This window comes from Myxocyprinus asiaticus, chromosome 38 (genome assembly GCF_019703515.2).
Source record: "Myxocyprinus asiaticus isolate MX2 ecotype Aquarium Trade chromosome 38, UBuf_Myxa_2, whole genome shotgun sequence".
Lineage (NCBI taxonomy): Eukaryota > Metazoa > Chordata > Actinopteri > Cypriniformes > Catostomidae > Myxocyprinus > Myxocyprinus asiaticus.
This window is the reverse complement of record NC_059381.1, coordinates 710,413-771,360: the sequence shown is the minus strand read 5'-3', so window position 1 is coordinate 771,360 and position 60,948 is coordinate 710,413. Positions and strand designations below refer to the sequence as shown.

Sequence of the window (60,948 nt, the reverse complement as noted above, 5' to 3'; positions counted from 1 at the left end):
TTCAGAGAAGAAAAATGGTATCATCATAATAAAAAATAAATTAAAAAAAGGGGTTACACGTCTGACCCTTCCGGACAAAAATGACCAAAGGAAGGTGCAATGTTTGAATACCATAGGAGGGTGCATGCAAATTAGGGTTGCCAACTTTTTGGCCAAAGGATGCCTCAGCTAATACGGGACAGTTGGAAAATGTAATTTAAATGTATGTGTTCCATTTTGATGTTCTGACGCCAGTTGAGATCCTTATAGTGTTTGAACTTTTTCCTAGTTAAATACCATTTTATTACATGTTCAAAGAACATATTTTGTCAAACATTGCATTGCTTATGGTTCCAACATATAACTTGCCTGACAGTTCTAATTCTTACAAATTTCTCACTCACAGTGCAATGCTTTACAAAGGCTTTGCAAGTCGGTTTGACCGAATCATTAAAAGAATCGTTTAAAAACATTTGTTGGTCAAATCAGTTTACTCGTGAAATTTGGCACTGCGTCCACGCTGATTGTTGGCTCTTTTTTATGATGCATGTAAGCGATATTTTCATGGAAAGGTATGCAAATATTTTCCTACTCCCCTGAAAGATATTAATGAAATAAGTGTTGTGAGTTATCTCACGGTCCCTGTGACATCATTAGAGTCTGTAAACATCAAACAAAAATGGGCAGCGTTTTGGTAAGTTACTCTAAAAAAGTAATTAATGACTAACTACTAATTACATCTTCTACAGTGTAATTAGATTACTGTACTAATTACTCTGTCTGAAAAGTATTGCATTACTTATTACTAATTACTTTCTAAAACTCTTATCAACCACGACCAGATGAAAAATATAAGGATAGACATGAAATTGTTCTTTTAATTCTTTCAATAAATCATATAAAATCAAATAAATTATTAATGAACTGGTCAAATAATTTAAGGGGGCTGTATTAAATTAGAAAACATACATTTTAACATTAGATGTTAAATTTAGATTTAAAATTCACTATTGTTTTATACAGAATTGTTCTATAATCTATACAGTATTTAATGCAATTACATCAGAAGTAGCTGTAATTAAATTACTGAAAAATTAAGAGTAATCCCTTACTTTACTTTTTCAATGAAAAAGTAATTTAATTACAGTAATTAATTACTTAGTAATGCATTACACCCAACACTGTCCGTGGGCCATGGTCTCTGACGCTTTCAATCTGTCAATCATTTTACGCGTTTTCATAGTAGTGTAGTTGCAGTGAATTTTTGAGGCTTAATGCCATTTTTATGCCATATTGTTCATAACAGTTGTCTGCTGAGGGCGCTATTTTGCTGCCGGTACAGTAAAATATCTGCTCAGTGTTGATATCAACAAAGCTCATTTGGTATGTTTGGGGGATTTTGGAAAGAGTGGGCGTGGAGAATTCAAAGGCTCAGCTTGTGAAAATTCCAGAATGGCTAAAATCGCTTACATCACCTTTACAAATGCGAAAGAACGATTTGTCCGCGACTTAAACACGGAGCAGTAAAAACTCACTTTCCCATCAACACTCATCTGCGCAGTGACACAAACACGTTAGTGTGCGCAGCGCAGGCGCAGTGAGGTGTAATGGGGGCGGGTCGCCGTGTGTTTAATGGCGGCGGACAGGCTGTGATGAGCCACGGCGGAAAAGACACATTCAGCGATCCAGCCATCAGTAAACCTCCTCACCGGCCGCACGGAAGAGCGCGAAAATGCAGATCACGTTGAAAACCCTCCAGCAGCAGACGTTTAAAATCGACATCGACGCGGAGGAGACGGTGAGAGACGAGCACGCTGCTAGTGGCTAACGGCTAACACATTTCTCACATCAGAGTCCGTAAAACACACAAAACACACTTTACTCTCATCTAAACACATACGAATACATCACACGGGGCTTTATATGATCATATCGATGCGTTTCTGTGCGTGTGAAACGTGTTAGCATTAGCATGTTAGCTGCTCTCAAAGTGAGTTTTTATTTTCACCAAAATCGTCATTAAGTGTCTAAATTAAACATAAAACTACTGTAGATACTCCACAGTAATCAAAGTCAACTTTTAACATCAGTATGTAATTTATCGATGGCAAATGGACAATTAATGTGTAATTTGGCTTATTTAGCAAGTCATGGTGTGTTATTATCAAAGTTTAGTGTGTTTCTAAACAGATGAATTGGTGACATATGATTGATTTGCATTGATTACAGGGTCTTCGGTGTGTTTAATAAAACAGATTTCCTTTCAGAGGCTTGATAGGGACTTTCCCAACACATTCCCCTTTACAAGACGTGTCAAAAACCTCTAACCCTTGCTGATATAATCATTTATAATAGTTATCCCTGTTTACTTTGCATAACAGTGTCATAAGTTGTCCATTCTTATACTGACTGTGATGAGAAACTGTATTATCTCAATCCAGTGCTTAGTTTTGTTTGTTTGTTGGTCTTTATTATCCAGTTAAGATGTTTGTTAATGTTTACAACACACGGGTGTATCTCAGGTTAGTTACTGGATTTGGGAGGATTTTTATATGTGAGGGTGTAAATTAATAGGTACCTAATCTAGTTATGTTTATATGCTTATAGCGGCCTAATATCCGTAGCCCAATATTTGTAATTCATAAATACACAAACATTAAGCACACTGAATATATATATATATATAATTACACAAACTGGCTGCCAAAAGTTTGCAATAAAGTACAGATTTTGCTGTTTCGGAAGGAAATTGGTACTTTAATTCACCAAAGTGGCATTCAGTTGATCACAAAGTATACTCAGGACATTACTGATGTAAAAAAAAACAGCACCATCACTATTTGAAAAATGTCATTTTTGATAAGTCTAGACAGCAGCCATCACTCCAACACCTTATCCTTTTTCTCCCCAATTTGGAATGTCCAATTCCCAGTGCGCTTTTAAGTCCTCATGGTGGCGTAGTGATTTGCCTCAATCCGGGTGGCGGAGGACGAATCTCAGTCGCCTCTGAGACCGTCAATCCGCGCATCTTATCACGTGACTTGTTGAGCACATTACCATGGAGACGTAGCGTGTGTGGAGGCTTCACACTATTCTCTGCGGCATCCACGCACAACTCACCACACGCCCCACCGAGAGCGAGAACCACTAATCACAACCACGAGGCGGTTACCCCATGTGACTCTACCCTCCCTAGCAACCGGGCCAATTTGGTTGCTTAGGAGACCTGGCTGGAGTCACTCAGCATGCCCTGGATTCAAACTCACGACTCAGGTGTGATAGTCAGCGTCAATACTCACTGAGCTACCCAGACCCCCTAACATCATTGGACAACAGATAATTGGAAAAGAGTGTTATGGATCTTAACCCCATTGAGCTTTTGTGGGATCAGCTAGACTGTAAGGTGCGTGAGAAGTGCCCGACAAGACAGTCACATCTATGACAAGTGCTACAGGAAGTGTGGGGTGAAATGTCATCTGAGTATCTGGACAAACTGACAGCTAGAATAACAAGGATCTGCAAAGCTGTCATTGCTGCACGTGGAGGATTTTTTGATGAGAACTCTTTGAAGCAGTTTAAGAAGTTCTGGACATGTTTTTCAAATTGTAATAGTGATTTTTCATGTTATTAATGTCCTGACTATATAATGTGATCAGTTGAATGCCACTTTGGTGAATAAAAATACTAATTTCTTTCCATAAGAGCAAAATCTGTACATTATTGCAAACTTTTGGTCGCCGGTGTATATTTATAATTTTTATAGTGAAAATGTTTTATATTAAGAATTCTTAATTTTATATTATAATATATCATACAAGCCTATATAAAAGCCTAAATTAGGAATTTAACAGTTCAGTTTTCTAACGAATTGGTTTTAACTTTTCGAAGAGCCACTTTCTCCCACATTCATTGCAATAAAGAAAACAGATATGATCAGTTCTGTTGTCACTTATAAACTCCACGAGTGTTCAACATCACACTCACCTGAGATGCGTTCCGAAACAAGAGATATATCCACTATTAAAACAGATTTGTTCACCCTCTTTAGTGTTTTGCAGTGAAGTAACGCATATCACTAATTAGCATTTGCGTGAAGGTGTGTCAACGCCGTTATTGCAGGATAAACTTGTATTTCTTTCTGTTATGACTGTTTTCATGACAAGCAAATATCTCCGTTAAGCTATTCGAGTTTGGCAGATTCGTGCTGATGAGTGACTCTCAGGTGAGATTGAGAGTACGCATTCTTGATTGACAGACTGCGCACATACTGTTTCTATGAATGCACCCGCTGACGGACCGTCGCTCTCATTAAACATCAGCTGTACTCAGATATTCTTTGTTGTTTATTTCATTCATTACATCCTTTTACCGTTTATTTCCCTCTCTAACTGTGCTTCAGCCATTCAGAGAGCTACCGCAAACCCTCTGATAAAGGAACACCTCAACTGAATTCATGCACATTTGGTAGGCTATTTTTTTAATGACGAAACCATAACGCGAGCCACGTGTTGAGTAGCGCTGCTAGCTCATGCAACACTTCATAAAGAGACCTTGTCCAAAAAGAAAGATTTGTAGCATTTATGGATTATTGTGATTGGACAGCTAATATTTAACATCAGAGAAATGTAGCCTCTGACTTGCAGTCGTTTATGTAAACTTGGAGATATCAACACGATTCGACAATAGAGGTCACTGTTGCCCCAAAAGTTGCAAATGTACAGTTCTATCCTTCTAATTGGTAATTTGTAATCATGACAAAAGATCTTGTGACCCAGCAGACAATGACCCGCGATCCACTTTTGGGTCATGACCCAGAGATTGAGAAACCCTGCCTTAGAGGACAGGGCAGGAATTTATTTTCTGAAACAGTGTAGCGTTCCCTCGCGCAAGTGTAGCGTTCCCTCGCGCAAGTGTAGCGTCCCCTCGCAATGAGTTTAGCGTCCCCTCGCGCAAGTGTAGCGTCCCCTCGCAATGAGTTTAGCGTCCCCTCGTGCAAGTGTAGCGTCCCCTCGCAATGAGTTTAGCGTCCCCTCGTGCAAGTGTAGCGTCCCCTCGCAATGAGTTTAGCGTCCCCTCGCAATAAATTTACCATGGTTTTTCTACAGTAACCATATTTTAACCATGATATTCACTGTGAAACCATAGGGATAATACAGGAAAACAAAAACTTTATTTATTTAATAAAAAATATTTTTGTGGGTATCATGGTTTTACGATGCAAATACAATAGTTTAACTATGGTTTTACTATTGTAATATTATGGTCACACTTTAAAATAAGGTTCCATTTGTTAACATTATTAATCAACATTAGTTCACATGAACTAACTATACATAATACTTTTACAGCATTTATTAAACTTGGTTAATGTTAATTTCAACATAGTAACACATTTTTAAAATCAAATGTTGTTAGCATTAGTTATTGTACTATGAACTTACATTAACAATGAAAAATGTTATTTTTATTATAAAGATAAATACTGCAAAAAAATGTGTTCATTGTGAGTTAATGATACATAATGCATTTACTAATGTTAACAAATGTAACCTTATAATAAAGTGCTACCAATAGTGTAGACAGTAGTAACTATAGTTTTTAGTTTTCCTGTATTAGTGCTATGGTTTTACAGCGAATATCAAGGTTAAAATATGGTTATTTTAGTAAAACCACGGTACATATTTTGCAAGGGAATGCAAAACTATTTCAGAAAAAAAATTCCTGCCTTGTCCTCTAGGGGGCTCTGTACAGGTAAGGTTGTCTAAGGTGATAAAAAAAAAAAAAAAAAAATCTTACGTTTTAAAAGATTTGTCAATTTGTAGAAATGTAATATTTGTCCATGTTGGTTGGTATCAAAGTTTTTTTTAAATCTTTTTGCGTTTTCTACAAAAAAATTATTTAAACTTTAAAAATGTCATGTGGTGTAACCGTCATGTAAAAAATATTAAAATACTTTCTTTGCACCTTGAATATATGTGTACGCAACTTACTCATCTTTCAAAAAAAGTTTTCAAACATAGTTTTGAATATAAAAATTTTTGTTCTAATATGAATTTTTGAGTCGAAAATATATAAGGAAGGTTTTATAAATTATGACAAAACAATGATGAGTCATGGCGGTCTAAAGAGATCCTTGTTTTTTTTTTGCATGACATTATTAATATTATTGCTGCATTGAATATTAAATTTTACTATACAATAGTAATATATATTTTGCCACAGATTCTTTAATTTAACACATTTACTTTATTTGGCGAAAAACCGTTTTCTTTTTTTCGGTATGTTTTTGAAAACAGCTTCTCACTACCAGATAAGCAGTTCGCTAAATGGCTTAATGTCCTTATTAACTGGAAAAGGCCGCAATTGAATAATATAAATCTAAAGTCTATATGCTGCCTCTTCAAGGTGAATGAGCGCCAGAATGTCATGCTCATGATGCGGTGTCGTCAGTGTATGAGCGTAGGTCTTCACACATCCCAAACCGCACACCTCAGCACTATTCTACCTCATTTTGTAGTGCGAGTAGTTTGTTTACTCCTAAAATGTAACATAAAGAAGTGTACTACGAGTTCCTGGATGATGCACTACAGTGTGGAATGTTGGACACTTCACGAACTCAACAGTCGGGCTTGCCCTACATAGCGGAAAGGGCGGAGTTACGTAGCTGCAATGCTGACCTGACAAAACAATCGTAATTAATGATGCATGTGGCAACTAACGAAACTTCTGTGAAGACAGCACCTTATAAATGTGAGTTGAATGCTTTACCATCACCCCACGCTGTGTGAATATGTACTTTATTTGAGATGCAAGTGTTGAACTGAGTTTGGGTAATGCGCTAAAGCTAACGGCAACACATCGCATGCATTTAAAACGTCACTTCTGTCAGCTGAAAACAGCTAATGCTTCCATGTAGTAAAAAAACGTTACTGTTCCATCTGAGACGATACTAAATTTGTAATTCATACACTAGATGGCTGAGTGCATAGTGTAACGGCCGTTACACACGCGATGCGGAAAGCGTTAAAACTGCCGCTTTCTCTTGTAGTGGAAGCGTTTTGTGCAGTCAAGGCGGTGAGAGAGAACCTTTGCACCCATTTTACCTCACCTCATGGAGATATGCCCTGGCAACTCTGTATAATAAAGATGCAGTTGGACCAAACAGATTTTAAACTCTGCTCACTTTGTTTCTTTAACTGTTTATAAAGCTCATATAGTAGTTAAATCAAAAAAAGTAGTTGGTCAGTTAAATCATAATCAGTTGAGAACATAAAACATGAGATAAAGGAATGATAAAGTAAAAATGCCATTTGTGTTTATTGTTGATTTGTGTCTGTCTTTGCTCTGCTTACAAGAGAACCTGATGCATTAATTTGCGCATCATTTAACAGTACACAATAATGTATTATTTGTTATTTATCATTAGAATTTAGTGAAATACTTTTGTGTATGGTTATCTTCATGTTTTCATTTTGCACTTTATTTTACCTGACAATCCAACTCACGCACTCACAATCTCACAAGCGCTGGCTTTTATTATTACTATTAATATCTACGAGATTTTTAAAGCATCATATAACTCGTGAAATTACTCATCGGTGTTTTCAGCTGTCTGCTATGAGCTCGGTACATTTTTGTATGATTGGCTGTTAAAAAAGCATTTAGATTATTGGTTAATTTTGACACGGCTGCCACAGCCGCTCAGAAAAAGATAAAATATTTGTTTATATTGCAGTGCCTGCCGCGAAGAGCTGTGTACGTGAAAGTGGAAGGATTTTGGGTGTACGAGCGCTGCCTGCGCGCCACTAGCAAAAACCGCCTGCGATTTGCCACTTCGCTTGCCGCGTCCCGTCTGTAACAGCCTTAAGTGAACAGTGCGTCATTTAGGCACTTTGATGTGTGCAGCACATGCATACTGTATATTAAATCTCAGCCTTTTGTGGTTTAATCATCACACGGGGACAGATAGAGTTTCATTTGATAAACTGTGCATTTGTAGATTCATTTTATCCTAAATATGTCAAATTCTGTGACATTCCGCATTTTATAGTTAATTCCATTATTATGACGGGATTCTGTGCCCTGCCAACAGTTCTTTTTTACTTGCTTGTTTTGATTATTGTAGGGGTGGGGGTTACCTCCCCCCATCCCCCCTGGAGTCTACGCCCCTGCACACACACACACACACATGTCGTTCACTACACTTTTCAGGAAAGCAGAGCTGGTTTTAGAGCTGAGATGGATCAAACAAGAGTCTCTGATCTGAGCGATTCTGTGTTTGTTTTCTCACTCTTCACGGTTGTCTGTTTCTCACAGGTAAAAGCCTTAAAGGAAAAAATAGAGAATGAAAAAGGAAAGGAGGGCTTTCCAGTGGCAGGACAGAAGCTGATATATGCAGGTACGTCCTCGCTGGTTTTGTGGTGTGATTGGAAGTATTTGTGTGGCTGTTTCTAGACGATAAAGAGACCACCCAGGGAAATGCTCATGATAATGTCTGTTAATCGTCATTTTACTGTGTGTGATGTTGATGAATGACAGACAGCTGTCCGATTCAGCCGTGAGAGCAGCCGGCTGATCAGTTACATGTCTTTTGTCTCCTGCAGGAAAAATCCTGAATGATGACACGGCACTCAAGGAGTATAAGATCGATGAGAAGAACTTTGTGGTGGTTATGGTAGCAAAGGTGAGACAGCTTTTTCACTGTTCTAACAATAAATCATTTGCATTTAACATTGAATCTGTTGAACACATGACCGGCCAAAATTTTAAAGAGTGTCACAGTGAAAGATACATGCAAGATAAGATATATTTTGTACTTCTAAAACATTTTTGCACTCTGTTTTTGCAGTTCAAAACAACAAAACTCACATTTTACATGTATGTTCTGTATATGCTAGAACATTACAAATTCATACTATGCATATACTATGTTGGGCAAATCCACGGAAGTGTCAACATTATGGAAACATAAAAAGTTTAAACCAAAGCCCCCTTTTAAATTCTCTATTATAGTGGACAATAGATAATGCCATCCATACCGCTAGAGGGCGCCACTTGCTCACACAGCGCTGAATGCAGACTATATTTTAGAACGCAGCCTTTTAAGGTTTAGTAATTGCGTAAGGCCATATTGCAATTTCAGTCTTAATTCAAACAATCATGCAGTATTAATGGATATCATACCGATATCTCAGAAGTCAAACTCTGCAGGTTTCAAAGTGTTTTGGATGGTTTATCTCATCATGTAGCATATAGGTAAGTGCTGCCTTTACAACTGTCACGTCCATTTATGACGTCGATTCCGCATTAACGTGAGAACGAGACTGAATAAAAATGTAATATAACATGTTCTTAGGAGTTCCAATCCTTCTACATATTGTGGCTATTATAATTTCTGGATTATGCATTTAAATTGAGTTTTTACAGTGTGTTACTAATTAATTATAAATAAACCGTAGTTTTCATGTTTATAACCGATATATTGATGGTTTTAATTTGGTTGATAAATATCGGCCAGTATTATATCCCTATGTATAACTATCCAACCTGAAATTTGAAACTGTGGATACATAAGTACGAGAACTTCATGGATCATCTTCAGCGTGTCTGATATCAACATACAGAGACACTGATGACAACAACACTCAATACTGGTACTGGCAGCTTCAAGTTCCTCGGTGTCCACATCACTGAGGAACTCACATGGTCCGCCCACACTGAAGTCGTTGTGAAGAAGGCTCTTCAGCGCCTCTTCTTCCTGAGACGGCTGAGGAAATTTGGAATGAACCGCCACATCCTCACACGGTTCTACACCTGCACTGTAGAGAGCATCCTGACTGGCTGTATCTCCACCTGGTACGGCAATAGCACCGCCCACAACCGCAAAGGGTGCTACTGTGTATTTTTATCGTATATAGTCTTATTTTGTGTATACTGTATGTTGTGTTGTGTAACAGATGTGTAAACTGTTATGTGTAAATCAGATGTTTATTGTTATTGTCATACTGCTATGTTGCTTGGAACCGCACCCAAGACTTACACCCACTGTTGCACTTGTGTATATAGTTGAGTGACAAAGGGATTTGATACTGTAGATTGTGTAGGACATTTGTTAAGTTTTTCTTAGCCCATATATGCTACAGTGGTAAATCTTGGGGTATTATCAGAGGACTCACTGGTAGTGTTGTCAAAACTGCTGGTACTTCGGTACCAAGTCGACACTAAAATAAAACAGATGTAACGATACCAGTTTTTCTGAAGTACCGGAAGAACTGAGCACCGACTCAATCCAGTACCAGCGTGCAGGATGACTGACACACGACTGCTTTAAAATGCAGTGTAAAATGTTACTCCTTTTACACTGAAATTGACAATTTATCAAATTAAAATCATGACATGTCCTAGTGTGATTTATTAAACTGCTAAAGGCTGCAATCTTAGTGTGGAAGAGATGCGTACTTTAAATATATAAATCTGACCGCTCATCCATTGAAAACTCCACAGACATTGAGAATTATTCACAACACGTTGTATCAGATGACAGAGGAGAGCACTAATCCACTGTGAACCATGCAGCACATGTAAAATATATATATTTATATAATTAAATCACAGCATTTGTGCTTTAATCTCAACTCAACTTTATATCGCATTTAAAACAACAGAGTTGACCAAACTGCTTCACAGTGATAAAGTTTAAAACATAACATTTAAAAATTACCACATACTAGGGCCGAAACGATTAGTCGATGTTATCAAAAACATTGTAGACAAACATTTCCGTTGTCGAATAGTTATTTGATGTAATTTAACGTAACATGAGATCACAAACTCTTATGATGACACGTGAGAGCAGCACTGCAGTTCACGACTGACTGAGGAGAGGAATTACACAGATCACAGATGCACTCTAAACTTTACAAACAGCTTCAGCTGATGTACATCAAAAAGAGGGAATTATAATGCAAAAATATAAAATAAGTAAATACAGAAGCACTCTCGTTGTGGAATAAGTGGAGCCGGAGCTCTTTAAAGGAAACACCTCAGCGTTACATCTTTAATGCGGCTATATTTCATGTGTTACGTCTTTAATGCGGTTATATTTCATGCGTTACATCTTTAATGCGGTTATATTTCATGCGTTACATCTTTAATGCTGTTATTTTAATGCGTTACATCGTTAATGTGGTTATATTTCATGCCTTACATCTTTAATGCGGTTATATTTCATGTGTTACATCTTTAATAGTTATATTTCATGTTACATCTTTAATGCGGTTATATTTCATGTGTTACGTCTTTAATGCGGTTATATTTCATGTTACATCTTTAATGCGGTTATATTTCATGCGTTACATCTTTAATGCTGTTATTTTAACGCGTTACATCGTTAATGTGGTTATATTTCATGCCTTACATCTTTAATGCGGTTATATTTCATGTTACGTCTTTAATGCGGCTATATTTCATGCCTTACATCTTTAATGTGGTTATATTTCATGCCTTACATCTTTAATGCGGTTATATTTCATGTGTTACATCTTTAATGCGGTTATATTTCATGTTACGTCTTTAATGCGGTTATATTTCATGTGTTACGTCTTTAATGCGGCTATATTTCATGTGTTACGTCTTTAATGCGGTTATATTTCATGCGTTACATCTTTAATGCGGTTATATTTCATGTTACATCTTTAATGCGGTTATATTTCATGCGTTACATCTTTAATGCGGTTATATTTCATGCGTTACATCTTTAATGCGGTTATATTTCATGCGTTACATCTTTAATGCTGTTATTTTAACGCGTTACATCGTTAATGCGGTTATATTTCATGCCTTACATCTTTAATGCGGTTATATTTCATGCCTTACATCTTTAATGCGGTTATATTTCATGCCTTACATCTTTAATGCGGTTATATTTTTTATGCGGTTATATTTAATGCATTACATCTTTAATGCGGTTATATTTCATGTGTTACGTCTTTATTGCGGTTATATTTCATGTTACGTCTTTAATGCGGTTATATTTCATGTTACGTCTTTAATGCGGCTATATTTCATGCCTTACATCTTTAATGCGGTTATATTTCATGCCTTACATCTTTAATGCGGTTATATTTCATGCCTTACATCTTTAATGCGGTTATATTTCATGTTACATCTTTAATGCGGTTATATTTCATGCGTTACATCTTTAATGCTGTTATTTTAACGCGTTACATCGTTAATGTGGTTATATTTCATGCCTTACATCTTTAATGCGGTTATATTTCATGCCTTACATCTTTAATGCGGTTATATTTAATGCATTACATCTTTAATGCGGTTATATTTCATGTTACATCTTTAATGCGGTTATATTTCATGCGTTACATCTTTAATGCGGTTATATTTCATGCGTTACATCTTTAATGCGGTTATATTTCATGCGTTACATCTTTAATGCTGTTATATTTCATGCGTTACATCTTTAATGCTGTTATTTTAACGCGTTACATCGTTAATGTGGTTATATTTCATGCCTTACATCTTTAATGCGGTTATATTTCATGCCTTACATCTTTAATGTGGTTATATTTAATGCGTTACATCTTTAATGCGGTTATATTTCATGTTACATCTTTAATGCTGTTATTTTAATGTGTTACATCATTAATGTGGTTATATTTCATGTGTTACATCTTTAATGCGGTTATATTTCATGCCTTACATCTTTAATGCCGTTTTATTTCATGCGTTACATCTTTAATGCGGTTATATTTCATGCGTTACATCTTTAATGCGGTTATATTTCATGCGTTACATCTTTAATGCGGTTATATTTCATGCGTTACATCTTTAATGCTGTTATTTTAACGCGTTACATCGTTAATGTGGTTATATTTCATGCCTTACATCTTTAATGCGGTTATATTTCATGCCTTACATCTTTAATGTGGTTATATTTAATGCCTTACATCTTTAATGCGGTTATATTTCATGTTACATCTTTAATGCGGTTATATTTCATGTTACATCTTTAATGCGGTTATATTTCATGTTACATCTTTAATGCTGTTATTTTAATGCCTTACATCTTTAATGCGGTTATATTTCATGCGTTACATCTTTAATGCGGTTATATTTCATGTGTTACATCTTTAATGCGGTTATATTTCATGTGTTACATCTTTAATGCGGCTATATTTCATGTGTTACATCTTTAATGCGGTTATATTTCATGCGTTATATCTTTAATGCTGTTATTTTAATGCGTTACATCGTTAATGTGGTTATATTTCATGTGTTACATCTTTAATGCGGTTATATTTCATGTTACATTTTTAATGCGGTTATATTTCATGTTACATCTTTAATGCGGTTATATTTCATGCGTTATATCTTTAATGCTGTTATTTTAATGCGTTACATCGTTAATGTGGTTATATTTCATGCGTTACATCTTTAATGCGGTTATATTTCATGCCTTACATCTTTAATGCGGTTATATTTAATGCGTTACATCTTTAATGCAGCTATATTTAATGCGTTACATCTTTAATGCAGCTATATTTAATGCGTTACATCTTTAATGCGGTTATATTTCATGCCTTACATCTTTAATGCGGTTATATTTTTAATGCGGCTATATTTAATGTGTTACATCTTTAATGCGGCTGTATTTAATGCGTTACATCTTTAATGTGGTTATATTTCATGTGTTACATCTTTAATGCGGTTATATTTCATGCCTTACATCTTTAATGCCGTTTTATTTCATGCGTTACATCTTTAATGCGGTTATATTTCATGCGTTACATCTTTAATGCGGTTATATTTCATGCGTTACATCTTTAATGCGGTTATATTTCATGCGTTACATCTTTAATGCTGTTATTTTAACGCGTTACATCGTTAATGTGGTTATATTTCATGTTACATCTTTAATGCGGTTATATTTCATGTTACATCTTTAATGCGGTTATATTTCATGTTACATCTTTAATGCGGTTATATTTCATGTTACATCTTTAATGCTGTTATTTTAATGTGTTACATCATTAATGTGGTTATATTTCATGTGTTACATCTTTAATGCGGTTATTTCATGCCTTACATCTTTAATGCGGTTATATTTCATGCGTTACATCTTTAATGCGGTTATATTTCATGCGTTATCTTTAATGCTGTTATTTTAATGCGTTACATCGTTAATGTGGTTATATTTCATGCCTTACATCTTTAATGCGGTTATATTTCATGTGTTACATCTTTAATGCGGTTATATTTCATGTTACATTTTTAATGCGGTTATATTTCATGTTACATCTTTAATGCGGTTATATTTCATGCGTTATATCTTTAATGCTGTTATTTTAATGCGTTACATCGTTAATGTGGTTATATTTCATGCGTTACATCTTTAATGCTGTTATTTTAATGCGTTACATCTTTAATGCGGTTATATTTCATGCCTTACATCTTTAATGCGGTTATATTTAATGCGTTACATCTTTAATGCAGCTATATTTAATGCGTTACATCTTTAATGCAGCTATATTTAATGCGTTACATCTTTAATGCGGTTATATTTCATGCCTTACATCTTTAATGCGGTTATATTTTTAATGCGGCTATATTTAATGTGTTACATCTTTAATGCGGCTGTATTTAATGTGTTACATCTTTAATGCAGTTATATTTCATGCCTTACATCTTTAATGCGGTTATATTTTTTATGCGGTTATATTTAATGCGTTACATCTTTAATGCAGTTATATTTCATGCCTTACATCTTTAATGCGGTTATATTTTTTATGCGGTTATATTTAATGCGTTACATCTTTAATGCGGTTATATTTCATGCCTTACATCTTTAATGCGGCCATATTTCATCTTGCATCTTTCAAACTCTGAAACGGTCATTTCTCTGTGCAGTCAGCGTCTCTTCTATGAGTTGTGTGAATGTCCCGATCAAAGGGGGAGAGATTGAAACTGCACCGGCTGATGCACACTCTTTCACGGGATGCTCATCCCTCGAGCGCACACGCTTAATGCAGCTATATTATAACGTGATGACTCGAGACTTATTGAATCATAATATATGTGTCACTGTGTTTCTTATTGTGAAGAAAATTGTCAATACACAGCTTTATTAATAAGAGAGGTTTTTTTTGTGAGTTAAAGATGGATTGAAGTGAACAGAAAGGTGAGAGAGGGTAGTCTTCGCCCCATTATACACTGCATTAAAATAAAAATTGATCTTGTTTTAAGGATTTTTAGACTACTTTAAATGGAAAAGACAAACTTGATTAAAAAAAAAAAAATCTTTTTTTGCAGTGAATTTCTTTACTGAATTAAACCTAATAAAATTATTTTATTTAAATCAGTGAATGTCATTTAGATGTATTTTTAAAGATGTTTTTGTCACCTTTATTGTTAGTAAGCAGGTTTAATACAACATATTAAGTCGGGGCACAAGTTGAATAATCGATTAAGAGCGAATGATTAATCGCTGAATAGTTGAATAATCTTGTGGTACCGAAATTGGTATTGAGAACCGTGAAATTTCACTGGTATCGGTACCGACTTCTGAAATTTTGGTACCGTCACTACTTCCTGGGCTTTTCAGAGATACCAAATGTTTGAGAGTTTGGCCATGACAACTTCCTCTCCTTGATCTATAAATATGGGTTGAAATGTATCACAGTTCAATTCAGCACATCAAATACAAAACAATATTTATCATATGTATTTTATGCACCAAACACTATATTTACATTTAAAAAAGGGAAATTGTCAAACTTTTTTCGCTGGGTCTCAGGATCTTATGGTAAGATGACATCATGCTTGTAATGTAAAATGAGATTTAAAATGGCTGCATGTATGAAAATACACTGAAATATTAGTTCACACATTAAATGTATCTTATCAAATGTATATGTCAGTATTTTCAAAGCTCTGTGTTTTGTTTTGTGGTGTGCATGAATGTAATGTAATGGTGATTGAGAGATATTCCTCAAAAGCCTGTTGTATCTTATTTAATACATGGTTATCAAAGGGGGGTTTTCACTAAAATAATATTCAAAATTTTAACCAAGCACAAGTTGCTTATATTCAGCAAATACTCATTTTAAAATATCAGTAACAATATAATAATTACTGTCACATTTACTTTATTAAAATAAGCTGTCATTTATATCAACATAAGTCACTTTTCGCGCAAGTCTGCCACCATTTTAAATAGATCGATATAAACATTGAAACCACTTTTTTCCTCACAAATAACCACTAGATGGTGCCATAAACATGTGAAACTTACAATCATAGGTTGTTTGGCTCGTCAGCTTGAACAGAGAGTGAAACAGGAGCCGTCAACCATTGTGTGTCTGGCGTTATAGGGTTTGCTGCTGTTCCTCTAAGACATCCTTCTATGAGATGTTAACCTCAGCATGTTGTAGTTCACACTTATTCATCAGTACTGGTCATGTTGCTTAATACTGAATAGGATGAGATATGTACATGTGGGCACTCATATGTTAATGAGCTCATTGATGTGACATCATAACCTCATTTCTGAGCAGTTTAGAGAACTAATAAATGTCTAAATGTTTGTTTGTGTTTACATGAAGTTATTATGTTTCTTTTGCAGCCTAAAGCAGCTCCTGCATCTGCCCCTTCATCTGCTGCCACAGCAACCACCGCCACCTCTTCCAGCACTACAGTCACCACGAGCCCCTCCTCTGCCCCGCCTGCTGAGACCCCCTCTGAGAGCGCCCCCAAAGAAGACAAACCTGACGAGGAGAAACCAGCCAGCAGCGCTGCACCCTCCTCCACATCCACCAGGTGAAGACACACATTTATATAACTGATCAGGTTTTATTATCATAATTTTTTTTTAAATGAGTGTTTTATTCCATCTGAAACTATTTGTATCATTGCCGGCTCGGTTTTTTAATCTCAGAGGAACATACAAAAAGTTAAAGATGAAAATATTTAAAATGTCAGTGGGCAGGAAGGAGATTTCAGATGGGGCACCAGCAGATCTTTTACTGTGGTGCATCTGTGATCAGTGATATCATTATAATAGGGCTCGTTTCAAATATAGCTTCATGTGTTTTCATTTTCCTCTTTTTCAGTTTTGCTTCTTTGTCAAATGCAAACATATTTGATGAGGCAACGTCTGCACTGGGTAAATCTACACACATCTACTGTTTCCTTAACCTTTTAAGCTCTGAAGGTGTTTTTAAATATTTACTGTTTCAGTGGCATACCCAAAATTAAAGGCTTATAACTTGACAAAAAAACAAAACAAGGAGTGTCAAGTGTTTTGTATCATTTTAAAGAAAACTTTTATAATTGTTTTAATGACATAGATTTATACATTCTGAGACTCTCAGCCTAAGAAACACTGAGCCAAAATGTTTATATTATAAATATTATTTTTTTTTTTTTAATTTGACATTTATATATCTCAGGGTGTAAAAAAAAAAAAAAAAAAAATGCTTTTATGTTCCCAGTCATGTCAACTGTATCTCAGAACAATTTTGTGTTGACACGACAAAGCAATCAAAAGTTATAGCATAACAAAAATAATTTATACTAGTGTACAAAAACGTTTCCATGTGTCCAAATACCTCTCCAAACAAATAAAACATAATAATTGTTAAGAACAAATTACACATGCAAACACAACGACTAAATGTTTGCATAGCATGCAGAAATGATTTTAGTAATGAGATTTCACAGAATGAGTTTCATTCTGTGTCATTTGAGTCATCATTGTGTCATGTATTTGGCGCCATCTGCTGGTGGCCATATGTAACATTGTGCTTCATGTGGATTATCTAATGATCAATGCATCTGATTACCTTGTGAGCAGGCTTGTTTGAAAGATAATCACATCTAAATAATGGTATATTACATTTTAGGTTTCGTTGGTACTTCGTGATGTTATAAGTGAAAACGCGGCATATAAGCAACACCAACATAATTGTCAAAGACATATACTTAGCTATTACTCGCTATATTTTTGTCTGTGAGTAAAACAAATAGGCTGGTTGTATTGTACTCTGAGAGCTTTCCAACTACATATGACACATGACTATTTGATGACTTTGTTTTTAGTGATTACAATACAGTGCATTTTTCTTTGTAAATTATCAAAGTGTAACACTTCTGATTTGTCTATACATTTCAAAGCTCTTGTTCAGTTCTGTTCATAATACCTACATGCATTGAAAAGTACAGCTTTTAAGGTTTCAAACAATACCCATTTTGTGTTGGTCAAGACTGTAGTTATTAATATTTTGACTTTATTTTTCTTGCGGGCCTGTCCGAGCTTAAAGGGTTAAGATGAATCGCTTTGGATAAAAGCATCTGCCAAATGAATAAATGTAAAAGTAACCTGGTCATAATTTCTGTGTCTGTTGATTTTTTTTTGTTCAGTGACGGGGCAGTCGTATGAGAACATGGTGACAGAGATGATGCTGATGGGTTACGAGAGAGAGAAAGTGGTGGCGGCACTGAGAGCCAGTTTCAACAATCCTGACCGTGCCGTCGAGTACTTGCTCACGGTGAAACAATCTTGTATTTTCATCCTCACTTTATCCTCCCAAATTACTCTGTTTACTTCCATAATGTATTCCTTTTTTACATTCGCTGATTTCTACTTTTAATTTAAGTTTATTTGGCCCTTCTGAAATTTGATTTGTTAATGGTTCTTGTTTACTGCATTTGCAACCTTATGATGTTGTCATTATTCCTGATGGTAATGTGTGTGTGTGTGTGTGTGTTTCAGGGTATTCCTGCAGAGGGAGAAGGCAGTGTTGGAGGTGCTGATCCAGTGGCTCCTGTAGGTGGTGCTCCAGCTGCATCCACAGGCCTCTCTTCCCTGTCCAGTACCTCCCTGTCACAGCCCAGCACAGGATCAGGATCAGGATCAGGAGGTGAGATCAATCAAAACTTTGAGTATCCTTCACAGATTTGATGTTTAGAACGTCACAAATGTGATCAAATCCCAAGTCCATGACATTTGTAATGCAATGAAACACTTAATAAATAACAAAACAGAAATGAATGAACACATCTCTGTCTGCATGCAGTTGTATTAGCCCCTGAAGTCGTAGACGTAGCCAGAGTTATTTCACTGTGTTTAAGCAAACTCACACACACATATGCACGTGCACAGCCACACTCATCAGTCAACCAATACACTTGAATGTTACTATAGAGACTACCGAGGTGGCTGGCATGATGAAAACATAAGGACGGGTATGTATCCAATGTAATAGAAGCTAAACAAGGCAGTTTCACACGACACGGGACCTGACAACTGGTAAAATTGTGTGTGGCATCTGTGCAGCCAAGACAGTGCTCGCATTGCAGTTTCATTGTGATAAAAAACTTAAAATCAAGAACTTCATTGAGTCAGGTCACCCACATCATGTCTCTCACAGTTTACTAAAACAGCATATCGAAATAAAAATAGTATTAATATTGGATATTAAGTCTTTAGGCATAATGTTTGTACACACGTAGGCTTCTGTAGTCTCTTGTGGTCCACGCGGTGTTGTCAGCGTGAACTGGAACATAATAGCTTGATGAATTAACTGTGTAACTTTTTAAATTGCCAAGGGAAAAAAAGCGTTATTGCTAAATCAGACAGCAACTCTAAACAGATAAACAGCACCTATTTATTATTGATTGACTTATTTTCAAAGCATTGACGAGTTGCTTAAAATACATTCTTTTACAGCATTTGTCCAACATTCACAACATTCAGCCATGCACAATAAAATATTAGGATATTAGGAAATGTTTATAATTTAATTATAGACTATAAATGTATTATTCATGACAGAGTTTGTGTATGAAGCTAAACTTCATGTTACAAGTTGAATTTAGTTGGTTATGACATTTTTATTTTAAATGTTTATTTTATTGTAAACCACCAGATAACTTATGCACGTCTTTTTTTAGCCTACATCTCTGACACTTTTGAAGGACAATTCTGTTAAATGTATTACTCAATTATTCTTCATGTTTTTGTGATTAAAGAAGAGCTCAATGAAATTTTCTTTGGTTGGTATTTAAAGATTTTAGACTGATTGCAGACCAACACGGCTGCCGCTCAAGCAAATATCAATTATTATTATTATTATTATTATTTTATCTTCTGCGGCAGCTGCTGCGAGACACACACGGACACATCAGGGATTTAGGTACATGAGCAGCACGCAGAACTGCCCTGTAAAATAACTAGAAAATCTTGTCCGTGACGACGTGGCCCTAATATTATCAGTGGGATTTTCCAGTGTTTTTTGATGTAGCATTTACAGTCAAATCATGAGATGTAACTTCGCAGTGAGTGCTAATTACTACTGTGTTGACTCATTTGTATGTACTGTATTTTCCCAAATCAGTCGGCAGATAGAGAAAAAAGATTCAGAAAAAGTCTCATAATATTTTATTTCTTTAGGGATAATTTTAAATTAAATTGAACTGACAAATTGAAAATGAAGTAGAAATAAAAACTAAATTAAAATTCGAAACATAATAACCTTGGTTGTAATGACTAACGCAGCTTTTACTTTCTTTAGTCTATGTTTGAGTGGAGGGGAAAGCAACATATAATTGAAATATCAACAGAACGCGTTAAGTGTGTTGAAGGACAGTTTTGTCTTCATACATCTAAAGCATATGCTTTCATTCTGAAACCACTTTGAAGTTTGTTCAGCAGGAAACGAATCAAAATATACATAAAGACAACAAAGGTGTTTTTGTTACATTAATATTGACAAACTGATTTTCTTAGTTGTGAAGTTTAAAGTAAGCTTAAATTGTTGATGTTGAGTTTACGGTTACAATTTAAATTCAGATTCATGAACATTCATTTGGACTCGGCCTGTTATGGACTTGGTCTTGAGTCCGACTCGGCCCCTTTTGGACTTGGACTCGATTGTTTAAAGACTCGGACTTGACTCAGACTCTGCCTGTTATGGACTCGGTCTTGAGTCCGACTCGGACCCTTTTGGACTCGGACTCAACTCGGGCTCGATTGGTTAAAGACTCAGACTTGACTCGGCCTGTTATGGACTCGGTCTTAAGTCCAACTCGGACCCTTTTGGACTCGGACTCGATTGTTTAAAGACTCGGACTTGACTCGGCCTGTTATGGACTCGGTCTTAAGTCCAACTCGGACCATTTTGGACTTGGACTCGATTGTTTAAAGACTTGGACTTGACTTGGCCTGGTAAGGACTCGGTCTTGAGTCCAACTCAGCCCCTTTTGGACTCGGACTCAACTTGGGCTCGATTGGTTAAAGACTCAGACTTGACTCGGCCTGTTATGGACTCGGTCTTGAGTCCGACTCAGCTCTTTTTGGACTCAGACTTGATTGTTTAAAGTCTTGAACTTGACTCGGCCTGTTATAGACTCGGTCTTGAGTCCGACTCAGCTCTTTTTGGACTCAGACTTGATTGTTTAAAGACTTGGACTTGACTTGGCCTGTTATGGACTCGGTCTTGAGTCCAACTCGGACCCTTTTGGACTCGGACTCAACTCGGGCTCGATTGGTTAAAGACTCAGACTTGACTCGGCCTGTTATGGACTCGGTCTTAAGTCCAACTCGGACCCTTTTGGACTTGGACTCGATTGTTTAAAGACTTGGACTTGACTTGGCCTGGTAAGGACTCGGTCTTGAGTCCAACTCGGCCCCTTTTGGACTCGGACTCAACTTGGGCTCGATTGGTTAAAGACTCAGACTTGACTCGGCCTGTTATGGACTCAGTCTTGAGTCCGACTCAGCTCTTTTTGGACTCAGACTTGATTGTTTAAAGTCTTGAACTTGACTTGGCCTGTTATGGACTCGGTCTTGAGTCCGACTCAGCTCTTTTTGGACTCAGACTTGATTGAGTAAAGTCCGAGTGATTAAACAGACTCGACTTAGGTGGACTCGATCCCAACACTATGCCAAACTAAGTTCCGTTGTATTGTACACAATGACAATAAAGCATCTTTACTTTTTATTTGCAGCAGTCTAGAAACACTTTTTTGTTTCCTTCTGATTTAAACCTGTACACGCTGACTCTTTGAAGTAAAGCCAGCCAATTATATTAGAGCTTTTTCCTGTATGCATCAGACGGTCAATGAAGGGGCTGTAGCTTTACCATTAGAGGCTGAGAGTAAGTTTCTCTGTCTCTTTATTCTGTGTGTGCAGCGAATCCTCTGGAGTTCTTGAGGAACCAGCCGCAGTTCCTACAGATGAGACAGATCATCCAACAGAACCCATCACTCCTCCCAGCTCTACTACAACAGATCGGCAGAGAGAATCCTCAGCTCTTGCAGGTACACGCACCATATCCTCCCCCTGAGTCTGATTGGACTGGCATACTACCATAATACTTTTGTAGTATGCATACTGTGCATACACTAAGCTGATTTTCTGTATGCATGGAATACCCAAATTACCCAATGTTGTAAGGGTGAGCAATATAAGAAAAAATGTCATGATACTAGTGTAATTTTTGGTTTATAAATATATCGCGATATATCCATGAAATACTGGAAACCTTTTTAGTGACTATATAATTGATACATATGCACGGTTGACAAAGGTGTTATTAAATAATACTGGAGGTAATTTACTCAGTGCAATCTCTTCTCTCCGTGTTTGCAGATGTACAGATGCCAGTAGGAAAGCTTGAGAAAAATGTGTGCTGTTTGACACATTTCTAGATCATTTTGAAGGCTTTATCGCATTTTCGATAAGCATATTTAGGAACATGAGATGAATATCATTTAATATACTTTGGTGAAAAAAAACTAGATATAACTTTCCGAGATGATAACTTGACCACATTCACTGAATCAAATGTGCAACCTAAAGAGTTTATATAACAAAGCATATACTTTAGTATGCAGTGTACAGTATTTACAGTGTGGTCTGTAGGACGCTAGTATTCCACTCTGACTCTAGAGGGATTTACATCTGGTTCTGCTGCTCATTCTGTCTTGCAGCAAATCAGCAGCCATCAGGAGCAGTTTATCCAGATGCTCAATGAGCCCATCCAGGAGGGGGGTCAAGGTGGTGGTGGTGGTGGGGGCGTGGCTGAGGCAGGAGGCGGGCACATGAACTACATCCAGGTCACACCTCAGGAGAAAGAAGCTATTGAGAGGGTAAAACTCTTGAATTATAAAGATTTATGTTTTTCATATTTTGTCAGTGACTTAAAACTCGACTTTGAGATGTATTTAAGATAATGCCGATTATTTTTGAGTGTCTCTCAGATTTTTGTTTTAGCTGCTTTTTGACACAATAAGTTACGGAAGCCCTGATCCGCACTTTTGTCTCTCTCTCTCTCTCTGAAATAGTTTTTTCTTTTTTCTTTTTTTTTTCTCAATATCACTAGCAGCATTGATATTTCCAGTGGTGAGGTCATCAAACAATCAGAATTAACTCCTGTTGTCACACTTGACAACGAATGCCATAAGAAACATACTGATGTACCCTGACGTATATTAATTTAATTGTGGGATTTCCTGTGTTAGACGACTGTCTAACATTTATATTATATATTATACGTCTTTATTAAGATTATATTATAACTTTTAAATCTATAAATGAACAGATAAAGTACCACAGACATTCTGTCACCTGATTTCATGCTTACTGATAGTGGCACCTGGTGGCCGAGGTTGGGACCACATGCTAATTGTTAGTTGCAAGAAAAAAAACATTCTCATGTTGCCTGAGAAAAAAAAAAAATATAGAAAGAAGAAAAAATGCAGAGAAAAAAAACAAACATTTTGAGGTAAAAAAAAAAAAAGAAAAAAAAGAGGCATTTGTGCCAACAATACGTTACTTGACCTGTGAACACCGTTGTTTCCTGTTGAATGTACAGTGCGGTACTGTGGTTGTTGGTTTATTGGTAGACCCAATATTAAACATTCAACCAATTTATAATCGATTGAGTAGAAAAGTGTAAATGTCGTTCTCTAAAAGTCATACCTCATAAAGTTTGTACTTTTGTAGTGTAACTAATGAGGTTGAGGGCCTTTTAATTAAGAGAGACACAGACGGAGGATCAGTGTTGGCAAATGATCAAAGGTGCTCAAGTCTTTTCCCCAAACGGACAGCAGGAGTGTTTCTGTGCTCTTATCGAACTTCTCCATGTTTCCTCTGTGTTTCTTCCTCAGCTAAAAGCCCTGGGATTCCCAGAAGGACTCGTTATACAGGCCTACTTCGCTTGTGAGAAAAATGAGAATTTGGCTGCAAACTTCCTTTTACAGCAGAACTTTGATGATGATTAGAGGAGGAATGGGCATCCTGATCTTTCTTCCCCTCTTGTGTTTTGTTTTGTTGTTGTTTTTTGAATGATCATTTTGGAAAAGAAAGAAATCTATACAAATACACACAAACACACACAGGTTGTCATATTCTGTCAATTTTACACACTGGATGACATGAGCACATCTGTTTGGAGATAATGACATCAACCGTTCATCTCCAGAAATCAGTAAAAGCCTCTTTGCCTCCTCGAACATTTGCCTGTTTATTTTACATTTGTTCTCTTTTTAAGACCAATAAAGAGCACATTAATCCCCATTCTTAGAATGCTAGCAGGTTAAAGAGGCTATTGAAGTTTGTTTTCCATGAGTTGAGAGCCAGGATTGACCGGGACGTTTGGTTTAATCACAATATCCGTGTTCCTGTTCAGAAAAAATGTTATTTCTGCTCTCTCTTTCTCTTTCTTTGTCTTGAGTTGACCATTAATAGAGATCCCAAATACTTCAACTGCAGTTTTAAATGACAGTAAAGATTTTTAAATAAGCAAATCAAGAGTTATGTTAGGTTTGTTTCAGCTTTTACTGGTGCTGCATGAATCCTGATGGATGTTTTGAGTGATACTGACACATAGGTTAAGAACCATTAAAAGCTTGTGTGACTTCCATAGTTTGGAGTAATTCATTTGGACAATATCAGTATTCTTTCATTTTTACAGGGAAATAAACTTTTTCAAGGTAAAAACAGATGACCAATGCTTTTGTTTTGATGTGAGAAAGTCGTTTTTAATGGTTTGAATTAAAAACACCTAGTGCATGAAATATACAAACCTTAAATAGCTAAACTAGGAGCTTAAATGTTTTAAACAGACTTATGTTCAGGATAAAGTTATGATTAGTAACAGACACAGATATGTGCCTTGAGATTTGTCAGCATACCCTTACCTTACGTTTATGGTATCGGATGGCAGTACCTATGTAGTGGATGATTGCTATAAAGTTGACGTGGTACTCCAAGGTACTTGCCCAGAATAATACTTTGATAAATGTATTTTGTATGTAAAGTAAAATGTCAAAAAACAATTGACACTTTTTGATGTTTTTGAAGTAAAGTTGTTGATTTTTTTTATTTATTTTATTTAATCCTATATTTAGTTTTCGCATGTTTAATCTGTCAAAAGATTTTATTTTTGGCTTTTCCTCTGCTGAGCACGCGCTTAACCCTAGCAGTGCATGCACAGTGACTGAAAGGAAAAGTACAAGTTTCTGAGGTGAGACACTTAAAGACAGATTATATTATAACTTAATTATAAAAAAAAAGATAAGAAAATAACATCAGAGAGATATATGTACATTAAGATAGAGATTACCCACAGGTAAGTTGTAAAGGAAAAACTACTTGATATGTAGAAATGAATTAAGAAATACTCGTCGGAGTGTTAGTCTTTTTTTCCGGCAATAGCTTGAGCACTGTACTACGGAGCCCCTTAGAGGACAGGGCGGGAATTTTTTACTGAAACAGTTTTGCGTGCCCTCGCAGTAAGTTTTGTGCTCCGTCCCAGTAGTTTGCGTTCCTTTGCAATACATTTGGGATTCCCTCACAATACGTTTTGTGTTCCCTCTCAATAGTTTTACGTTCCCTCTCAATAAGTTTTGCATTCCCTCGCAATTTTCCGTTCCCTCGCAACGTTGTTACTAGTGTTACGTTCCCTCGCAATGTTGTTACTAAAGTGTTACGTTCCCTCGCAACGTTGTTACTACAGTGTTACGTTCCCTCGCAACGTTGTTACTACAGTGTTACGTTCCCTCGCAACGTTGTTACTACAGTGTTACGTTCCCTCGCAACGTTGTTACGTTCCCTCACTACAGTGTTACCACAGTGTTACGTTCCCTCGCTACAGTGTTACGTTCCCTCGCTACAGTGTTACCACAGTGTTACGTTCCCTCGCTACAGTGTTACGTTCCCTCGCTACAGTGTTACTACAGTGTTACGTTCCCTCGCAACAGTGTTACTACAGTGTTACGTTCCCTCGCAACAGTGTTACTACAGTGTTACGTTCCCTCGCAACAGTGTTGCTACAGTGTTGCGTTCCCTCGCTACAGTGTTATGTTCCTTCGCAACAGTGTTACTAGTGTTACGGTCCCTCGCTACAGTGTTACTACAGTGTTACGGTCCCTCGCAACAGTGTTACGTTCCCTCTCAATAAGTTTTGCGTTCCCTTGCAATACATGGTTTTACTACAGTACCCATATATTAACCATGATATTCGTAGTGAAACAATAGTGATAATACAGGAAAATGCTAACTATAGTAATAATCTTAATTTTGAGGGTATAATGGTATAACTATGGTTTTACTATAGTAATATTGTGGTCACACTTTAGAATAAGCATCAATTTGTTAACATTAGTAAACAACATTAGTTAACATTAATGAATAATACTTTTACAGCATTTATTAATCGTGGTGAATGTTAATTTCAACATGATTTTTAATCAGAAGTTGGATATGTTAACATTAGTTAATGCACTATGAACTAAAACTAACAATGATCAATAAATACTGTAAAGAATATTTTGTTCATTGTTAGTTAATGATACATAATGCATTTACTAATGTTAACAAATGTTATCTTATAATTAAGTGCTACCAATATTGTAGACTGTACAATAAATATGTTTTTTCTATAGTAAAATTGTAGTAACCATGATTGTTGTAGGCTAACTGGTTTTTTTTGTTTTTTTTTGGCGGAAATCATGGTTTTAGTTTGTTAGCCTATACTGTATCCATACAGTACCCATGATTTTACTATAGATTAACCATGGTTAATCTTCTGGTTACTATAGTTTTACTTAAAATACCATGGTATTTGTAGTCAAATCAAAATAACCACAAAATTGAGTTTATTACAATAGTTTTTGTTTTCCTGTATTAGTGCTATGGTTTTACTATGAATATCAAGGTTCAAATATGGTTATTTTAGTAAAACCATGGTAAATTTATTGCGATGGAACGCAAAACTATTTCAGAAAAAAGTTCCCACCCCTAAAGGGGCTCCGTACTAAACTGCTACTGGTTCACAATATAATTTAGTTGAAAGATGACATTTAAGTGGGTTTTCCCAATGATTTTCAGAAACAATTTTTTTCTTTAACGCATTTGTACTTCATGTTAGCCCTGTTCCCCTCGTAGTCATACGTCATATATTTTGAATTGAAAATACTCAGTCATTTGTTATTATTCATGTTTCTTGGGTCTTCTTTTCATATTTCAAAGAGGTGAGTGTTCCTTAAAGTTTATTTTTATATAAGTTACCATGTTATGGTTATGGTATGGATGGTATGGAACCAAACGGCAGATTTGTATCCTGTAATGTCGATGCTATCCTCCAGGAAGTGCTGTTGACCACGGATAGAAACAATCTGGTTGATGCATGTTGTCAGTGTCAGAAATTAACTTTACAAGGGGCGTTATTTGCACCCTGCATTTGATTCTCAGATGCATTTTTAACTTTATAAGGGCACATTTTTTTCCAACTATATAAAAAATATACTGTCATTTTTTTCAGTTTCAATACTTATTAAATGTAACCACTTAATTAGCATTAACAAGAGATAAAGTGCATAATTAGGCCTAAAATAGAGTACTTCAATAACTATATTCATGTTACAAATAAAAAACTGAGAAATGCATTACAAGGGCATTTTTTCCCTCAGTGTTTTCAATTATAGCGGGCATTTTTGTAACTTTTAGTGGCGTTTGTGCACCGACCCACCCTGTAAATTCTGAAACAGCATGTTGTCCTTTTGCCTCCAATCTGAAATGCTGTATTTAACATAACCACTCGTGTATTTCTACGTGAATAAAAAATAAGTAGCCATAACTAGGCAACGTATGAATAACAAATGTGATAAGTTGTTAATACAAATAATTAAAACACCATATTACTTTGTGCTAATTATGACAAAGTCCAATTTTAACGAATATAAGTCATCATAAACTAAAGCTGCCACTGATTTAGAAGTTATTTTATCTCCACTTTTGTGATTTTGTATTCATGTGAAAAGTATGATAAAAGATGGCTGTGATCAAAAATAATAAAAACAGCATTTCAGCAAATGAGTGACCATTAACGAGCACATTTGGCATTTCTTACATAAAAAAATAGTATGTTCTCATACAGGTAACTCCATTTTTTTATTAGGTATAAACAATATTGTCTCATTTGTGTTTGCATGGTGTGATAGAGCTGCCAGTTATTTAAGTAATTCAAATAAGTTTATTCCCATAGTTCCATTGAGACATTGATCAGCTTTAGTAAAACTACAAGAGGAAAGTTGTGCATGAAATTTAATATAATTATTTATACATAAATAGATCTGGAGATTCTGAGCAGTAAGATTTGTAAAATGTTGAAATTCAGAACTAGTTCATTCAGCAATACTAGTTTACCTTTAGATTATTATTTTTTTTTTTTAAATCAAAATTGTAAAATATATATATATATATATATATATATTTAACAAAACTTGAAATTGAAAATATTGAATTCTTAATCTCTTAAATGTAGTCTGGGACAGTTGTGTCCAAAATCTCAAACTGTGATATATCATTGAATATTTGTTTTCAATCAGGCAGGTTTTTAGATAAAAATGCTGATGCACAATTGCATTTAGTGAAAGTAAAATTCAGACAAACCAATTCACATAAGAGAAATGAAGATAAAGCATTTCTAATAATTACTACCTGCTGCTTAACAGAATGAAACAGGAATGCAAGAAAAACCTGATTGTGTTTGAATGCGCCATAATCCATGCAAACGTTCAGACATGTTGCAAAACACACAGGCATAAAGAACAACTGTTAAAATGTCATTCAATGGAGCTGTTCAGCCGTGACGTCAATTTGTAGGCGAACCCGGAAGACGAATTCTCCATGGGATCCCTCTGGATTTTCCTATTGGGTTTTTGATGTTATGTGTAAAATAAGTTCTGTGGTGAACATTATTTGGACGTTTTGTTCCACAGCATAACTTACACACTTTCATACCTCAAACGTGAATTTAGAAGCCACATTGAATTATATACTTTTTTCTTTTTAATGCACGCCAGCTTCAAAATTCACATTTGAGATTTGACTGTGTAATTTATGTTGTAGAAAACATTGGAAAATCCCAAGCGAACCCATGGCGAATTCTCATCCGGGTGTGTGGACTACAACCTGAACAGCTCTATTCATGTGTTGTTCATTAAAATTAAAATAAAAAAGTAATCTCAAATACATTTACATTTTTGGTTTATACTGGAATGCATTCATACATAAAATACAAAAACCTTAATGAAAAAAGTATTTACAAATGTACAAAAGATTATATTACATTAATCTGACTATAAACAAAAAACTTTGTTCAGAGTTATTTTTTTGTGTCTTATATAAAAATATGAGTGTTTTACAAAATTATTGCACCTTGCAACCACAGTGCAGTTTAGATTGCCATCACCAAAGAGAGGTCATGTGTTCGCCCCTGTTCCGTGTGAGGTTTAGAACCACAAAGACTTACAGGCTTTAATTAAAATCCACTTTTATCTTTGGTACCTTACTGAATACACCTGACTATACTCAGCACCATCTGGTAACACACTTATAAATTACTCTGTACCTGAAATTAATGACTTTAGATAGAGCGATAAAAAAATAGATTCAAATGGATCAGTGTTTGAGAGGTGAGTGATGGAATGTAGGTCGATTAAAGGCCTCTGTTGTTCTGTTTTAATACATATGTTCTCGTAATTGTTCCATATATCCCTGATATTCATTTATTTCCAGTCTTTTGTTTGGCACTTGGCATCTCCAAGTTTTGTCGGTAAGTAGATGCACATTCCAGTAACATCCCAGTGTGCAGGAAATGGACATGGCCTCTTGGATCACCAACACGTTGGAAGACAACATGACAAAAAAGGTAAAACAAACAAACAAACAAACAAACAAAAAAAATCGGAAAAGTCCCAACTCTGATGCTGTGGACAACACATCTCGTCGTGGAGCTCTGGTTTCATTGACTCTTGTTCAAAGGCAACACGTGGTTCACTAGTCCACTAGTATCTTCACTCTTTTGGCTCTTCCAGTCTTGGTTATAGATGCCGTTTCATGTGCAGTGCAAGGTGGTCGGACCGCGAGAAGGCTCTGTCGCATTTCTGGCACTGAAAGGGCCGATGGCCCGTGTGCTTCCTGTAGTGCCTCGTGAGCTCATCTGAACGGGCAAATTTCCAGCCACATCCCTCCCAGTCACAGTGATACGGCTTTTCTCCTAAACACGCAAATACACACAACAGTTAGCGATTCACCCTGAGGTCCTAACAACAACAATTATACACACTTTGGTCACATTAGAGAGAGCCGTTGAAGAGAGACAGACAACAGTTAAATTATTGCTCATCCTTTTGTTCGCTGAATAGAAGCGGAAGTCAGGCTTGTGGTTTTATTTCAGCAGGGATCAGTATCAACCTGCTGTTTGAATAGTCGATCAAACCACCTGCCAACTGTTCTCCCACTGCATCTCTCTTATAAGACTCAAGTCACTCACACACGACATGCTTGGCGTTAGCAGTGTGCTAGGGCGTGTTAGCACCATGTAAAAAGAAGGCCTACTCAGATGCCATTACAGCTGTAACTCACGCCAGACACTGACCTGTGTGGGTTCTGTGGTGGGCTTTGAGGTGTGAGCTCTTGGTGTAAGTTTTGCCACAGCCTGCGTAATCGCATGTGTGTGTGGCTATCCGCTTCCTTGGCCAGGTCCGTCGACCGCGCTTGGGCTTGGACTCTTCCGGCACACACTCGGCTGGAGAAATCAGCTCTGCCGGAGAGTAAAGAACCGACAGTGAGGTCAGTAAGTAAGCCACAAATCCAAATCCCTTTTAAAGGTAAGATAACTCAAGAGAAAGGATGAAAAACATTACATATGTGACTTAAAAAGAATACCAGCTCTGTGCTGTGACTGACCTTGGTACTGCAGGGACTGTGCAGGAGGCTGCGGAAAGCCGGAATAACCTGGGGAGGGGTGATATCCCTGTGCCAGGGACAGTGGAGGGGGTCCCAGCACCTGAGCTTGAGGATGCTCATCTGGAGACAGAGAGGAAGTGGAAGAACGGCTGGGCCCTATGGCTCCTCGCCCCGTTGGGAAACCATGAGTGTCCAGCAGGGGTCTCTGGTTCCCTCCGGGCCGCGAGTTCACGCCCAGGTGGATGTCAATGGGCCGGGCGATGGTGCAGGTGCTAGGACATTCCTGCTTTATCCTAGCACACTGAAATGGCAGGGAGGAAGTGTCCAACATTGAGCCGGCCTTACTAACGCTAAGCACTTGGCTATAGTCTGTCATGTCCATGGTGGTCTTCACCACAAATTTGCCGTGGAGGCTCGTGTGCTGGAGATATGCGGGGTCCAGCTCCGGCCTCATCAGTTCAGCGACAAAACCTCCACAGGGAGATACGTCGCTGATATCCGGGATGTTGTACAGCATATTGGTCTCTTGGCCCTGAGGAGAGGGCATCTGGTAGGTGTAGGACGTAGGGGAGGGTGGAAGAGTTCTGGAGGTGCTGGCCATGGAGGCCTGTTGCTGTTGCTGCTGCAGCATGCTGTTTGACAGAATGAAGTCATAGTCCAACAGATCCAGCTCCTCCGGCTCCTTCTTGGCCATTGCTAAGGGGACGTCCAGGTCAGTGCAGGTCCCACCTGTAGGCATGCAGGGGCGTTTCAATTGAGACGTCTCCTCCTTCCATCTCTTATACAGAACACACAAAGACATACAGAGAGAAAGAACATGACGAGGTTAGTGTCAATGGATGCTAATCATGCATACTAAATATTTGAGTTCCATTAGCTCGACAGGCGGAGCATGGCACTAGCAATGCCAAGGTCATGGGTAGGCACACGCAGAAAGCTCTGTCAATTTCCACAGATTTGGAACACCTGTCAATCACAACCTTTTGCACGTCCTCCACCCCATGTGCGTTTGTTTGATAAATAATTTTGGCGAATGTGATTATGCCTTTATCTATCACTAAGAATGTAGCACTCTGAACTCTAACAGGTTTTACCATGTTTAAATCCATTATGCAGAATTATGATTTTCCAAAAAATCAGAGCAGAAAATGCAAATCATAGTCTGCAGATTCAGTCTGGTCATGGGTTTGATTCACAGGGCATGCACATAATGATAAAACATATACCCTGAATGCACTATAAATTACTTTGGAATAAAACATCTGCCAAATGCATAAATGTAATTGTCTGGACCATTAAAACCTTAGATGCAAAATGGGACCTGGTCCTTTTTCTTAAAGGGAGTCATTATTTAAAGACAGCATTGTTTTTATGTTTCCAATTATGGTGCATGAAAGAGAATGCGCACTGAAGTAGAAGCTAAATATGTTTCTTTTAATATCTGTACATGCATAATGAACTGTTTGAGGTATTCTATAGCGCCATCCGACCGGTTCACGCCCGTGGCGCGGTAGTGCTGCTACAGGAATAACTATGAGCCGGTGACATAATCTCACTCGGCAGTACAACCGTGTGAATGTGCGCGTTAAACGGGTCGAGAGACGGATCGGTGACCAGCACCTGTTTGATACTCACTAAACTGGTTCCAGGTCCCATCATGGCCTTGTGCTTCACATCAGCGCCGCTTGCAAAGGTGGATATCGAGGGCAAAAGCGTGCTGCTCAGTGCCATACTATCAAACTTGCTGGTGCCTGCAATAAAAAAAAGGAAAAAAAGTAATGTATATATATATATATATATATTCCTTGTCACGTTGGTCTGAGAAAACTATCAGTCCTAAACATGACACATCTGCCCTCCAAGTGCAAAACGCACCTCATGAGTGGAAAACAAAAATGAAATCCTTGATGGAACAGTCTTTATTGCTGCGAGTGTTGCGCAGCACTGACGGTCCGGTCCGAAGAGCGCATCAAACGTGCGTCCGTGCCATGCCGATGGAAACGTCCACTGAAACCAGCACCGTGGATGAACCGGGTCGGTATCGTTGCGGCGACCCTCGGGGATTCCCTATCTCTCTCTTACTGCCGCGACTGCCATTCGGGACCCGCGAGCTCTCCGGTGTCTGGACGGGAGTGATTCGTCAGATGCGCGCAGGGATTTCCTCGACTAGTTCTTAAATCCCGGACACGCCTCTGTCGTTGCGCGGCAACCGCAAAAAAACACGCCGTGACGTCATCGAGCAGGAAAAAAAAACTGGCAGCGGGCCGATATTTTGTATCCACACAAACATGTGCGTGTTAGCAACCGAGATCAACGGAGTTAGAAAGGGATCGGTGAATAATGACGATCTGTTGAGTTTTTCCTGTTATATCAAAGCGTCACAGACAGTAGCGGCATTTGGAGTGACGGGATGAGATAGAACACTGTGTTGTGCTGCTCCTTCAGTCTTATGAACTGTCTGTAATTAATACTAATCATTTTATACGATAATGCACAGGGTAACAGCGTCCATAAGTGTGTAAGATTTATAATGCCACTTTTATGAAGAAAAAAACCAAAACACAAAAAAATGAATTATTTTCCATATACTAAATGCTAAGGGGATTTTTTAAATTTATTTATTTATTTATTTTTGGATTATCACAGTATGGGATATGTCAATGATTAGCAACAACATTGTTTATTATTTTTAGTGCAGTGTCAGATAAAAAAAACAAAACAACAACACACACACACACACACACACACACACACAGGACCTTAGAGGACAAAAAACTGCCATAAAAATATTATATATTAATATTATTCTCTACTTTCAATGATTTAGATTTTTTAATCAACATCAATCCTGATCATAACTACCAAATATTCATTTATTTTCAGGATTTTAACCCTTTAAATTTCAGTTTGTTCATATAATGCCACTGTTCACACACACACACACACACACACACACACACAAATTCTCAATACACACATACAAAACACAGTCTGACATCCATACCAACACACCCACACAATTTTAGCTGGATCATTTATTCAATTGGCCTGCAGTGCTCTATAATACAGCAGAGAATAGGGGAAAAGCATGTATTTGCTCCATAGGCTAAACATGAGAAAAATGGCGCCATCTGGTGGGAAATATTAAACATTTAAATTTGAAAGCCTGGGCTCCGGAATGAAAGTATAACATCATAGAGTTCATGATTTTATGCTTTAATGGCACTGGGATCAAATATTGCAGTTTTTCCTCATGGTGGCGTAGTGACTCGCCTCAATCCGGGTGGCGGAGGACGAATCTCAGTTGCCTCTGTGTCTGAGACATCAATCCACACATCTTATCGTGTGGCTTGTTGAGCAAGTTACTGCGGAGACATAGAGTGTGTGGAGGCTTCACACTATTCTCCGCGGCATCCACGCTCAACTCACCACGCGCCCCACCGAGAGCGAGAACCACATTATAGCGACCACGAGGAGGTTACCCCATGTGACTCTACCCTCCCTAGCAACTGGGACAATTTGGTTGCTTAGGAGACCTGGCTGGAGTCACTCAGCACGCCCTGGATTCAAACTCGCGACTCCAGGTGTGATAGTCAGCGTCAATACTCACTGAGATACCCAGACCCCAAATATTGCAGTTTTAATGGGTTTCAATGGGGACATTTTTGTCCTGAAGGTCCTGAGTGTAACTATTTTGTGTACACAGTGTATTATAGATGTATTATAGGAACTGAGGTTGAAATATCAAAATTCCCCCAAAATACACACCTCTGGCAACATTTATGCCGTCGGCATTAACACAGCCAAAATGATCAGAAAAAAATACATTAGTAGCCTAAACGCCATAGAAACATTATTTATTACAACACAGTTTCAATACACAAAAGTAAACCTAAAAGGTTAGCCTATTTTATATGATACTTACATTACTGTCAAAATACCTCAGTTAATGTTACTACTGTATAATCGTAATACATTTTAGTAAGGGAGGGTTATTATGTGTAAAACATGATAACTGCACCTTCTAAGGGACTGTTGTTGAATTCCTAGATCGATTTGGCAAAGAGAAAAAAAAAATTCCCATCACTATAATAAGAATGTGGAAACATGTAAATACAAATAACGATATCACAATACTTTAACATATCTATATATTTTTTCCCCACCTCATCTTTTAATGAATGTTGCCAATGCAAGTTGGTAGACATGTTTATTTCCGTAGACCTGCATGTTTAAATCTAGGAACTATTTGCTTGAAAAATATCTATTTTTGTCTTGTGATAAGCCATTACGTTAGTGTTTTGTTTCGAGAGGTGGCTGAACTGTGTTTGCTGAGCGATCGACCTGTACTTCTTTCTATATCAAAGGAGTCGACTTTGCAGTGTCTACAGTCGTCTTTGTAGAGCAAACACAAGCTCTGAGACCATCCTGTTACATCAGGATCTTGTTCGTTTGGCTCTGTCAACAGTAGCCACACAATACGTTGAATATAGCTCCTTGAACGCACAGAAACACGCTTACACAAATTCTCAAACAGTGTCATGGTAAACTTGTAGTTACTGTAGCTAAGATAAAAATTATTTGATGTGTTACTGTTGTGTTGCATTTAAGGGGTTTCTGTGTATTCAAAGGTGTTTGTGTTGTTTGTTCATTTATATAGGATAAGTGTTGTTGATTACGTTAAAAAGTTTCATTTGCTGTTGTCATTCCAGTCTTAGTGTAGAGTTGCTCTGCTCTTTGAAACGGATATTTAGACAGCAAAAACTACTTTAGGACGGATACAGACCGTACGTTTTGCTCCTGTGTGTGTTATGTGTTTTTATCTAGTCCCATTAGATGCAGCACAAGTGCCTCATTTGGCATTTATTTACATTTATTTGCAAAGGTTTGATATCATTTCTCTGTCTTGGTATGTAAAAATGTGATGATGAAACACGGAGGTGGAAAAGTGAGGTCATGTTAGGGCTTTTACTCAGTATTATGCAAATGTCACACTTTCCATGGTGAATGTCATCAAAAGCTGGAATGTTTTGGGATGTCACTGAAAAACTATTACTCGATCCTCTGTGTAATGTTATCTTTTGGATACAATTCATTGTACCTGTGGGAATATCACGCTGACTCCACGGAATATCCAGGAATCGGGATGCAAATTAGATATTTAAATAAGCCATGATTTCCCCCTTTTGAATGCTTCAGGTAATTTGCATATGGGGAGTATAAAGATGGACTATATATTATTTCTCTGTTGTTATCCTTAGAGAGAGTGTCAAATTATAATCGGTGGATGAGCAATTACTACCAGTAGATGTCAAACTCTGACTTCATCTGTTTAATCTGGATTAGTTTACATCATGGATAATCCTTATTAGAATCTAGATTCTGTGGTTTGCTGTTGTTTTACGCTCCAGATGTGAGGAAACAATTTAGGAACTCTTGTTTCTTCCCCCTCAAATCTTGCATCACCAAAGCTCTGGATTCATATCTGTGTCATCTATCACACTCATTTTCATTCTTCATTCATGTTTTAAATATAGGCTTTGTTCAGTGCTCACTGGACAGTTTTATTCTTTATTTTAACACGGCTCTTGGAATACTTGATGCATTGTGGTCAGTCATGAGTTCTGAAGTCAAATTCATTTTTATTTTTATTTTTTTGTCTCTCGTATCACTTCGCACTTCGTCTTCTTCTTGTGTGAGATATAATTTCAACTCAAATCAATATTCATGTCCATTTATTTACTTATTTGTTTAGGTGTTTCACAAGCCGGAAGAAAACCCCTTCAAGAAAGACCCCTTCGCTTCCGTCTTGATGACTTGTTGGGGTTTATTTTATTACGTTACCCCTTACATGTGTGTTTTTGTGTTGCATTCCATGTTTCCAAATTTCAATCAAAGTTTTGGTGTTTGAAAAAAGATTAACATAAATGCTGATGAAAGCCAAAAAATTAAATGTTCATGTTTCAGAGACCGTATATTGTAGAGATCCCAAACATGTAGGGATGGTCCCAAAGTGGTCCAACTACTTGGGCACAAAAAATGTTCTCCCCCCATTTTTGGACTTGCACCATTGTCATATAATGCAACAAGAGGTGCTGAAGTCAACTGAGTTTAGTAATAGACCGACCAATCTCTGTGAAAATATAAAATAATGATGCTGCCACTTTTCTAAGGTTCTTTTTGCACCTGTAGTTTTGCTCCAAAATCTTCAATTGTCACTTTGACCCCCCTCTACAAATGTATGGGTTACTCAGTAAATACTGATCCATGGCGTTTAATATTTTGGCTTTCATCATCATTTATGTATTGCTTTCACCAGTAAATATACTGTATATCAAAAAATAAATTTTACGCTGGGGACCTCTAGTTGAGTGACACAGAATAGCCGCGTTTCCACTGTCGGGTGTGCTTATGCATACCAGGGCCAGTTGCGTTCCCACTGTCATTTCTGGGGCTTCATCGTGCCACCTCGGGACTTTCTCGGGTCAGTAGCCACTAGCCTTTGGCCCGCCGATTGGGCGGGGTCAGTGTCAAAGGCGGAGTTTCACAGAACTTGCCAGGTTGTGTATCCAGCGCACCATTGTGCACAGGTTCGGGAAAAATTGCGGGTACAGTACAAATCCGTTAAAATGCACAATGGACAAAGCGGTACCCAAAGAAAGAACTTTCCATGGTTCGAGGTGATGGACGGTGTACTGGTTGGTGATGCTATTGGCCCCAGCTGGCCAGTTGATAGCCCTGGCTCGCACTGGCCCGATAGTGGAAAAGCGGATAATGACCCCCTGTGTGATTGGCTTGATCTTATGCACCGGTTAACTAGATGTGAAATCTTTAAGATCTGCAGATATAAATGTCTCTGCAGCTAAATGTCAGGTGTAATTGTTCAAAAGCTGTTGAACTGCACATGATGAATATTTTGAGGATTGTGAATGGTATAATTTTATGGTACATTAAAAGAAAGCCGCTCAGGGCCAAGAGAAACAGTGTTTAAAGAGAAACAGAAAGAAGAATTCAGGACCATTAGACGAGTTTCCACAAGTGATGGGGCTAGACAGGACATGGAGCAATGGCAACTCGGTAGATATTTTTAAACTTCCTTATTCTGAGAAAAAGTCAATGATAGGTGTGTCTGTGTGTGTCTGTGTGTGTGCGTGTGTGTGTCTTTGTGTGTGTGTGTGTCTGTGTGTGTGTCCGTTTGTGTGTCTGTGTTTGTGTGTGTGTGTCTGTGTCTTTGTGTGTCTGTGTCTTTGTGTGTCTGTGTCTGTGTGTGTCTGTGTGTCTGTGTCTGTGTGTGTGTGTCTGTGTGTGTGTGTGTCTTTGTGTGTCTTTGTGTGTCTGTGTCTTTGTGTGTCTGTGTGTCTGTGTCTTTGTGTGTCTGTGTCTTTGTGTGTCTGTGTGTGTGTGTGTCTGTCTGTGTGTGTGTGTGTCTTTGTGTGTCTGTGTCTTTGTGTGTCTGTGTCTTTGTGTGTCTGTGTCTGTGTGTGTGTGTGTCTGTGTGTGTCTTTGTGTGTGTGTGTCTGTGTGTGTGTGTGTCTTTGTGTGTGTGTGTCTGTGTGTGTGTCTGTGTTTGTGTGTTTGTGTCTTTGTGTGTGTCTTTATGTCTGTGTGTGTGTGTCTGTGTCTTTGTGTGTGTGTGTGTGTGTGTGTCTGTGTGTGTCTTTGTGTGTGTGTGTCTGTGTGTGTGTGTGTCTTTGTGTGTGTGTGTCTGTGTGTGTGTCTGTGTTTGTGTGTTTGTGTCTTTGTGTGTGTCTTTATGTCTGTGTGTGTGTCTGTGTCTTTGTGTGTGTGTGTGTGTGTGTCTGTGTGTGTGTGTGTCTGTGTCTTTGTTTGTCTGTGTGTGTCTGTGTGTGTCTGTCTGTGTCTTTGTGTGTCTGTGTCTGTGTGTGTGTCTGTGTGTCTTTGTGTGTGTGTGTGTCTGTGTCTTTGTGTGTGTCTGTGTGTGTGTGTGTGTGTCTGTGTTTGTGTGTCTGTGTCTTTGTGTGTGTCTGTGTCTGTGTGTGTCTTTGTGTGTGTCTTTGTGTGTGTCTGTCTGTGTGTGTGTGTGTGTCTGTGTTTGTGTGTCTGTGTCTGTGTGTGTGTCTTTGTGTGTGTCTGTGTGTGTGTGTGTGTGTGTCTGTGTTTGTGTGTCTGTGTCTTTGTGTGTGTCTGTGTCTGTGTGTGTCTGTGTGTGTCTTTGTGTGTGTCTGTCTGTGTGTGTGTGTGTCTGTGTTTGTGTGTCTGTGTTTGTGTGTCTGTGTATGTGTGTGTGTCTTTGTGTGTGTGTCTTTGTGTCTGTGTGTGTTTGTGTGTGTGTGTTTCTTTGTCTGTCTGTGTCTGTGTGTGTCTGTGTCTTTGTGTGTGTGTGTCTGTGTTTATGTGTGTGTGTCTGTGTTTATGTGTGTGTGTCTGTGTCTTTGTGTGTGTGTCTGTGTGTGTGTGTCTTTGTGTGTGTCTTTGTGTGTCTGTGTGTGTGTGCGTGTGTGTGTGTCTGTTTGTGTGTGTCTGTTTGTGTGTCTGTGTCTTTGTGTGTCTGTGTTTGTGTGTGTGTGTCTGTGTGTCTGTGTGTGTCTTTGTGTGTCTGTGTGTGTCTGTGTCTGTGTGTGTCTGTGTCTGTGTGTGTCTGTGTCTTTGTGTGTGTGTCTTTGTGTGTCTGTGTCTGTGTGTCTGTGTGTCTGTGTCTTTGTGTGTGTGTGTGTGTGTTTGTGTGTCTGTGTCTTTGTGTGTGTCTTTGTGTCTGTGTGTGTCTTTGTGTCTGTGTGTTTGTGTGTGTGTCTGTGTGTGTCTTTGTCTGTGTGTGTCTCTGTGCGTGTGTGTGTGTGTGTGTCTGTGTGTGTGTCTTTGTGTGTGTGTCTGTGTCTTTGTGTGTGTGTGTGTGTGTGTGTGTTTCTTTGTCTGTGTGTGTGTCTGTGTCTGTGTGTGTGTGTCTGTGTGTGTGTGTGTCTGTGTGTCTGTCTTTGTGTGTGTGTGTGTGTCTGTGTGTGTGTGTTTCTTTGTCTGTGTGTGTCTGTGCCTTTGTGTGTCTGTGTGTCTGTCTTTGTGTGATTGTGTCTTTGTGTCTGTGTCTGTGTCTGTCTTTGTGTGTCTGTGTCTATGTCTTTGTGTGTCTGTGTGTTTTTGTGTGTCTGTGTGTCTGTCTTTGTGTGTCTGTGTCTTTGTGTGCGTGTGTCTGTCTTTGTGTGTCTGTGTGTGTCTGTGTGTGTGTCTGTCTTTGTGTGTCTGTGTCTGTCTTTGCGTGTCTGTGCCTTTGTGTGTCTGCGTGTGTGTGTGTGTCTGTCTTTGTGTGTCTGTGTGTTTTTGTGTGTCTGTGTGTTTTTGTGTGTCTGTGTGTCTGTCTTTGTGTGTCTGTGTGTTTTTGTGTGTCTGTGTGTCTGTGTCTTTGTGTGTCTGTGTGTCTTTGTGTGTCTGTGTCTGTGTGTGTGTCTGTCTTTGTGTGTCTGTGTCTGTCTTTGCGTGTCTGTGCCTTTGTGTGTCTGTGTCTGTGTGTGTGTCTGTCTTTGTGTGTCTGTGTCTGTGTGTCTGTGTCTTTGTGTGTCTATGTCTTTGTGTGTGTGTCTATGTCTTTGTGTGTCTGTGTCTGTGTGTCTGTGTCTGTGTGTGTGTCTGTGCCTTTGTGTGTCTGTGTCTGTGTGTGTGTCTGTCTTTGTGTGTCTGTGTCTGTGTGTCTGTGTCTTTGTGTGTCTGTGTCTTTGTGTGTCTGTGTCTGTGTGTCTGTCTTTGTGTGTCTGTGACTTTGTGTGTCTGTGTCTGTGTGTCTGTGTCTTTGTGTGTCTGTGTCTGTGTGTCTGTGTCTTTGTGTGTCTGTGTCTGTGTGTCTGTGTCTTTGTGTGTCTGTGTCTTTGTGTGTCTGTGTCTGTGTGTCTGTGTCTTTGTGTGTGTGTGTCTGTCTGTTTGTGAGTGAGTGCAATAACATATCCAGAATCACTGTTTTTTGCCCATTATCTGTATTAAAGTGAACGGGTGGGCTATATAAGTCATGTTCTTGAAATCCCCCTGTTCATAGAGATTCCTCAGCATATGCCAAGTGGATGGGCAGAACCGGCAGTTGCATCATTAAACCATCTAATCTGGCAAATAAAGCGGGAAAAGAATTAGGGAGGAGAGCGAGGGAGCACAAGCTCCTGTCGTGAGGCAGTCTGTGCTGCCTCTGAGTTTGAAGGGATTCCTCCTCGCCCTTAAATATGCTGGTTATTTTTAACTCGGCGTGTAAGAGCAGTCCAGTGCCGCCCACTCTGTAACAATGTTCCCCTTCAGCCAGCAGGGGAAATGGACAGGAGCCACACTTCCTGGTCACATGACATGGTGGCCCAGTCACAGAAATATGACATAGGGAGAGAGAGCGGGGGAGATCCAGGCTCCCTGCCCAGGTCTCTTTGCTTTTCACCGGTTTGCTCATTTAACCCCTTCAGGGTGAGATTCAGGCAGACTTCACTTCAGGCAGTGAACGGAGCCGAAGGGCAAGAGAGGAAGTACGTGTGTGTATGTGTGTTTGTGCGGGGGCATATGGGCAGACTGGACCGGGGTGATGTCACCAGGCCTATCCAGGATTAGAAACCTCTAAAAAGCTGGGAACACAGAACGGCACTGCACTCTTTCACAAGATCCATAAGACTAAACATGTGGTTTATACAGTAACAGTCAAAAAGTTTGGACACATTTGACTGAACTTGTTTCTAATGATCTTAAAACCCTTTTTATTTAAAAGCTTAAAAGCTTGAAATTAGTTTTGTAAATGTATACAATTTGTGCCTATGTATAAATGTCTTTACAAAGCTAAACATTTATTTATTAATTTATTTAAATAGATTTGATGGTGAAGGAAAAGTAGCCAACAAGTGTCCAACATACATGGGAACTCCTTCAGTATTACTCTGGACAAAGGGTGGCTACATTTAAGATGTTTTGGTTTGTTTAACGTTTTTGATCGCTACATTATTCCCATTCTTCCATATGGGTTAATCCATGTCAACTTCCCCAGCTGAAATGTTGTATTTGTTTCAACCTTTTCTAAAGAAAGATCAACTTACATGATGGCGAACGGCAAATTATTAAATGCCACGGATCAGTTTTTACTATAAATTATATGCCAATGCTGTGAGTCCAAAAATGGGAAGAAGCACTTTTTTTTGTGTTGTTTTTCCAAAGTTGGAGTGTCTATAACTCCAGAAGTATTAAAGATATCTTAATATCCTTTTATGTTCTGGTTCAGAACAAACTTTCCTTTTTGTGTCTTCATTTTTGAGGCTCTATATGGTTTAATCCCAGAGATATGGGGCTCAACCTCTGTCTGAAAATGGTTACATTTTACCCATTTTTAATGGTCGAAAACCAAATGTGGGTCACATGGTATGAAGCTAGTTTTCTTGTTTAATAAAACAAAGATCTGAAGTACAAAATATTTTGAAACTAGAAATCTACCTTTTGTTTATTCACATAAAAACAATAATGTCAAAATCTTGATTTTCGGGAGTCTGAAAATACATTATTATTATTATTATTAGGAATAATCGACACATTTGTCTGTTCAGTTAGTGCAGTATCTAAGTCTCGTGTTTGGATTTTAGAAATGTACATCTGCAAAGGAGCTGAAACTCTACTGTATTTGTACTGAATTCATATTATTCTTTTTCTGCCCTAAAAGTGTGTGGGCACCAGATACCGTAAGTCATGTTGGGATGGTCCCAGATCCCGCCAACTAATCCGGCACCCACACATTTATCCAAAACTAGGTGGCGTTACAATTAGCACATTTGTGTTTTTGCTAATAACTTAATAACGTTTCACTCTACAAAATAAGCGATTATTCAGTAAAAATTCATCATCATTAATCATGTACTGTTCACCAGTACAAAAATGATCAAATACAAAATTTTGAGCTGGGGGCCTCTGGTTGAGTTGACATGGAGTGACCCATTTGTGTTACTTCATAGTTTTGAGGACTTTACTCTAATTCTAAAATGTGGAAAATGGCTGTCCAAAAATAGTAAAGACTTTTGGGACTGTGCTGCCTGTAGAGATCAGATGATTTTCATGAGCAATCAAAGTTGAGATTTAATTTAGTCAATTAACAGTTTATATTAAACAAACCCGCTGTTATGTGGGTTAAAATAAAGTGTCTTATTTACAAAACACACACGTATAGAAAGCAAGGCAAAAAAAGAAATAACCATGTCCCAAAAGACTCTAAAATGCTCTTTCTCTGCTCTTAGCAAACATGACTCTTACTCATAAGCAAACGTCATGGTTTTGGTCTAAGTCTTGCTCAGTGCACGTAACATTTCTGTGGTTTGGGGTCAGAGTGTGGCCAGTTTCCTGTCGCAGTAGAGTTCAACTCCAGTATGCGTTTTCAGCGGACATTATATTTGTCCGTATTAGTTCTCTTGTTTGACATAAAACATGAACTTTATTGAAAAATCCAAACTTTATTTCGTCGAAGCTCGCACACACTGGTTTGAAGGGTAAATATTTCACAACAGAAAAATTCCCGAAACAACAGCATCACATCAGTGTGAGATCCAAAAATTCTCAGAGACGTTGAGGCGTGATTTGTGCGGTTGTATATTTTAGTGTGTGTAAGGGTCTGTTTGATTATGGCCTAATTGCTGAGCGCAGGCTTATACTGGATCCGCTCCAGATTGCTGAGAAACAGTGTGATGAAATAATGTGCAAACTAATGCAACTTTCAGGGAGTTGAAGGAACACTGGGCCTCTGGAAGTGAATTTGAGAAGTAAGCTCCTAATGTAAACCTCTCCCTGTCCCACAGACAGACACACAATTTCACTGGGATTCCCCCAACTCTACCCTGGTGAAATCTGACGTCGGATCAGATTGTTGTGTCCACATACTGTCGATGATTTGCACTTAAATTACGTAATGTTTGTTGAAAAGTTGTTTACATTGGTTGCTGATGCTTTGCCAGCTGAAGAGATCGTATTTTAAGGGTGTTTCAAACTTTCCCATGTTCGTAATATGACTGAAGACTTTTTCTGTCACATTTCTGAGTACTGCTCTTAACTTCTCTTCTCTTTTCTTTTGTCAACAGTCAGTATTTCTACTGCGTTGTTTTCCTGCCATGTCTTCAAACTATTTTTAATATCTTTGCTTTTTGAGATGAACAGTTTAAAATATTTAAAATGACTACTCCATGACTAGTCTTGGTGACTTCAGTTGAAAAGTAAAGTCGTTTTAGTGTTTTTACATTTTGATGAAAGATTAGAAAGAAATTTTTTTTTTTTCAAAATAACGTGCATTGTTGAATCACAATAACACCACAAATGTGTATTAAGAACCCTAAAGGTCGGGGCCTGGGTAGCTCAGTGGTAAAGACGCTGACTATCACACCTGGAGTCGCTAGTTTGAATCCAGGGCGTGCTGAGTGACTCCAGTCAGGTCTCCTAAGCAACCAAATTGGCCCGGTTGCTAGGGAGGGTAGAGTCACATGGGGAAACCTCCTCGTGGTCGCTATAATGTGGTTCTCGCTCTCAGTGGGGCACATAGTGAGTTGAGCGTGGATGCCGCAGTAGGTGGCGTGAAGCCTCCACACGCGCTATGTCTCCGTGGCAACGTGCTCAAAAAGCCACGTGATAAGATGCACAGATTGACAGTCTCAGACACGGAGGCAACTGAGATTCATCCACCACCACCCAGATTGAGGCAAATCACTACACCACCACAAAGACTTAGAGCACATTGGGAATTGGGCATTCCAAATTGGGTGAAAAAGGGGAAAAATCCCCCCCCCCCCCATCCTAGGAAATTTTCACATTACATTACAGAGGGGCAGTGGTGGCTCAGCAGTAAAGGCTTTGGGTTACTGATCAGAAGCCACTGTTGGGCCCCTGAGCAAGGCCCTTGACCCTATCTGCTCCAGGGGCACCATATCATGGCTGACCCTGCACTCTGACCCCAGCTTAGCTGGGATATGTGAAAAAAAAGAATTTCACTGTATATGTGCATAATGTGTGATAAATAAATACAATTATAATTATACTTTTATTAGTCAATCGCAATTAATCGTTGATTTTGAAAGTGCTGAAATTGAACTCCATACTTTTTCTGTCAAAATAAATGTATTTCCTTCTTAGGAAAGAAAACAAAACAATATGGTGGCTAACAATAATGTTTATCAACATTATCCAAATAAAGCCTTCCACAGTATAAAGATACTGTACAAATGCACTAAAATAGCACCAATTCAAGTAACACTGAACGTTTTTCAAAGTCTAACTAGGAGGTTGATTAATTTAAAAGTACTAGTCCCCACAGTTTGAGTATTTGCCGCAGTGCTCATTAAATCTCTTACAGTAAACCCTCATCCTCCACAAAATTAATCAGAGGGCATGCGCACCATGAGGGCATCAACACACCGCTCAATGCCAGCTTCAAGTGCCGCTTTGAACTCCACATGAAAAGCGCTGCAAAGAACGTCCAAGTTCGCAATGACATAATGCCTCTACTACTCTTTCTGCTTCTGTCATATCTATTTATGACAGAAATAGTAAGAGTAGGTAGTATGCCATTCTGAATGTGGCCAATGTCCTGATAGTTAAAGGGATAGTTCACCCAAAAGTTCACTTACCCTGATGCCATCCCAGATGTGTATGACTGTCTTTCTTCAGCAGAACACAAATAAAGATTTTTAGAAGATAGAGCTCTGTCAGATCCTTATAATGCAAGCAAACGGGTGCCAGCAGTTTGACGGTCCAAAAGTCACATTTAGGCAGCAAAAAAGTAATCCACATGACTCCAGTCGATCAGTGAATGTCTTCTGAAGTGAATCGATAGGTAAGAAGCAAATCAATAATTAAAAAAAATTTTCTCCCCTTTTCTCCCCTATCTGGAATGCCCAATTCCCAATGCGCTCTAAGTCCTCGTGGTGGCGTAGTGACTCGCCTCAGTCCGGGTGGTGGAGGACGAATCCCAGTTGCCTCCGCGTCTGAGAACGTCAATCCGTGCATCTTATCACGTGGCTTGTTGAGCACGTTACCATGGAGACATAGCGCGTGTGGAGGCTTCACGCTATTCTCCGCGGCATCCATGCACAACTCACCACGCGCCCCACCGAGAGCGAGAACCACATTATAGCGACCACGAGGAGGTTACTCCATGTGACTCTACCCTCCCTAGCAACCGGGCCAATTTGGTTGCTTAGGGGACCTGGCTGGAGTCACTCAGCACACCCTGGATTCGAACTCGTGACTCCAGGTGTGGTAGTCAGCGTCAATACTCGCTGAGATACCCAGGCCCCAATTAAAACGTTTTTAACATTAAATCGCCGCTTACATCCAGGGCTCTGATGCTGTTTGAAATTGCCGAACTCTCGCGTGATGTTCATTCTTCTGTTGTAAATAAGCGCCACTTCCGATTTCTCATGTGAACTCACCGACGCATTACGTTATGCTAATGGCACGAAGCACTTTTCATAAATTAATAACGTTTTAATTATCGATTTATTTTTAACACAAATGTATTAAAAATACATTTTTTATGTTAGTGGTATTTTGTTTGCAACATAAACTGCAACTGGAATTTAATTAAATTTGGGCTCTTGTAGCCTCTGTCTGGCCCTCCCCATCACAGGATGGAAAGACGAAGAACATTTCATATAGGCTTCCAATTATAAAAACTATTGGCAAATGAATTGCCTTTCTTTCAACTCATTATTGTCTCAGCAAAATCCTGTATTGGTCGACCTCTAATTTATATTTATTTATATAAAGGTACATAAACAAATTTTAATGTGATATAGATGTGGAAAACATGTCTTGAGTATTTTAAACTTGATATATCCTCCCCTGTTTTACTGATGAGCAATGTTTAGGTCATGTTGAATGTGTGCTTCTGCCTGTTTAAGTAAGAGTCTGTGATACATGATTTATTTTGAGATTGTGTTGGTTTGTTTTGGTATGGGATACAGTATTCATTTTATTTGTTCAGGTCTTGAAAAGGGTCTTAAAAAGTCTTAAATTTGATTTTAAAAACTGCAGCAATCCTGTTACGAAAAATGGCCTCTTCGTAGTTCATCTCTCCTGTGAAGGACCGTAGAACGAGACACCACAAAATGGAAGAACGCAAATAGAGTTTGGCATTCTAATGCTCTGGAATTCAGGCTGTAATTACTGTCAGATTTTGGAGCCCTGCATTCCCCAAAAGGTGTGGGCTTCTCTCCATCTTCCCCAGGGAAAAGTGTAGAAGCATGTGACTTTTTCCCAGTTATTAATTTTAAGGCACCAGCTTTGGAAATTCACCTTTTTGACTATAATGATGCGGCTCAAGATAAGAAAGAGAGAGAGCTGAGAGTTGGTCTTCACTTTGATTTATGACATTCCTACACTTCTGAATTTTTGCCCTAATCTCAGCAAACTGGGACTCTGGACTTCAGACAGTAACGTGAGTCAGGTCTTGAGGATGTCACTGTTTGGCTAAACTAGCCATGTCACAGTCCAAAGAGTTGAAACGAAACTCTGAATGGAAAAAAGTTTGGCTGGATAGAAGAGAAAAGTTGTGGGAAAAACAGGCCTGAAAAAGCACTTCTGTTCAATTAATGAAAAGACTGTGAGAGAGTTGTAACATTGTGGCACAGAACAAATTTTAAATTTCCTTCCTTTTCTTTCTTTTGATTGGGCTTCATCTTTAGAACACACTCCAGTGAGCCAGCAGGATACTTTTGGTTTTAAATATTTCTTACGTAATAATTAATGACAGGCCTTTGAATTCTAAAAATTAATGCACTCCTAAGGTAGTAATGCAGCCATATATTCATTTTGGAAAATCAAATAATTTTTATCCAATTGCTTGACCAGTGGTGTCTTTGCTGGGGGTTTCCAGGTGCAGGATTTGCACCATACTAATCTTAGCGCATTTCAGGAAGTTCCAATTATTTGTTTTTATTTAAAAAAAGAAAAAATGAAAAATGCACTTCCTAATGGACAAATGCCTTTCAGTTAATAACCCACACCAGTGGAGGCCCTGGGTAGCTCAGCAAGTAAAGACACAGACTACCACCCCTGAAGTCATGAGTTTGAATCCAGGGTGTGCTGAGTGACTCCAGCCAGGTCTCCTAAGCAACCAAATTGGCCCGGATGCTAGGGAGGATAGAGTCACATGGGGTAACCTCCTCGTGGTCGCTATAATGTGGTTCGCTCTCAGTGGGGCGCGTGGTGAGTTGTGCGTGGATGCCGCGGAGAATAGCGTGAAGCCTCCACACGTGCAATGTCTCCTCGGTAACGCGCTCAACAAGCCACGTGATAAGATGCGCAGATTGACGGTCACAGACGTGGAGGCAACTAAGATTTATCCTACGCCACCCAGATGGAGGCAAGCCACTACACCACCACGAGGACTTAGAGCGCATTGGGTATTGGGCATTCCAAATTGGGGAGAAAATAAAAAATAAATAAATAAATAACCCACACCAGTGCTAAACACAAAACATGTGAACTCACACTCCTGGACAAAAAACACTGTAGTACTTAGCAACACTTACGAGAAATTAAGTCACAATATGGGCCAATGTAAAGTTACTCAAACACAGGAAAGCATCACCCTCCACTAAAAACACAATTTAGTCTGAAGGTTTCTTTATCAGAGTAAAACTATAGGTCTGAGTCTGAGAAACTTGTTTTAAGTGCTTACAATGCAGAAAAGCAGCAGATAAGCTTAACTAAAAAGTATTTCATTGAATTTTTTTTTTTTTTTTCAGTGTGACATTAAAAAAGGTCAATAGATCTAAAATAGTGCTCATTAACACCACCTATGAGTTACACAAGCGATTACTAGGTTGCCTCATCCATAATTCAATATTATTCTTGGATTGTGCCAGAAAAGTATGTTAAAAAAAAAGATTATAATGGAAACTGATGAGGACAAAGGAGCACTAGATGAATAAAAACTTTCCTCCACAGAAGACAAAATGGAGAGCTTGAGGCACACTTTACTGATGGTCTAAAAGAAATGCCTCAACACACTCTACTCTTTGTAACAGACAAAGTACAGAGCAGAAATACAAAATGTTATGGACTCCAGTCCATAGTGAAACGTGACAACAAGTTTTACCTACAAGGAGGATGCTGAATTTTCCAGATGAAATTTGTTGATTTAAGGTTCTTACAGTAAACAACAAGCATGTTAACATAGTAGGGCAGAAACTGACACAGGAGACTCCTACTGTTGTTCTTATGCAAGAAAAAAACTAAATAAAATATGGATGGCATGTAGCCATATACACTTCTAACAATTCAGCCAAACAGACTGACCTCCAACAGACACACAGGCAAAAGAAAGCAGTCATGCGTTTGCAAGCATGTACCCAAGGAAGCATCGAAGCTAGATGGTACACCTAAAATTTGGAAAAACTGGGCCAACAGGAATTGCACATAAAAAATATTGCACAATAACAAAAGCTTTGTTGAGTCCCCCCTGGTGTATTTATATACGAAACCAAGTCATTCATTTAAAAATGTTCAAGAACTCACAAATCAGAAATCATGTGACGCCATGCGAGGATCGGACATGTGAACGGAGAGCTCTGCACACTTTGCTAGTTTTAATACTTTTTATGACATAAACCGGTGAGATTCGATATTCCCTGTTCCATAGCTGTTCTAGGAGGACAATATGTCAAAGAATTCAAAATCCTCGGGCTCTGGAGACATTAAAAGACACTTACATGCTCAAGCTGACACCCCCGAGCAGGCCGCGGGCCTGGGAGTCGATTTGGTCGGAGAGGTGGGGAAATGTAGCGGGAGATGCTGAACATGTCGGTAATGCTGTCGAAGGTCGTTGCTGACTTGGAGGATCTTGCTGTGATACATCGATTGATCACTGCTATGGAGGCGAAGTTTACTGATGTGGTTACAAGACTGGGGGATGTCGAGAAATGGATCAATTACCTGGAGTCATCGGCGAGGGAATTATCTGCTAATCCACTAGCAACCAAGGTGGATTTGGAGCATATCTGGGAGAAGTTGGAGGACATGGAAAACTGTAGCCGGCGGAATAACATCCGTATCGTGGGAGTCCTGGAGGGAGTGGAGGGAAAGAATATGGTGGAATTCTTGGATGGGCTTTTTCCGAGTCTGCTCGACATAGCAGGCCATAAGCTGGAAATCGAGCAAGCTCACAGGGTTCCGGCTCGGTGATCCGCGGAAGGAGACAGGCCCCGATCATTCTGGCCAAATTTCTGAGACCATCCAATAAAGATCTTGTGTTACATGAGGCGAGGAGTAAAGGAAGGCTTTCTTGGAAGAACCACAGCATTTTCTTGTTCCCAGACTTTGCAAAATCGACAAGAGAAATGTGATCGATTCAAGGAATGCATGAAACTTTTACATCAACGGAAGGTAGCTGATTCCTGGCCAAACTGAGAATAGATGCTAAGGATGGCCGTAAAACATTCACATGCCCACAGCAAGCGATGTCCTTCATAAAGTCAATGGAGTGAGTAAGTCATCTTGTTGTACTCACGTTGCAGCCGAGTGAACCGGCTCACTGAACATTCGCTTGATTGTTTGAAGAATCTGCGCGCTCTTTTTGTGGTGGTTCCGCCTAGCGGCTGGAGTTTATTTTGTAGAGCAACACACCTTCAGGGCGGTTTTGTGGATGAATCTACATGCTCTTTGTGTTTAGTCTGCCTATCGGCTGGAGTTTATTTTGTGGAGTTTTTATGGCAAAGTCATTGGAGTGAGTAAGTCATTTGCTTGTACTCATGTTGTAGCCGAGTGGACCGGCTCACTGAACATTCGCTGGACAGTTTGAGGAACCTGCGTGTTTCTTTTTTGTGCTGATGCCGCCTATCAGCTGGAGTTTATTTTGTGGAGTATTTCTTGCAAAATCATTGGAGTGAGTATTAAAAAAAATATCAAATCAAATCACTTTATTGTCACACAGCCATATACACAAGTGCAATGGTGTGTGAAATTCTTGGGTGCAGTTCCGATCAACATAGCAGTCGTGACAGTGATGAGACATATACCAATTTACAATAACATGAAATTAACACAACACAATTTAAACATCTAATATACACATAATTACACTCAACAATATACAAATAATAACATACACTGTACAGTATACAATACGCACTATATAGATACACATTATTCAATAAAAATTAAAAATAAAAATATATAAAAAAAGTATATATATATATATATATATGTCTATATATATATATATATAGAATGTACAGTATTGTACTGTATTGACATTCAGGCTGTCGGTTGATAGTCAGTTGTTAAGAGAGAACATAATATAATAATAATAATATAATTTATGACAGTCCGGTGTGAGATATAAGAGTAAGGGTAATAAAGTGCAGTGCTGATGTATTTTGATCGTGGGAGATCAAGAGTTCAGAAGTCTGATTGCTTGGGGGAAGAAGCTATCATGGAGTCGGCTGGTGCGGGTCCTGATGCTGCGATACCGCCTACCTGATGGTAGCAGTGAGAACAGCCCATGGCTCGGGTGGCTGGAGTCTCTGATGATCCTCCGAGCTTTTTTCACACACCGCCTTGTATATATTTCCTGGAGGGAGGGAAGCTCACCTCCAATGATGTGTCTGGCAGTTCGCACCACCCTTTGCAGTGCTTTGCGGTTGTGGGCGGTGCTATTGCCGTACCAGGTGGAGATACAGCCAGTCAGGATGCTCTCCACAGTGCAGGTGTAGAACCGTGTGAGGATGTGGCGGTTCATTCCAAACTTCCTCAGCTGTCTCAGGAAGAAGAGGCGCTGATGAGCCTTCTTCACAACGACTTCAGTGTGGATGGACCATGTGAGTTCCTCAGTGATGTGGACACCCAGGAACTTGAAGCTGCTGACTCTCTCCACTGGTGCTCCATTGATGGTGATGGGACTGTGTTCTCTGTCTTTTCTTCTGAAGTCCACCACAAGCTTCTTTGTCTTACTGACGTTGAGGGAGAGGTTGTGCTCCTGACACCAGTGTGTCAGGGTGTGCACCTCCTCTCTGTAGGCTGTTTCATCATTGTCAGTGATCAGACCTACCACTGTCGTGTCATCAGCAAACTTAATGATGGCATTGGAGCTATGTGTTGCCACACAGTCATGTGTGTACAAGGAATACAGTAGTGGGCTGAGAACACAGCCCTGTGGGGCTCCAGTGTTGAGGGTTAGTGATGAGGAGATGTTACTGCCCATTCTAACCACCTGGCGTCTGCTTGACAGGAAGTCCAGGATCCAGCTGCACAGCGAGCTGTTTAAGCCCAGAGCCCGGAGTTTCTCATCTAGCTTGGAGGGCACTATGGTGTTGAATGCTGAGCTGTAGTCTACAAACAGCATTCTCATATAAGTGTTCTTTTTTTCCAGGTGGGAGAGAGCAGTGTGTATTGTAGATGCAATGGCATCATCAGTGGAGCGGTTGTTGCGGTAAGCAAACTGCAGCGGGTCAAGATTGAGTGGCAATACAGAGCAGATGTAATCTCTGATTAGTCTCTCAAAACATTTGCTGATGATCGGGGTCAGAGCAACAGGACGCCAGTCATTTAAACAAGTTATTTTTGATTGTTTTGGTACAGGCACAATGGTGGATGTTTTAAAGCATGTGGGGACTACAGACAAAGAGAGAGAAAGGTTGAAAATGTCCGTAAAAACACCAGCCAGCTTGTTCGTGCACGCTCTGATGACGCGGCCCGGAATGCCGTCTGGGCCCGCGGCTTTGCGGATATTCACCCGTCGGAAGGATCGGGTTACATCCGCTACAGAGACGGTGAGTGAACTAACCTCTTTAGCTTCAGCCGCGAGAGCTCTCTCCGCGAGGGCAGTGTTATTTCCCTTGAAACGAGCATAAAAAGTATTTAGCTCATCCGGTAAAGAGGCAGCGGTGTTCATGGTGGAGTTTTTATTCCCTTTAAAGTCCGTGATGATGTTAATTCCCTGCCACATGCTTCTAGAGTTGGTGGTGTTAAACTGTCCTTCAATCTTGCTCCTGTACTGGCGTTTTGCGGTTCTGATAGTTTTTTGGAGGGCATAACTGGCTTGTTTATACTCCTCCGCGTTCCCGGAATTAAAAGCGGAGTTCCACACATTAAGTGCCGCGCGAACATCGCTATTGATCCATGGTTTCTGATTCGGATAGATCCGTATTGTCCTGGTCGGAACAACGTCCTCTACGCACTTTCTGATGAAACACGATACACTATCAGCGTAAAGCTTGATGTCGTCATCAGAGGCGGACCGGAACGTCTCCCAGTTCACGTGATCAAAACAGTCTTGTAGCGTAGAGTCTGATTGGTCCGACCAGCACTGGATCATTCTGAGGGTGGGTGCTTCCCGTTTCAGTTTCTGCCTGTAAGCGGGCAGAAGCAAAATGGAAGAGTGGTCCGATTTGCCAAATGGTGGGCGGGGGAGGGATTTGTAGCCATCCCGGAAGGGAAAGTAGCAATGGTCCAAAACCTGGTCCCCTCGTGTGTTAAAACTAATATGTTGGTGGTATTTTGGTGCGAATGATTTGAGATTGGCTTTGTTAAAGTCCCCGGTCACAATGAACGCAGCCTCAGGGTGCGCGGTTTCCTGCTTGCTTATAATCCCATACAGTTCCTTGAGTGCCCGGTCTGTGTCGGCTTGTGGTGGGATGTACACAGTAGTGATAATGACCACTGTGAATTCCCTCGGTAGCCAGAATGGTCGACACAGAAGCATGAGAAATTCCAGATCAGGAGAGCAGAAAGACTTGATAGAATGTACATTCCTCTGATCACACCAGGATTTGTTGATCATAAAACATACACCACCACCTCTGCTTTTACCTGAGAGGTCTTTCGCTCTGTCTGCTCGGTGCACGGAGAACCCCACGGGTTCAATGTCTGAGTCTGGAATCTCCGCAGACATCCAAGTTTCTGTAAGGCAGATAATGCAGCAGTCCCTCGTCTCTCATTGGAAAGAGATCCGCGCTCTCAGCTCGCAAAACTTGTTATCCAGAGACTGAACACTTGCCAGTAGAATACTGGGTAGCGGGGGTCGATTTGCACGACGTCTTACTCTGATGAGAACGCTGGCTCTGTTTCCCTTTTTCCTTTTGCATTTCCGCGGCCGGGCTGCCCAGACAAAGGTCTCTGTAAACAGTGGGTCGGCATCGAGGAATTTGAAGTCCGGTTTATGGTGTGTAATTGTGGAACCAATGTCCAAAAGTGTTTGTCTGTTGTAGACAATAAGGCAGACAACATCCAAGACAAAAAACATAAGAATTGTAAACAAAACAAACAAAAAACTACAATGTTGTGTTGGAGCTCGCAACGCAGCAGCCATACTCGGCGCCATCTTGAGTCTAACCTTATCTAGCACCACCTTATCCTTGAACCGATGCTTGTTATGGAACATGGAGTTCCTCTGTGTCAGAGTGCGAACCTCATCCTTTAGCATCTCCTCATAGACAACAAAGTGTGCATAGGAATCAAAGTAGTAATCCTTGGATGTCATGTCTCCTGCTGCAGGCTTAACTGAGCTCTCTCCCTGTGAAACTTCCATTCTGTCTCCGGTCTCCGCCATTTCGATGATAAACTACGAGAAGAGGAATGATTAAAAAACAGCACAGGCCATTATGACAAACCCGATCTTAATCAGGTCTTAGTTTTGGTGAGAACCTCAGCGAAAAACTCAGAACTGCAAAGTATCATCCCATGCTGCCGTCCTGTCCACTCTCACTTCTTGTGAGCACGGTGAGTATCGGTCTCAGTAGCATTTTTCCTTGAGCACGGTTTTCAAAACATTCCTGGCCTGGATTTCTCAGCACAGTTAGCTAACCAGTCACCTTCAGCTTGCTCACAGGGTTTCTAAATACAATTATTATTCAATTAATTAATTTTTATACACAATTTATAATCATATTTAATCAATCTACACAATGATCACTCAAGACTTTATAGATATTACAGTTTCATTTTCTGTTAATGCATGATGTCCTGTAAAGCTGCTTTGAAATGATGTGTGGTGTGAAAAGTGCTATACAAATAAAACTGACTTGACTTGACTAACCGTACTCAAGACAGAGAAGTGCGTGGGTGGAATGGCTTTAGTGACGTAGCGTCTCACAATTGGTCTCTTTCACAGTCTGTCCATTCTAATCCTGATTTCGCAGCACCACAGTGGAAAAAGAAACCGTAACGTGCCAACGAGCCCAGATCAGTACAAAATGGCATGGTTCTGCAGTGGTAACCGTTTGGCCTGGTGGTGGAAAAGTGGCTTATGTGTGAAAGTGGTTGACTTTCCACCAGCGCTGGTCGTATGGAGATTATTCTTTCCTGTTCTGTTTTATTCTATTCTATTCTAAAAGTGTGAATTGGCTGTAACAGAAAGTGAATTTGTATTTTCCTGTGGATTTCTTTGATTGTCATTTAGCTGATTTTAAGACTAATAAGAGGCTCATATGACCAATCGCACTTTGACCAATCACAAAACTGCATCACATCATCTGTATCTGAATTAAATATCACAAAGGAAAACAGTGTAGCTGTGAACCTGATGGCCGTCATTACACTTTTGGCAGAAATCAGAAATGTGTCACTTTATATTTGTTATAATAGTTTTTCTTGGCTTTTTACATTTTTGGAAATTGCAGGAGTTATATGACACATTTGTAGAACGGCGTTCTCGTGAAATCTATGAGGTCTGCCAGTGCTGTTGTGGTGCGATGAAGTCAATGTTCCATAAATGTGTCCATGCTAGAACAGGACTTCATTGTTAGGAATAATGTGAATGGATGGAGAAAGAGAGAGCCCTGGGCAAGTAGGAAATGTTGTATTTGTGAGTATGCCATGGCTTGCCCTGAAGCTCTGAAATTTTCCTTTCTCTGCTGTTATTTAACTGGAGTGTCCATGGAGTTATCATAACCCATTTTGAGATTTTTCTCAGCTCATTTCAGTTTATATCTTGATTGTTTTTATTTTTTGGTATTTCCTAAAGCAAGCATCACTATAGAGCGTAACTGTCCAATTCCGCTCATAGCAGTCGGCTATTGAGCGGCGCCTTGTTGTACCAACACAAAGAGGCACCAAAACACTTTCCCGGACTTTCAAATGGCCTTTCCAACTCCATCCGTGAAGCAGACTCACTCTCTGTCTTTAAAAAATGGCTAAAAACACATCTTTTCCATGAGTATTTGACCATGCACTAATATATATATATATATTCTTGTTGCACTCTAATCTGTCTTGGACACTATTATTCTGATGCAATTGAAACTTTGTAATGCAGCACTTTTCGTACCACTGTCTCCTTAAGATAAATCGCTTATGATGTATTATTCCTCTTTTGTAAGTCGCTTTGGATAAAAGCGTTAAATGTAAATATCCCATTAATAGTTCCACAGAGGAATTTATTTTTAACAACTACTTAGCCTATAAGTCTTCATTTAAAAAAACAAAATCACATTTAATAATGGAATTTATGCTAAAGAACTACACTCACTACCCATGATTTTAAAGAGAAAGATCCACCAATCAGAGAGTCACATCAAAAGAGCTTTGCAGCTCCGCCCACTCCCATGATGCACTGTGAATGAAGCAATTGATTCGCTCTCACTGCACTCTCAAACTATTTAAATATTTGCATGTATTAGAATATTTTGCAGTAAAATTAAAAAATATTGTTTCTATACTTAGTCAACAAGTTTAAATCAATAGTTTAATATATTTCCATAGTTTTTAAATGTGATAACATCATTGGCAGTGCTTCATGGGATTGTAGTTCATTCCCTCATTAAAGACGTTAAGTACACAGTCTTGTATCTTTGTCTCTTTGCCTGATTTTGAAATACTTTTATGCTTCAAATCAAAGTTTGTAATGTTGTGATTCACCTCAGAGCTGGTTGGTTTGGTACATGGCTTACAACTCTTTTATGAAGGACTTTATGAAATCGCTATGGAAAAAAAAATGAATGAAAATAAAATACTTCTGGAATCAAGATGACTAAAGAAGTAGGTGGGCACTGTTGTGATCTACTGGTCATAGTTAGGGTTAGTTATTTGAACCAACCCTTAACACAGTTTTTACATATTTTGTAGTCTGCATTAAATATGATGTTTACAATCCCGATCTTCCGTTCTCTTTTTCCATATTGACAGCTACTCTCAGTTGTTGCATTAGAAAGTCTTTTGGCATTACTCTGGCAACTGATATACTGGATTTATTGACTACAGAAAAATGGATCAGATTTCATACTGAACACTGGATTTGAAAACCACAACACCCTAGCCTCGTGGCAGTGAGTTTTTGCACAGCAAAGCACAACTTACATTTTCTTCAGAAAATGTAAAAAATCTAGTTGTAACATGTTGTCTAAATGGACTCGCCTCTCTGTATTTCAGCAAGCAGAAAGGGTTTTTTATGGTCCTGTTTTTCTCAGTCTGGGGATGACCTGAGGAATAATCAGAGAACGACTTTAAAAGTCTCTCGTCTCATACTAGAAACGGCACCATTTTAGTCCAAAGGTCACTGCGACGACAGCTTGCCCTCCGCTCTACAGCATATGTGAATCGAGCCAATGAGTGACAGTGTTGACATTGACGCAAAGAACCGAAATTAGATGTGACACTTGCTGAGACTGTAGGCAGAATTCATATCTGGATGTTCATTTCTGCTAGTGTCACATTATTATTGAAAATGAAAATTGTCATCATCTATGCACTGTCATGTTGTTCTAAGGTCTAACATTATGCATAACATTTCCTTTTGTGTTACACAGAAGGAGAACATTTGGAACAACTTGATGACAGAATTTTCATTTTTGGCTACATTTTATCTTTAATGGAATGTTTTGAAATATGAATATGCTATTTGGTAAATCGTACTGGATTAATATTTGAATTAGGCAATGCAGTGATATGCAAACAGCTCTTGGATTCAGGTGTTACTGAGTTCAGTTGAAGTCAGCTGAATTTTTTATGAGTCTGTAAGTACCAGGACAGAGATGCCTCTATTTATGAAAGCGTCAGTATTTTACTGTTGCAGAGAAACAGCTGATTTGACCTGTTTTTAACACAGAGCCGTATAATTAAACCTCCAGCCATTCAGACTGTAAGAGAGCAAACAGCAAATTAAACTAGGTCATACAACTACATTTACAATTCTACGATTTGTACATATTTCTGAAGAAAACTGAGTGGTGCTCGGCTGTGCTAAACTCACCTCTACAATACTGTGGGTGGTGGCCATCTCAATGTTATGCATTTGCTTAGGTGTTCTGAGTGTTTTTTAGGGTGTTGCTATGTGGTTGCTAGGGTGTTCTGTGTGGTTACTCACATGCCCCAAGTCTTTCGGATTTTTTCGCCCATTTTATCATCCTGAACCAGGTGAAAATGGTAAGTGTGATCTTTTAGTAAAGTAACCGCACTCCTCTCCTCAACAACACACATGATTTGAACAATCATTCATGTCTGGAGCACAAACGCTGGAAGAACACTTACAGTACGTTTAATACTTACTGTTAGAGGTTTGATCAAATCATTATGAGCAATAACAATAGTTTAGCTTGACTTAGGAAAATACTAAGGGCGTTTTCACACCTGGCTCATTTGGAGCGTTTGTTCCGGAACCTGGTGTGTTTTCTCCCTTAGTTTGGTTAGTTTAGGCATATATGAGCACAGCATTCACACTTGGATCTGCACCAAAACAATCGGTCCAAGATCACTTAGATGAGGTGGTCTAGGACCGATTGCAAACGAACCCTGGAACAGTTCGTTTGTGGTGAGAATGCAATCCAACAAAACAAACCAAACAATAACCCTATAAAAACCATGAACATACCCAATGGATCTTTGGAGAAGACATCTATAGGTCAGCACTACACTGTAATTCATTATTAAAACCCGTATATAGTCTTTTGGTGACTATATTAGATATAGTTGCATTTTTAAAATAGGAACTGTTTTATAAAGGTAATTTTTATATGATCGCTTTCGGATAGCAGCAGAACAGGTGGGACGGCGTCAGCACATTTTTGACAGATAAAACAAAATTTCTGTGGTTTCTCTCTGCTGCTTGTGTTTGTGTGTGTGTGTGTGTGTGTGTGTGTGTGTGTGTGTGTGTGTGTGTGTGTGTGAGCCAGGTCTGTGACCGTGACAACAGGCATTTTTCAAAGCAGAAATAATGCGAAAGCAACTAATGATGGATAAAAATATACATGAAGCAAATTTTACATCACATGTCATTTGTGTGTCAGATAAAATGTATTTGCAGCGCAACCTCTGACTGGAACGCACATTCTGTACCATGTGGTGATGTTTTGCATAAGTGTAACATAAACAATCTTGAAAATGTTTTACGGTTGACTACATTTTTACAGGTATATCAATGGATGCGCTAAATCCCGGAATAGCGCAAACATTCTGACCAATAATGGGACAGTTTGCTTACATGTGACTTTTATTGACACCGTTTTGACCCGTTTTGAAATGTTGCCTTGTGAAAGCGAACCGAACCATGCAACATTGTAATAGTTTTAACACATGTTTCGGAACAAATCAAACAAGCTACAGGTCTGAAAACACCCTAGTAATGGATGTACGTGTAGCAAAGGTTGAACCATCTCTCATGTGGTCTTGGTTCTGGTTAAGTGGTTCTTTCTGTGTTTGGTTGTATAATAAACGTCCCACCATGGGAATAAAGATAGATTTTTGGTTTGTTCCAAAAATAGCAGCTAGAGCATTCAGGTCTGCGGCTTTTAAATGCGTCACCTGTTCTACAAGTGACACACTAAAGTAAAAGCTCTCAGGTCATTAGGCAGCACTGCACACACACTGACACACCCACAGGACAAACACATACACTTTCAGATTCCCTCTCATGGGTTTGCAGGTATGCAAACACTCACAGGTATGTGTTCAACCACATGTGTGTGAACGCACAGAGTGACAACAAACTACGCACATGCACACACAATTGACATATCTGTTTCTATTTATAAACTTAAATATGATGAGAATCTGAATGACCTCTGACACACATGGGTTTGTCTACTAATCTATTGCACACTCACACACACACACACACACAGGTGATTCTAATTAAACCTATCAATGAAATGTACTAATAAAATTTGTAATTAAATATTGCATCAAGAAAATGAAGTCTGCATTTATGACCATATTGCATTGAAATGGGTGAAGGTTTCAAGAAATGTGTCTTGGCAAGTGTGAAAAACTGTAACTGTTTTCACAGTGTAAAGCACATTTTAACCTCTAATTCTCATTACCGTAACACATCCGGACATTTTATTTGTACTATTCCCATAGTTTTCAATGATGTTCAAAAACAGACAGTGAACTGTTCAGGTGGTGGCAATGTTGATATTGCATAAATGGGTAGTTGCACCCCTGTGTAACTTAAAAAAAGTCGAAGTAAGGGGTCTGGGTAGCTCAGCAAGTAAAGACACTGACTATCACCCCTGGAGTCACAAGTTTGAATATAGGGCGTGCTGAGTGACTCCAGTCAGGTCTCCTAAGCAACCAAATTGGCCCGGTTGCTAGGGAGGGTAGAGTCACATGGGGTAACCTCCTCGTGGTCGCTATAATGTGGTTCTCGCTCTCGGTGGGGCGCGTGGTGAGTTGTGCGTGGATGCCGCGGAGAATAGCGTGAAGCCTCCACACACGCTATGTCTCCACGGTAACGCACTCAACAAGCCACGTGATAAGATGCACAGATTGACGGTCTCAGATGCGGAGGCAACTTAGATTCGTCCTCCACCACCCGGATTGAGGCGAGTCACTACGCC

The 60,948-nt window shown here is 38.9% G+C and overlaps 2 protein-coding genes across 2 annotated transcripts; one reads left to right on the top strand and one right to left on the bottom strand.

The window, feature by feature from the left end:
- Window positions 1-1,580: 1,580 nt before the first annotated feature.
- On the top strand, window positions 1,581-24,919 carry LOC127428978 (UV excision repair protein RAD23 homolog B-like). Its single transcript, XM_051677678.1, has 10 exons — window positions 1,581-1,777; window positions 8,296-8,377; window positions 8,583-8,662; window positions 16,616-16,809; window positions 17,103-17,155; window positions 18,412-18,539; window positions 18,764-18,911; window positions 22,184-22,311; window positions 22,984-23,142; window positions 24,163-24,919. Exons 1-10 carry the CDS (start codon window positions 1,712-1,714, stop codon window positions 24,274-24,276), a joined length of 1,152 nt encoding a protein of 383 aa, XP_051533638.1. The 5' UTR covers window positions 1,581-1,711; the 3' UTR covers window positions 24,277-24,919.
- A 3,509-nt stretch (window positions 24,920-28,428) lies between these two features.
- Window positions 28,429-33,415, bottom strand: LOC127428976 (Krueppel-like factor 4). The gene is made up of 5 exons (XM_051677675.1): window positions 33,125-33,415; window positions 32,885-33,000; window positions 31,250-32,027; window positions 30,939-31,103; window positions 28,429-30,557 (listed from the first exon to the last, which is right to left on the bottom strand). Exons 2-5 carry the CDS (start codon window positions 32,978-32,980, stop codon window positions 30,382-30,384), a joined length of 1,215 nt encoding a protein of 404 aa, XP_051533635.1. The 5' UTR covers window positions 32,981-33,000; window positions 33,125-33,415; the 3' UTR covers window positions 28,429-30,381.
- Window positions 33,416-60,948: the final 27,533 nt, after the last annotated feature.

What these genes read in the sequence shown, in the direction of transcription:
- LOC127428976 (XM_051677675.1), bottom strand. Translation starts at nt 32,980, where the DNA reads ATGGCACTGAGCAGCACGCTTTTGCCCTCGATATCCACCTTTGCAAGC. An exon ending in TGGGACCTGGAACCAGTTTA is followed by an intron (nt 32,028 to 32,884) that starts GTGAGTATCAAA and finishes GTTCTGTATAAG; the next exon opens with AGATGGAAGGAGGAGACGTC. An exon ending in CCACCACAGAACCCACACAG is followed by an intron (nt 30,558 to 30,938) that starts GTCAGTGTCTGG and finishes TTGCGTGTTTAG; the next exon opens with GAGAAAAGCCGTATCACTGT.
- LOC127428978 (XM_051677678.1), top strand. Translation starts at nt 1,712, where the DNA reads ATGCAGATCACGTTGAAAACCCTCCAGCAGCAGACGTTTAAAATCGAC. An exon ending in CCGTCGAGTACTTGCTCACG is followed by an intron (nt 18,540 to 18,763) that starts GTGAAACAATCT and finishes TGTGTGTTTCAG; the next exon opens with GGTATTCCTGCAGAGGGAGA. An exon ending in AGAAAGAAGCTATTGAGAGG is followed by an intron (nt 23,143 to 24,162) that starts GTAAAACTCTTG and finishes TTTCTTCCTCAG; the next exon opens with CTAAAAGCCCTGGGATTCCC.